The 72,089-nt window shown below is 44.6% G+C and overlaps 1 long non-coding RNA gene across 1 annotated transcript; it reads right to left on the bottom strand.

Moving 5' to 3' along the window:
- Window positions 1-41,939: 41,939 nt before the first annotated feature.
- On the bottom strand, window positions 41,940-69,789 carry LOC132249996 (uncharacterized). The gene is made up of 3 exons (XR_009461565.1): window positions 69,710-69,789; window positions 45,701-45,872; window positions 41,940-42,370 (listed from the first exon to the last, which is right to left on the bottom strand). It is a non-coding gene; the product is annotated as an uncharacterized LOC132249996 (long non-coding RNA).
- Between the last annotated feature and the right edge of the window lie 2,300 nt (window positions 69,790-72,089).

The raw sequence follows: 72,089 nt of genomic DNA, 5'->3' as shown, positions 1-72,089 counted from the left end.
CTTGTCTTCCAACATACAATTTAGAAACTTAGAGAAGTTGGGTAGAATATTCCTCCTTGGAAATTTTTATCAGTGCCATGTCTTAGAAAACTCTGAGACAGATAAATGCACCCCGACATCCAGTTGTACAGAATGAGAAATGACTGGCATGAGCTTGTAAAAGAGGCCTCAGTCCTGCAAGCATTTTTGCACATATGTAACTCATTGGTTTAAGACAACAGGACCAATAAGATACATAAAATTAATCATGTGCATATGTTTCCTAGATTAATGCTTCAAGCCAGTGAACTGGTACAGCTACCAAGTGTGGATGTTATCCTAATATATATTTAAAACATAAGGATTATATGTTTTCTGTGCAGGAGAAAGAAGAGAGAAAGGACTTCCTCCTCTTCAGTGACTGGCATTAGGCTAGAAATAGATGTTGCCAAATGAAGTGGATCAGATATACCAGGATGTGTCTTGGCACAGCTGATCTGCTTCACTGGGTGAAACACACTTTGCTGATTGTCTTGCTCGGTGATCTTGCCAGAAAATGGATGACATTCTCCTGGGACTTGAAGGGCCTGGTCCTGAGCATCCTTGGAATTCCCACAGGTTTGGTCCATCAAGCCCCAGTATCATTTGTACAGATTTTTCCTCTTATAGAGATGCACTGTCAGAGAATCTTAGGGCATCTCTGTAATCATGGAAAGCTAGGATTTCCCTGCTTGCAGAGACATGCCCCCAGGATCTCTGGGAGCATGTCTCTATAAATAGGGAAACCTCAACTTCCCTGCTTGCAAAGATGAATCCTAGGGAATCTTGGGGCGTGTTTCTGGAAGTGGGAAAACCCAGATTTCTCTGCTTATAGAGACACACCCCAATATTCCTCAGGGTGCTTCTCTCTGATAGGGGAAAGCCAGGTAGGCTTTTCTGGGCTTGAGGGACTGATCCTGTGTGCGATTCCCAGAGTGTGCAGGATTGGGCCTCTCAAGCCCCCAGAACACTGGCCTGGTGTGGCTAGAGAGTGCAGACAACTTTGGGCTCCCCAGGGTCTTCTGCACAAAGCAAACAGATATCTGCCATTAAATAATGGCACAGGTTGATACCACCTCTGTTAAGGCAACATAGTTTGAATGCGTGTTTTTGGTGTGGCAAAGGGGCATGAGCATCTTTTGCTTGGCCTTTGTCCTGCTATACAAATGTTTATGATATCATAAAGATGATGAAATGCAATGTCTCTTTCTTCCCTTAGAGAGACAGCAACTAGAAGTAAATGAAGTGGGAAACTGCACTGGCCCTGGGGCTTCAGTAGGATCAAAGCTGGTAAATGTTTGTTGAAAAATCAGAGTATAGCAGCTTGGAAATGGTGTCAAAGGAGATTAAGACACAATTTCTTGCTTGTTGGAAGCAACTGCCACATTCTCAGTTTGTTTGTGTCCTTCAAATTATGGATTAAATGCTGACCACAGGGGAAAAAAGGGGGAGGAGGGTTTGTCTTCTGAAGTATCTATCTATCCTTGAGTATAAAGAGAAGGTTTAAAATAAACATTTCCATTCTAGGAAGCATAAATCTATAGGCTTAGATTTTCAAAGTTGTTTGGCACCCAGCTTCCACTGAGAATCCAAATCCTTTTAACAGGCTTTGTAAATCTCAACCAGGTTTGTATGTGCATATGGTGTATACAATTAATAATTCTCCTGTCTTTGTGTATATAGATAGCTCCTTTATCTCTCTTCAGCCAAACTCTGTCCCCTACAGTTTCTTCCTGCAAAAGGCCTCAGGACTGAAATCCTTTTCAGAATGTATTTCCAGCCTATACAGAAAAAAGAGTGGTTTGTTTGTTTTTGTTCTTATTTACAAAATACTAAAAAGGTGTCAATGGAAGGGCCTCATTTGGAAAGCCATCTGCTTAGACAAGAATGAAGTTTCTTAGCATAGAAACAGACATCACCTTTCATTGCCTTTGTGCTGTCATAACAGGTTTATGGTGGCACAAAAGCCAATCAAACAGATGCCATACCCCTTGTCATGCCACAGATAGTGTCTGTGATAAAGGTACTATCAATTTGTACTGTACGTCATGGTGGACATCTGTTTACTTTATTATATGAAAATGTGGGCAGCCTGAAGCTGCCTGTACTCTCCAGCTGCCCCAGGTATGCTTGAAAGACCCAGTCCTGTGCAATGGGAATTCACATGCAAAATTGGGACCCTCAAGCCCTGAGAGCATCTACCCAGCTTTCCCTGCCTACAGAGACATGTTCCAGAGTTCCTGAGGATACACCTTGGTAAATAGAGAAGCCAGGCAGGTGCCCCCAGGACTTCAGGAGCCCATGCTTGCAATGAAATTCCTGGGGTGTGCAGGATCGGCTCCTCAAACCCCACAAGATGCTCGTTGTCCCACAGAATCAATGGGCAGGACAATTGGCAATGCGTTTCACACAATTAAGTGGATCAGTTGTGCTGGGACACATCCCTCCACAGTTGATCTGCTTCATTTAACAACATCTATTTCTCCCTTCAGTTACCAGTAAGGACAAAAGTGGAGCTGCTCAAAACTGTTTTCCATAAGAAAATACATATTTATTACAATTGAAAAGTTTCATGGGAACATGTCTACTTTGGCCTGTTCAGTTCAGAGTTGCAATGGTTGGGAGAGAGTTGAGCTGCAGGATCCCCAGGAAATGGCACTAGCAGTAACTTGGCTTTGCTTATTCTTCCACCTCATTCATGGTTGAAGCAGCTGGTATGGAGAGCATAGGTGACGTGTAGGAGGGGCACGGGGGGTGGGGGGTGGCATGTGCCCCCCCCCCCCAGATTGGCCACTGTTGAAGCCACCACTGGCTTCTGCAGGCAGTCACCAGTTGCCACCACCAGTGGCATCTGTGGGCAGTCCCCACTCACTGCCAATGCTGCCGCCTATCAATGGTGCCCCCTAATCCCAGGAGGCAACAGTCATTCATGATGGAGTGTGCAAAGATAACACATTGCCCCCCTTTTGTGGGGTCTTGTGAGAAATATTAACAGGAAAAAAAATTTGAAAGAAGTAGAATTGTTTAGTCTGGAGAAGGGAACCCTGCAGGGGGAATTGGATCAAAGTCTTCAAATATATGATGGGTAATTACCTTCATAAAGAGGAGGGTGAATAGCTATTCTTTGTGGTTGAAGAAGCAAGGTTTTCTATTGCCATTATAGGAGACAAAGTAAATATTTTATCGCAACAGGGAAATTGTAACCTGGATATTAGACAGAACTTTTTAATTTTAAGGGTGGTTAAGCTTAGAAAGAGATTACCCAGAGAAGCTGTAGAGCCTCTCTTCTTGGAACCTTTTAATGTTAGGTTTACACAAACACTTGTCCGGAATGGTTTGGACAAGAATGATCCTACTTTGAGCAGGCATTTAGACTAGATGCCCTCCTGAGGTCCTTATAGTCCTATTTCTAACCTCAGAATTGCTTTAACTAAGAAACAAGAGAGAGAGAAAAGTTCCTCTTACTTTGTGCAGCTTAAGGGTCCATATATGATATATATGATACCAGTTTCCTTTCTCTGGAAGGAATTTTTACTTGGAGATAACACAATCTCAATAATTTAGGATGTGAAGAAGAAGGCCTTTGTTGAAGTCGAAGAAGGCAGAAGCAGAGGTGAATACCTTAATTAGTATCTGTGCAAACACTAATTAAACAAAAATCACAGTAGATGTATCATGGAGTGGAGGAGTCTCAGGACAGGACCTGGCAACACTTCCTAAGGTATTGGAGAATCTTCCCAAGTGCGCTTTAGGGCTTTGGTACCACACTGCTCACTGAAACAGAACTGTGAATAGGGGCTAGTGAATGAAAGGTACCTAGGGGTAGTGATTGACCATCACATGAACATGAGCTGGCAGTGCAATGCTGTGGCCAGAAGGGGAAACAACACGCTGGCATTCATTAACCATTGCATCTCATGCAAAACTAAGGAAGTGATACTCCTACTATACTCCGCAATGATGAGACCACAGCTGGAGTACTGTGTCCAGTTCTGGGTGCCACACTTCAATAAGGATGTGGAAAAGCTTGACAGGGTCCAGAGAAGAGCCACAAGGAGAGGCTAAGGGACTTGGGCCTCTTCAACCTGCAGAAGAGAAGGCTGACAGGGGACTTGGTAGCAGGTTACCGCTATATCAGGGAAGTACATCAAGAACTTGGTGAACAGCTATCCACCAGGGCACCCCTGGGGAAGACCAGGAGCAATGGATACAAACTCCTGGAAAGCCGCTTCAGGCTCATTTCCAGGAAAAACTCCTTCATAGTCAGGGTGTCCAAACTGTGGAATAAACTACCTTCAGTGGTTGTGCAGTCACCTACCCTGGAAATCTTCAAAAGGAGACTGGACAGCCACCTCGCTGGGGGTCATTTGACCCCAGTTGTGTTTTCCTGCCTCGTGCGGGGGACTGGACCCAATGATCTATGAAGTCCCTTCCAGCCCCTAACAATCTATGAATCTATGAAGGCCAGATAAAGGGATGCGCACCTACTGAATATCCACCCTAATAGGCAAGGAACAGAGATATCACACTCCCCCAGGTTAACATGGGAAAAGTATTTTATTTTTTATTCATGGAAATATTTTACTGTTTTCCCAAGTTGTTGCCGTGTTCTCTTTCCCAGTAATGACTTTTTCTTTGTTTCATATGTACTCAGCAGTTGCACTGCCTATTAAGAGTACTCAAGGAAGTGATCCCAGACATTTTGGGCTTGAGTGGATGGCATAATTAGTTTTAAGGGGAACTGCTAGCTATTTGAAGCTAACCCTGTTGCTGCCAACAACTGCTTAGCTGAAGGCTTACAATAGCATATATTCCACAAAGGCATCCCAACCTGATATGAAAATTCAGTACTTTTCTTAGTGGTTTCTTTCAATAATTAATTGCCCTTTTGGGGTTGTTAAATGCACATGGAAAAACTAAATGGCAGATATTTTTTTAAAAGTGGAACAAAGTGTCTTCACTGGTGTTCCATTTTGTCCATAAATGCCAGAAAAAGCCATCATGTAAGTCAGCACAAGAAGCCTTTCCTTCTATTCTGCATTCATAACCAAGCTTATTTTCTAACAGGAAAGGTCAGAGATATAATATTTGACAAAAACCTTCATTAAATCACATCAGGTTACAACATAAAGGCTACAGTTTCAGGCCTCATCTTTCTGATAGAGGGGTAAACTTCAGTGAAAGAGGAAATTAAAATGTATATGAAAAAGATAAGAGAAAGCTTTTTTCCCCAAAGTATATCAATAATATGCTAATATGCTAAACTCATCAGCTGCTGGACAATGAATATACTGGGCAGATGATGTACTTAGCATAAGTATATATACAATACAATAATTTTTGATTCAACACTTCTAGTGACCATTTAATGAACAAAATTTTGTCACACTTGTTCTATTTCCTTCCTACAGGGATAGGAAATGCTCCTAACAATAAATACAGTAATTAAAATAAGAATACCCATGAGCAAACTCATCGCACCCTATTCCCTCTGCCTTCCCTCTACAGCTAGTTATCTCCAAAACTCAGATTGGTTATGTATAGGTTTGTATAAATACAATAATATTAAAGAGGTTAAGGACTTAAGATGTGCTTTTGCAAAGTAAAATAACTCAAAACAGATTGTGTTTCAAAGCAAATTTAGCACCTGCCTAACCCACAATATGGTCTGATTGATTTTAATTAATATTAATTAATTAAAAACCACCCAAGATACTGTGGCATAAAAACTGCCTACAAAGCAGGCATTTAGCTAAATTGCATTACGTTTTCATATTCTATTATGGGAATTCCAGAAGGAGCTGATTATTTCTCTGAAAAATTGAGTATTCTTATTATATTACTTATTTTGAAAGAGATGGATAAACACAACCAAATTAGGATAGACCTGTCTTATGGGAGATGAGGGCAAAAAACCCCCTTTTATTTTAAAAGACCCTCTTCTGTTTCAGTTTTTTCTTCTTCCTTGTTTTAAAATTACTCTCTGGGGCCCTAATAGAGGCAAGGTTCTTCGTAATATGTTTTACTGAACCGACTGTATAGTTGGGAGAGATACTGGATAAGTCTACAGACCTAAAGCACCCCTCTGCATCTGAAAAAAGCAGACATATGCTAAACTAAATGTATCAGGAAAAAAATGGCCCTGTGTTTAATAGGGCTGTGTGAAACAGCACTGTTTCACTTCGACTTCTGTTTCGACAGAACGGGGTTTTGTTTTGAGTCTAGTTTCATTTCAAAAGCACCGTTCCATTTCATTTAATCGAAACAGTTTTTCTGTTTCGATGCTGTTTCTTGTTTCACCCACAACCGCAGAGGAGCCTGGCAGAGCCCTCCTGGGGGTGCAGGTGGGAGGCTGCTGCCTGGGACTGGCGCTGGGAGCTGAGCCTGGTAGAGGGAAGTGGAGCACAGCCCCATTGCTGTGCTCCACTTCCTCGCATGGGCTCAGTTCCACGGGGCTGGGAGCCTCTGGATACTGAGCTGGGTGGAGGGAGGTGGAGTGCAGTGCCAGTGCTATGCACTGCCTCCCTCCACTGGGCAGGAAGCCACTGGGCACTGAGTCCAGTGGAGGGAGGTAGAGTGTAGCCCTGGCACTGCCCTCCACCTCCCTTCACTGGGCTTAGTTCCCAGAAGCTCCAGTCCTGTGGAAGTCAATCCAGTGGTGGAAGGCAGAGCACAGCACTGGCTTTGCCTGCCTCCTGCCACCGGGCTGGGCTCCATGGGGCTGGTGAAGCTGATCAGAGCACAGCCCAGCTTCAGGAGGTGGGCAGAGCCGACGCTGTGCTCCCATTGGCTTCGCCAGCCCCACAGGACGCAGCCCAGTGGCGGGAGGTGAGGAAAGCCAGGGCTGCATTCCCCGCTGGGCTGAGCTATGTGGGGCTGTGGAGCCACTCAGAGTGCAGCCCTGGCTCTCCCCTGCCTCCCACCACCTGGCTGCTGCTTTGAAATTCAACATTTCGAAAGTTTCTAAATGTTTTGGCTGGCTTCATTTCATTTTGAGGCTGTTTTGAAGCCCATTTCATTTTGATTTCACTGTTTTGAGCTCAAAACCAGTTGAAACAGAACAGCCAGTGAAATTTTGCACAGCCCTAGTGTTTGACTTGGTATAAATGAAAGCAGTCACTTAAGTAATGGAGGATGGCAGTGAAGTGCGAGTAAGAAGAGGTGATCAGAAGTAGTTTCAAAACAAGGGAAATGCAGTTGAATGGATAATCTAATTGTGTAGAATGACAAGACAATTCAAAATAGGGGGATTGACAGGAGGAAGGGGGAATGGCAGTGATAGTAAGTAGGTCTTAAAGATCCATAAAGGCCTTGTCTGTGTTTAGTCTGTTGTTTTTAGTGTCCAATAAGGTTATAATTTTTTGTTACAAGGTCTGTCTTTTGAAGGCATTTTATAGACTTCCCTTGGGTGTGAGGACTGTGAGGTCAGAATAGGATCCTAATATTAGGACATGAAACAGTAAAATATTTTTCCTCTTCAGTTTTATGTTACTGTCATTCTTTTTAAAAGGACATAGGGGAATACATTGGAAGATAATTTGAGGATTCTTCTTGGAAGTCTTGCTTTTAGAGATGGCCTTGAGGAACTATAAGGAAAAATTTGCTTGCTCTTTAAAAAAAAAGTCTCTGCAGAGATAACCTTTGAAGCATAAGGAAATATAAAGTCATTGTTAGCACTGAAAGACACAAGGAGGCACTCTGTTTTTGCAACAATGTCTAGAGATATTTGCATAAAATGAGTCAAGTGAGTTCAGGTCAGATCCCAAAAGGATCATCTACCTGACTCACCCACAATGTCCGATACAACCACACAATTACATAAATACAGGCAACCCCCACTTAGCGCTTTTAATTGGCTCCCGAAAAATCAGCTTTAAGCAGAAATTGTGTTAAGCAAAACTGAAAGTTTTTGATAAACCAAGGTGACAAACACGATCATTATAATGAAACTCTCTAAGCGCTAAGTGAAATCAGGTATCAATGTAAAACGAGCATTATGGTGAAATAACACTAAGCGAAACAACGTTAAGTGTGGGTTGCCTGTAATGCTAAGGTTAGCATGTTAATGTTTCCTCAATAGCCCACAAAGAGAACTTAGTAGGGAAGGGAGAGAAGCAATTTAGTCTTTGCGCAGACTGCATACTGGTTACTTTAACAATGAATAAAGGAGAGGTTACTGCTAGTACTACTGCACGGGAATCTTGCAGAGCCAGGGGTTGGATGAAGCCTGGTACTCACTCCCTGTGCAATGACCCAACTACAACAAGGAATTACCACCAGCAGGCAGAAATGAATATTACACAACATGAAAAAAAGAAGCCAAACTCGACAGTGACATATATTTTCTAAGCCTATGCAAGAAACACAACGTAATTCCCAGAGGACTAAACATTCATAATGCTCTGTCTACTACACACAATTCCAAATATGCTTCACAACTATGCAGGAGAACTTTAGAAATCATCTTCTTCACTTAACCTACTTCAAAAGAGGTCAACTCAGGAAGGAAGGAAATCACTACATGCTACAATAACGCTTGTATTAAAAGAGAAAAATCCAGACATCTTCCCAAACATTATATAACATGTACAAAGAGACTATCAAAGATTTTCTACCGCATCCATCCAACATGAAAAGAAGAAACGGAACCAATTACTCCAGGACCAACTTTCCCAGTGACAAAACAACCGTCAGAGAAACAACACTAACACTTTACAATATTCCAACCTCAAACTCAATGAAACTGAAAGAAGCAACCAACCCTCAAACATAGATCCCTGCAAGCACACACTTACCGAAGCTGAAAAGTTTCTCCTCTCTAAAGGCCTGGGCTTCTGTCTGCAAAAATATCCTAATAAGATACAACAATGTAGAGAACTAGAGGAATTTGTCCAACACCTCCGTCTCAAGGAATATTTCCACAATCAAAATGAATCCACTTCAACAACACTTATTCTTTGACAAGATTGAGGAAAAGACCAACCCCCCCAAAACCCCAAAAATTTCAGAGTGGACACCTCATAGTGAACAAAATTCTAACTTTGACTGCTATATTGAGTGCTTCAGGGAAAGAATGAACGATGTGTAAGGGAAAAGAAGGAATTCCTGGGGCAGAGAGGAAGAAAACAGGGTTTGAAGGGTGTTTGCCTGCAGTTGTGCCATCACCTAAGATACATACAGCTACAAAGGAATCTTTCTTCTCCAGGTGCTTCTGGAGGGGAGGAGGAAGGAAGGCAAGCTCCTGTATAAAAAAGGACCTGGAGCAGATTCAAGGGCAGAGGCAGGAACCAGACGTTCCTCACCTTGACAGCGAAGGAGCAGAAAGTGCTGAGGCAAGGAAGCACAAGCAACAGTGCTGCCTGCAGCTAGCTGCAGATTTGCCATGGAGAGAGACATATCTGTGACAAAGCAGCCAGAACGAAATCCGACATTCCAGACAGCTACCCTGTGAGAAGGGCCAAGACAGAGGTACTGTAAATACTGAGCTACATGGACAGTGTTAAGTTAACTTTAGACGAAGGCACCATAAATAGTGAGATAGTGAGATATACGGACAGTGATTTTCGTTTTGTTCATTATTTCCGTCGGATTGAAGGAAGTGGGAATCCTCCCAGAAAATAGAGCAAGGATAAAGCTCAGATATCTGCACATAGGCTAATAAACCATTTAGATTAAAGATGTTTCACTTTCAGAGTCCTGGTGAGGATTAACCAGGATTAAGTTTGCTTTGATTTACATTAAAGGTATGAGCCTAACAAAACCTGCGGACTTTTTTTTTAATGTGATATGGACAATGAGTTACCACCCAGTGGATCAGGAGAGGGTGTAGGGTTTGGTGAAGCCCTCACTATATTAAGGTATTGCCAAGGATCATTTGTGCAGTTAGCCTCATGCCCTGACATCCTTTATTTTCCTCCTTTATCATCAAGACATGGCAGACAAGAGTGGGGTGCGAGGTACCCTGCACTAAGAAGTATCCTGGGAATCTTCTGCTGACCAGCTGAAGACTAAAATTACCTTAATATAGAAGACACATGGAGACAGTTTTACTTGCTAGGACCAATTAATAACTAAATTAGTATGAGATATTTTGTCGCCAATACTCAAGCAGTGATCAAGTACTTTAAACAATGAAATAACAACATGCCACCACGACAACCTCTCCCTCTCAGAGAGAAGGGCCATACAATCTTTAAAATCTCACCATGAAACAGTAATGGAACCAGAAGATAAAGAAGCAGCTATAGTTATCCTTAACTGTGAGGACTACACAAAAGAAGTCAACAGCCAACTCTCTGACACCACCAACTACAAAAAACTAGAGGAAGATCCTACTCCCCTTTTTACCTTAAAACTCAAAACTACCATCAAATCATTTCCACCTGAACTACAAGAAAAAAACTACAGAACTTGATCCCACCTCTACCTAACCCAGGGACTTTTTACATGCTCCCTAAAATCCACAAACAAGAGAACCCTGGCAGAACTATCATGTCCAACCATGGAACCCTAACTGAGGAAATATCAGGTTTCATCGAATCAATCCTAAAACTTCTTGTCAGCCAGAGGGATAGTTTTGTCTAAGAAACAACAGACTTTCTTTGAAAACTGAAAACTATAGTCCACCTTCCCAGCAACACCCTTCTAGACACCATGGACGTTACCAGCTTATATACCAAGATCCCACACATCCCACACCAGGATGGCACCCAAGCCTGCCTTAGATATCTACAAGAACAAGATTACAACTCAGATTACATTATACACTTCATCCTCACATACAATAATTTCACTTTCAATAACCAATACTTTCTCCAGACCATGGGAACAGCTATGGGCACCAAAATGGCCCTACAGTATGCCAACCTTTTTATGAGCCACCTGAAAAAAGAATTTCTCAAGGACTGCACCATTAAACCCTTGCATACTTAAGATATATCAATGTTATCTTCATCATTTGGACTGAAAACCTGCTATCTCTGATTAATTTCTATCAGAAATTCAACAACCATCATCACCACCCCATCAGACTATCTTGAACACTTCAGAACCAACATTTATTTTTTAGATACTATGCTCACCATCCAGAATGGAAAAATACAGACCACTATATACAAGAAACCCACTGGCCAACATACATATCTGCACAGAACAAGCAACCTCCCTAAACACACCAAGAAAGCTGTAGTATACAGCCAAGCCCTCTGATGCCACCAAATTTGCACTGAAGAGAAAACCTGTGATAATCACCTACAAATCTCAAAAGGGCTTTCAGCCAACAGAGATACTTCTCTGGAGAGAGAAACTGAACTTTTCAAAGAGCCACCGATATATCAAGTGAAAAATTGCTGCAGCACAGAAAGAAAACCTCCATGAATCGCACACCATTAGTTATGACATATCATCCCTCCCCGAAACATATACAGAAAATCCTCTAACAATTCCAATCCATAATAGAAAAAGACCCAGTTCTTAAAGAGATCTTCTCACAACCACGCATCCTAACCTTCAAACAAGCACTGAACTTCGCCAACCTCAAACTTGACTTCATCAACCTACTGGATACAAAGTCATGGATTAAATATTGACACTGGATTTATGACACATTATAACTTGCCTAACATCTGATACTCTGAATAACTTCTCTACTATTTATCAGCAATATTCTTATTACTAGGTCTACATTCCCCTTCACATGCCCCTGACCCCAACCTGCCTCACCATTGACTGCCTTGGTTTGCATTTTCATGGACTGGCATTCTCACAAACTGGCCTCTGGCTTCTATCCTATTCTATCCAGGAAGAGCACAGACCAACTGCAGATGCTTCCTCAGCCTGACAAAGGGTGTTTGTACCCAAAAGATTGCAAAGAAGAATTTTTCCAACTATTTTAGTTGGTCTACTACAAGATATTAGATTTACCCAAATAACCTTATCCACCAACAGACAGAGGAGTCCTGCCCACCTCCTAAAGGGGACCCATTCCTAACAAGGAACCCAATTCTTGTAAGCAGGGATTGGATTTACATAATAGAAAATTACTGAATTTTTTGAAGGAAGGGTTCAGGAATAAGCACTATTTCCCCTGGGGAATATCTCCTTCATCACAGATTGAGGTAAACAATTTTCCTGCATTTTTCAAGGTAGCCTGTCTTAATATTTTATCAGCACACCATTGTTGCAGACAAATGCCAAAGACAAACGTCTGTTATAACCATCCTGTCATAGGTTGGGATTAAAATGCTGTGATAATGGCTATTATTAAAGCAAAACAAAATAACTACAACAAAAAATCCTTTCAGTAAAGGATTACCACCTGGGTTCCCTGGAGATATTCACTTCAATGGAGATTTCCATGCTTGAGGAAACTCTCAAATATTTTAGACAAATCTATTTCCAATTCATTCTTTGTAATTATTCTTGACACACCTTTGGATTAGCAACCATGTGCTTTCATTGGAAAACAACTGTTTTTTCCCTACCAGCTCATTATTTCTTCTTCTTTAATTTTGCCCTTAAACTACAATGATCCTAAATGTTTATATCACATCAGTTTCTATTGCAACAGACTGATGTCACAAATACATTATGACTAGACAGCCAGATCCAGCAGAAGGAGCTGGTGGGTGGTAATGGGATGTGCATTCCACTTCACAGTAGCTGAAATAACAACGAAAGAATAAAGAAAATGATGGTCAAGCATGTATTGTATAATATAAGTGTTTCTCCTTTCCTCTGCCAGCGTACCACCAGTTTGTAATATGGTAGTGTCATGTTGCCAGCAGTTGGATGCGTGCTGAGAAATTCCAGCTTATTTTAGTAAGATTGAATTGCAGGCATTTATACTGTAGGATTCTATATTCCAGGCCAGGCAGAACTGGCAGTTTCTACTTGATGGAACTGGGACTAATAAAATCAAGATGCTTAAGGTATCTATTTTATGACCTTGAGTAATTAATTTTTTTTTAAATCCAATCATGGCTATTACAGCATGTATTATCACAAAGGACCAAATGTGTGTCAGCAATCTGGTTTAAATATGCTCTATCTTGTATTAAACCAAAAAATCAGACAGCCTCCAATAAGATACACTCGAAGTCTAACATTTAGATATTGTATTGACTCATAAAAATGTGTGCAGCCAGCAAGCAAGTGACCTATCTATTAATTAAGCCTTCCTGTATCTCTTTCTGAAACAGCTGGGAATGTCAAGTGGACTGTTATTAACCACACACTTTCAGTCATTAGATGACTATAGTGTTATTGTCTTCCTTGGAAATTTAACTTCCCACTGCTACTGACTTACTCTTTACACTCCCATTTGCTGAGCTGTCCTGTCTATTTTTCCTTGCATCTGGTATAGAAGATTATTAGGTTCACTGAAGCCAGATTCGGCTTTAACTCTTGTAGTAATATAACACTGAGTAAAGAGATGAAGATGAAAGGGACCTTTATTAGGGCATGCCATCTTTTAATTAAAGACAGAGCTACTAAATATTGTTTCTATCAATTTAGTTACAAGGCACTAGCATGAATCAATTAATTAAGCATCTCTTTTTTTCCTCTATGTGCCGTATTCTCATTCTACATATGTGATAAAGACCTTTGTAGTTCAGGGCAAAAACAAAAGGACAGCATGCTGTGGTGAAGCCAGAAGATCTATTCTAAACTGATCACCTCTGGAAGCTGTGCTTCCCTTATCTATAATACTATTTGTCACAAAAAACAATGAGAAGAATCATGGATTTCCTAGGACAAAAATATATTTTTAGGCAATATTTTTTTTCATGTCTTAGCAGTGAAGTTACTCTTTCTTATGATAGTTCTCTAGAGCTTTAAAATGGAAAATTTGCAAACATTGAGTCTGGTTCAGGAGCTTGCTGGCAAATTTCTTAACAATAAAGCCTAAAAATCATAGGTCTGATCATGCAAGTCATTGCAAAGGAGTGAATGTGATATCATCATGAGAAACCTACAGCCTTACATATGATATAGAACAGAAAATTTCATGAGTGGTTAAGAGCGCATGGGAGCCTGACCGAATTTCTGATGAGCTGCCCAGCTGAACAATTTTCGAAAAGTTAATGCAAACACATAGATGCTTAATTCAAAGAACAGTTATCAGTTCAGATACCAGTCTGACCAGTAATACATAGCAACAAGGCAGTGGCATTGGAGTAAAACATGAAGAACCCATTGGCAGAATAATATTCCCAGCTTTAAAATTAATTATCCTGCTCCTCTGTAGATGTCCCTTTTCTTTCTTACCGCATCCCATGCAGGGTACAATTTTTATTATTATTTTCAGGCTTCCTCATTTCCTTCCCTTTAACTCCTCCATCCCTTACCTGATGGGAGAAAGTACAGTGACAAGTTAATTTCACTCCCATTGAAAGGTCATGCAGTAGCGAGACAGTAGTGCAATGCATTGCTTCTGTGATCCATTATTTCCACTGGAAGGAACAGATTGCAGAAGCATTGCATGAATAAAATTAATTCCTGCACATCAGACTCAGGGGAAAAGGGAAGGCAGATTTCTAACTCAGTGTTGGTCAAAAGGAGACTTGCCAAAATAAATCTATTTTTCCATGTAGTGGGAAGGTGAAAAGAAACAACTGGAAGCTTTTTCCGGCATCTGGTGTAAAGACCAAACAAAACCCTGTCAGGCACCCTGATGAGTTAGTCAGACCCAGTCTGGATGAGCAGGCTACCTATTTAGCTGCCCAGCCTGACTGCCTATAGCCTCAGACGTAAGGACAGCCTAGCAACTTCACTCCAGCTAAAAAATGCGCCTCTCCTGAAACAGTTATCAGTCTTGCCTTACTCCTAATCTCCAGTCTAGTCTTCTGTTCTTGCCCTGTATTCTGCCTTAGCCTTATTCCTCACTCCTGCCCAGACATTTCTGCTGGCTGCCCCCAAGGATTCTCCCACTCTTGATCTTTGGCACCAGCTCTTGATCTTGGCCACATTTTCTGGCCCTCAGCTTGATTTCTACCTTAAACTTTACAGTTCCTGGTCCCTGGCTCAACTCCTCTCTCTGGTCTTTGAATTTTCCCCTCTTGACTCCAGTGTTTGTTTTACCCTAGAATAACTGGTATGACAGCAAGGCTTGTGCCTAGACATGACAGGCAATAATAGTTTTCAGAACAGATGTCACTATCTACCTCATAGTTGACTAGTGACATATTTCATTCCAATTGTAAGTCTCACTAAGTACAAAAAGGATAATATACAGTTTTAATTTCATACAAGGAGGAACATAAGTTGGGCACGCTAGAAATGTGTACCACAAAAGCCACTTACTCTTTGCAGTGCCATACAGTGCATGTTTAAAGAGACAGAGTGCATCTACATGAGATGTTTATGGTGGAGTTGACTAATTAGCCCCACAGTAAATGTCTCAGCATCTACACATGCACCCCTATTAGGGTGCAGGAAACTAGCAAATTCTGCAGCCAGGTAGTACTTGTAGATGTTTTTTTCATGTGCACTAGCACACATCTAGATGCTGACTCAGCTGCCTGGGGCACAAGGGTGCTTCAGTGCAGGGGTGCCTACCAGCTAGCACTGCACTCAAGCACCCTTGTGACCCAGTCAGCCCCACTGCAGGACAGTGAGCCTGGTTGGAGCAGCCCTGGGCTGGCGCGATTATCCCTCAGGCTGAGGTCTGTCTAAGTAGACATTTGGTTTCTCCCCACTCTCATACCTCCATCACAGATCTGTCTAACTCCCATAGATGACAATGTTGCTGAAATACCAGGGGTACTCCAATTCTAATATGGTTCTAGTCTAATAAAGTATTTAATCATATGATTAAGTGCATGGATAGTCCCTTTCAAAGGTGTACTTAGACTACCTGCTGCTTGAGTCTAAGTATTTGATTAAAATCTGTGCTGAATTAGGACCTTGACACCTACATGCTGCTTCTGTGCCCATTCTGTCCCTCCTCCAGAGCAGAAACGAATATGAAACTCAAAGTATAGGATAACTGTATTGGCTGGAGAAGGCAATAGCTGGAAAAGATAGGAGGTAGATTTTTATTAAAGCTAAGAGATGAACTAAAGAGAGTAAAAAATATTACAGTTATCTGGGGCCAAAAGGGATTCCAACTGTGGGGATGGGAAACCAATACTCTATAAAAGGGTAAGTAGAGAGATAGAGGAAAGAAGTCTGGTTTGAGCATCATAAGATTTTCATTTCTTAAGAAAATAAGTGTAAACAGAACTTCTGGAAAAATAAGTATTTCTGTTTTGATAATTACCCTTGCTACTGGAACTTAAAAAAAATCACCTAAAACTATAACACTAGCTCATGTTTTCTCAGGAACAGTGTCTTCTGTGGCATTTTATTTTATTGCCTCCATACAAAAAGAGTAAGTATGAGTTGCAGAAAAGTTATTTGATATTTATATAAAATATTACTCTAAGTATCCTGCCTTAGGAAAAAAAAGTTGATTTTAGGTCAATTCTTATTCAGTCCTGTTTGCTTATTTTTGCTGTAGGCTCAGTTTATAAAAATTCAAAGGCCAAGATTTACAAACGGCTCATATTCATGAGCTCATTAATAATGACAGTGTCAGAGCTTACATTTGACTACCAGCTCCATCTATAAAGCTACATACAGACATTCGAAAAGCCCGAGCCTAAATTGATTCACTTGTTGCAAGTTAATTTAACCTGCATAGATTGAACCGATTTTAAGAATGAAAAGTGAATGTCTATTTCTTTGCAAATCAGGGACGAAGGAGGGGAATGAAATGGCCCCAAACCCAGGTGGCGACACACACACAGGGATTGCGGTGGCTCTATATATATCAAATATCTTTTGTGCAACTCATACTTACTCTTTTTGCATGGAGACAATAACATTGAAATGCCACAGAAGACACTGTTCCTGAGAAAATGTAAGCCGGTGTTGTAGTTTTATGAGATTTTTTAAGTTCTGGTAGCATGAGTTATGAGAACTGAAATACTTATTTTTTCCAGAGGTTCTTTGTACATTTATTTTCTTCAGAACTGAAAATTCTAGCCAGAGCAGACAGCACAGCTCAGCCTAGGGCTGCAAAACATGCTCATATACTGGGGGACTCTGATTTAATTTAAATCAGGAAGGGGTTTGGAACAGAAGTCCATAAACCAGTTTGACTTCAATCAGTTAAGTCTGATACTACCTTCAACCAGGTTTATCTTAAACCAGATTTGGCCATTTTGAAACTGGTGTATGTGTACTAAACTTCTGTTCTGTTACAGGTTTAAACCAGTTTGATCACTTAAACTAGTTTTATGTGTAACTTCTGTCCCTATCTTAAAAGACAGCATTCAATCTGTCTTCTTTTTCCACTTACACTCCTGGAATCAATTGATTTTAACTGATGTTTGCATCTGGTCTAAGTTTGATGAACTTTAGTAACTGTTGTAGAAACGGGTACAAAAATTCTGTTTTTTTCCCCTAAAGCCTGCACAATTTTGAGGTGTGTGGGAGAAATGTCTAAGCCCAATCTTCTATTCATTATGCACTCTAACTTGGTTGACTCAAAAAGTATCCAAATCCTATTAACAAAACTATTTTTGTAGTACTTCATTACAAGTGAAGCCCAAGAGAGTCTAGGAATCTCAAGGGAAAACTTGTTCTTGTGAGGTTTTCGTCAGACTTTTTGATCAAAGAGAATGAGATATGCTGAAAATCTCTCAAAACATTTGAGGCTTGCTTGTCAATGCCAGAAAAAGACAACAGAAAAAGAAACCCAGCTCACTGGAACACAGGGTTCAGCCTTATTAGATTGGCTCAATGGTTCAAAGTCTGTTACTTTCCCCTTAGTAGCATCTTAACCCGTAAGCTCGAAGTAGGTAATGTGCGCGTGCACATGCACCCCCCCCCCCCTTGTTCTCAGGTGTCTTGAATGCCTTTTAACAGCTCTTGCAGCAGTGGGACACTAACTGCCACTGTCCCCTTGCTTTACCTGTGGCAGCTTAGGGTGCTTTCAGTGTTTATGGGCAATATGCCTCGTGGCTGTGCGTAGTTTTAGGAATACGTTAGACAAGGACTTGTATGGGATACTTTGGACAGGAATGATTCAGCTGTACTTTCTGATGACTCTATTATTCTAAACCTGAAATGCCAATTGTGCCATTTGAACTATTTGTATGAGACCATATATAATGGAAAAATATCCTTTAGCTGATACCCTGAATGTTGCATGAATCCTACCTTATCATGTATATTTACCTTACCATTATAATAATGGTTACTATAGGTCATAAGAATTCTGTATATTATGGATTGACTGGCTTGTTCTGCTTCATAGCAAAGAAATGTCTGCACCCATTAAAAGATCTGCTTCATTCTTACTGTGGTACATCATACAATTGAAATACACTGGGTATTGTGCGCGCTTGGTTCAGTTTTTCTATAGAAATGTATATATATGTCAAACTAAAGTATACATGAAGATGGTAGGCAGACAGAAAATGACTTAGGCAGACAATTTTGCCATCTCTTACAGAGAAACAGGAAGTATTTCTTTAATTTTTTTGCTATAATAAACTACTGCCAAGTATCATTTTACCTACTATATCCTTTGAACTATGTGATGCTGTGTTATATAAAATATGACCTTTTCATTATTCTTTGAGTTGCCTGGCCATTCAGACACTTTCCCCACAGGCTAGACTTATTTTAAACAGGAAGGCAGGTTCTTGAGAAGCCATTTAAACAAACAGTGGTTTTCTCATTTATCTAATTTTATTTATAAAGATGTTCCTCTTTCTGGGAAAGATTTAGCACTCTGGTAGTTCTTCCTTGTACTATATGCAAAATGAAAATAGGAAAGAAAACCATGCTACCAAATACAGAGGTGTATTTCAGTTGGAATTAAATGAAATTTCAGTTCATACAGACAGATATTTTAAAACCAATTTCCCTGGAAGTTAGTCAGTGTTCTGTAGGGTAATTGGTTCTAATCTCTGAGTACTTTTCTTTATTACTTAGCCAAATAAACATTTTTCTTTTTTCATCAGAACAAAATGTCTTTCTCTGTGTTGACTTCTTCCTTTAATTTACACTTTATGGCCCTTTGCGATTTGATATTGCTTAGCTATATAGTGTTTTATACGTCAGTAAACTATTATTGCTTAGCTATATATACGTTTTATACGTCAGTAAACTACGCTCTACATTAATTTTTTTAATTATGCAACTTTATCTTTTATAGCCATTTTGCATCATCAGACATTTCAAGGCATCCATCAGCCACATTGATGTTGTCATTTTGGACTGTCTAGATTCCACAATCTTATTTAATTTGGGGATTCTGCTGATAGGTTTTTTTTTCAGTCAGGATAAGTAACTGCACCACAATATCTTTGATTTTGACAATGAAGTGCAACCAGTGTACAGTAATTTGGAACTGTCATAACCAAATGAGTTGAGTGCCCCTGTCACAATAGAACTGCCCTGAATAACTGCAGTTACTTTCAAATTTGGTCACGTTCCGCCTCATTAGTTATTCCTACCTAGCAGTCCGTTATTGGCCACTCTGGACATATAAAAGTTCATGCAACTTCCGCCCAAGTTGGAGACCTCTGAGCACGTGGCAGAGTAACTACGGAGAACTCTGTAGCGCGATTGAGGAAACTTGGTGGACCGATCACCCACCAATATTTCCCCATCACCGGGTCCTTGACGTACCCCCCCCATTTCCTGCAGGTTCCTTTTCGTTCGTAAACTCGTTAGCTCGTAACTCGTTAGCATCCGTGACAACGCAAGCAAGCTACCTTGAGGCCTGCGCTGCCATTCCACACGGCGTAAGTAAAAGCAATCTTTTAAAACCAGTAAGCTGTCTCGCCTCTCCATCGCCAGCCTGTCTGACGTCCAATTAAATTAGTGATCCTCTGGTCGGCTCTGACCGCCCGAGACATGGTGTCACGAACAGGATCCAAGGGCATGGCGGTGGAGAAGATTCTAATTGAGTGTTGCCCCTGGCGCACCGGGGGGCACCATGTAGCTGACTCGAATGAGCTATGGGCCCACATTGCATACCACCAAGCGGGCGGGTCGACCGAAAGGCTCATCAGCGGCTACCTTTCACTAAAAGAGGAAGAAGGAGTTTCGAACGAATGGGAGGCAAACCTTCACCCCAGAGCATTTGGGTGTGTGGTGAGCAATGAGCGGGTCCGATTCAGACCCCAAGACGAAGTAGGCACCGTGTCCCTTGCCGGAGTAAAACCGACGGGCGTAGCAGACCCAACTCTCGCCCAAGAGTATTCCCGCTGTATAAGATGTGTGAGAGAGGGCGGAGAACCGACACCGGTTGACTGGTTCAATCCCCCGACCCTATCGCCCAGGTCAAGGGGGCATGAGCTGCTTTCGGATCTCCGGGAAAAATTGGAGTCGGAGGACTGTGTCGTGGCGCGGTGGATGGGCCCGAAGTGGGACAAGGGGAAAATGTTGAACGTAACGTTCCACACTATTACAACCTTGCTGCGGGAAAATGCCAATTTAGAGGTTCAACTGCTCACAGCCGCCCAGATGGCTAAGGAGGCAGCAGTAAAGAAAAGCTCTGAATCATCAGAGAACCTCGAGCCACCGCCATTCCAAGATGGCGCCGGGGAAAAAGAAGAGCGCGCGAAAAGTCTTGGGGAAGAAGGGGCAGTCGCGCGGTCCTCGGCCCCGCCCCTCGGAGTGGTGCCAAAAGAAACTCCGCCCCCTGACGTAGCGCGAACAAGGGAACCGTCCCCTTATGAGGGAGAGAAGTTATACTCAGCACTCCTGCCTGACGCCCCTCCCAACTGTGGTCCACCCGATAGCTCTAGTCAAGCAAGTTACAGACGCGCAGGGTGCGATCCGCATCACCACTACATGCCGCACCCGCACGTGGGGGGAGGTGCAAGAATTGTACAAAGAATCAAAACTGAAGCCTGAAGAGACCCTGGCTATGTGGTTAGGATGCCTGGTAGTAGAATTTGGGTCAGACTTGCTGGACCTGGAGGAGGCTGACTTCCTAATCCGCCAAGCTTTGTGGAGTGGAGGGCATGCCACAGACCTAGAGGTGGTAGCGAGTAATGCTCGATGGCCCATCCTACTCCCAGTGCTTGTTGCAGGCCAAGTTAGCTACAAATTCCATGCGTGGCACGATGGCTGCCCACCAAAGGTCAGCGCGGAACAACTCCTGCTGGCCATAATTGGGGTATCATATGCCTCTTGGAACCCCAGCATACACCAGTTGGGACTGACATGGGCTCAGTGCAGAGGAGTGTGGCCTCACCATCATCTATGGAACCCTGAGACTGTTCCTGCAACCCTTGACAGCATAGAAGCCTGCATAGAGGTCTATGGGGGAGACGATGCCATAATGCTTCGACTTCTCCTCAACCTGATGAACGGGCAGCAGGCGGGAAACCTCCTGAGCCACCTCCCACGGTTGCAAGCCCTTATGAAGCCATCCGCGAGAGTCTCCAGTAACACAGAACACCGACCCTCGGCGTACCCCATCGAAGCCCAAAGACCGAGGCGTTATGAGCCCGACGCCCCACGAGAATCGCAACCATTGCCGCAACGAATGCCGGAGGAGAGGGCCATGTTGAGGTTCCTCCTACACTGCTCCAGGCTTACGACGCGACAATTGCGCATCCTGGGGGATGAGGGCCAACGGAACCCAGCAAATGAACTGGGCTTCAGGTTTGATGCATAGGAAGAAATGATGACCGATTACCAACCCTGGCTCATCGCAACCGGCTAGCTCGCCGCCTTGTTGTTCTCCCAGTTTCCTCTTTTCTTTTGGTTGTTTGTTTGTTTGTCTGTTTGTTCCCTTTCAGGCTCGACGGTGATGAAGTGGTAATCTGTGACTGCCCGATCACGAGAACCATGTCACTCTATTCCTGCTGTTACTGACAGGTTCCTCGGCGAACGGGAGCTGACTTCGAAACCTCCAACTCGGTTCTGAACCTTCTATCGTTCTGGGCCAAAGCCATAACTAACGGCTCATCACAAAATTGTCTTGTATATACTTGTTTTGTTTTGTTTTGTTTGTTCAAAACTTTACGCAGTGAAGCCAAGCCATAATGTTTGAGTGGGAAGGATAACTCACTTAACAGAGCAGTCCAAGTTGTTTGACATGCTGACTGTAACCAGATTATGCAAGCTCTGAATTACTGAAAGAGAATGTGGTGATCTGAAGGTTTTAGGGATGTCGCAGAAAGGTTGGGTGTAGACAGGAGAGAGAGAGAAGAGGGGAAAAGTGAAGGCTTTGGATGGAGGGCAGAAAGTGTTTAGTGTCAAGTCGTTGAGAAGAAAAGCAGGTAGTGATGCATGACAAGGTTGATGCATTTCGATAGTCTTAAGCAAAGAAATGAGGAAAGGCCGCTTAATAATAATTATGGTTAAATTGGTAATGATGGCACAGAAAATCAGTGTTCTAAGAGCTACAATTTAAAACAAATATAATAAAAGCATAATGAGGTTACCCCACTAAACAAATATGTCTTCGTGTGTATATATGTATATATATGTGTATATATGCATGTGTGTATGTGTGAGTGTGTGTTTATATATCAGACGATTATAGAAACCCTCCGTATAGGGGGCATTACCTTGGAAAATCGAATTAGAGGAAAATTACTTAAAATTAAGGGTAACAATTTGCTGCGTTTAGGTTAATTCAATTGTCAACGCTTTAGTTACCTGGTGTTTACCATTAATCGCGATAATCATTGTTGTGTATATAAATCGTTGTATTTTATAGTTTGTTAAAAAAGTAACTTGTTAAACTTCCCACTTTTGTATATATATGTATATCCACGTGTTATGCTAAACCTTGTAACAGTAATGAGTTCCTGGACGAAAATTGCCTGTAACCTAATTCTCTTGTCTATTGTGACATGGTCAAGGGGGCATGTCATAACCAAATGAGTTGAGTGCCCCTGTCACAATAGAACTGCCCTGAATAACCGCAGTTACTTTCAAATTTGGTCACATTCCGCCTCATTAGTTATTCTTACCTAGCAGTCCGTTATTGGCCACTCCGGACATATAAAAGTTCATGCAACTTCCGCCCAAGTCGGAGACCTCTGAGCACGTGGCAGAGTAACTACGGAGAACTCTGTAGCGCGATTGAGGAAACTTGGCGGACCGATCACCCACCAATATCTCCCCATCACCGGGTCCTTGATGTACCCCCCCCATTTCCTGCAGTTCCTTTTTGTTCGTCAACTCGTTAGCTCGTAACTCGTTAGCATCCGTGACAACGCAAGCAAGCTACCTCGAGACCTGCGCTGCCATTCCACGTGGCGTAAGTAAAAGCAATCTTTTAAAATCAGTAAGCTGTCTCGCCTCTCCATCGCCAGCCTGCCTGACGTCCAATTAAATTAGCGATCCTCTGGTCAGCTCCGGCCGCCCGAGACAGGAACATACTGGTACAAAATAATACCTAATTAATCCCAGTGAACTTGTGGTCAGTTTTGTAGCAGTTGGCATGCCTGAACACTTCTCCATTCACTTTTCACAGTTGTAGAAAGACATTTATACTGCTATAAATGCACTACAGATGTTATGTCTGTCCAAAGCCCCAAATTCACCTCTAGTAATAATATGTCAGCTGGATATTTACAAATAAATAGGGAACAGTCACAGAACATTATGTCAAGGGAATGGGAATCCTCAAGCTTAATTAATCCTCTTCTTCTCCTCCCCCACCAATTATAAACTGAATAAAGCCACACAATTTAGATCTAGGTGCAGATTTCAAATGCTCTGAAGGGTTCAGATCCAGGGTTCATATCCATGGTTCCAATATAAAGTAAAGGTAATCTTAAAATTCAGGTTTGTAATTAGATTCTTACCTACCCCCAGATTAAGCATTTGAAAGCTGGATGTTTTGGTTCAGATTTTGCTCACCTCACACTTAATCCAATTCACTTACAAACTCAGTCCTTCCAGGCTTCCCTCAGTTATCACCTCTTCCCAGTTCATTTAATCATTATACGACTTAAAGTATTGCTGTTTTTGTGGCACTAAAAAAAAAAAAAAATCCATCAGTTAGTTGAATTAAAGGTTGATGGGAGTGGATCCTATTGGTGCGGGAGCAAGAAGCCAAGCAAAAAAAAGCAAAAAGTGATGATGGATAACTGAACAATAATATTACCTGTCTTCTGAAGTGCCAAGTCTGAGCAGAAATTCAGAGGCCACCACCTTTTCCTGATAAAAGCAAACATTGCTCTTTTCCAGATCACACAGCAGAAAGCGACACTGTTTTAGGATGTTTTCAAAGGCATGTGCAGGAGTTAGTTCCCTGACCTCCTACTAAATTTCAATGGGATTTTATGTGAAACTTCCTTAGGCATGTTGAAAGTCCTTGCCTTACACCTTTAAAGAATTTAGGGCCAGATTCTCAGTTGGTCTAATAAAAGATATCACATCTACCCAAAGAACTGTGCCTGCCTATTATCCACAAAGCTAAACTGATTCAGTGGGATTAGTGTACCATAAAGTACTACCAATAGTCAAGAGTGGTAGAATCTAACCCTTCATCTATTTGCAGTGACCAAGTTCAAATTGCAGTTATGTTAGACTTGAAGTACATAGTTTCACCAATAGTCCTGTGAATATTTTTATTTCCCCTTCGCTTCAATATCTAGACATGACAAACCAATCAAGGATCCACTCAGGCATATTATACAGGTCCTCGTGTTCTTGTTTTATTCTATTAATTTTTTGTACTTCCATTGTCATTTCTGTGGCCAGCTTATATTATACACATCTTGCTTTACATTTGTCAACATTATTATTTTATTTGCCATGTGTCAGCTCCAGAGCAGCTCACTTTCTCTTGGATTTTACTTGCTGCTTACACCTTACTTCCTTTTTACTTACACCTAATGTCACTGCCAAACTTAATCAATCTACAATTTTTTAGATTTTTTTTTCTAGGCTATTTGTTTTCTTGGAATAACAAGAAGAGTATTCAAAATGGCATGACTCCATCAACTACTTAATCAATCTCTACCTTTTTCTCTTCACTGCTGCGGGCCCCAGACTCTGTGCTCCTGCCAGCTCCTGGCCTCATGGTCCACGTTCCCACGCACTGCCATTTCCCTACCTGTTTTCTTGAGCAAGCACTGGAGCAGGGACAGGAGGAGGAGCTGCTGGAAGCTGGGGAAGCCAAGGAGGTGCCCTGGTGGTTGCAGCAGTGGCAACAGCAGCCCCACCTGGAAGCTGTGCATGCTGGCCAGGCTGAGGTCCTCCTGCATAAGGGTGGGAGTGATGTGCACAGGTTAGGTCGGGTACAATTAATAAGTGGGAACCCATGGATTGGATGAAATCACTTGGCAGGCCAGATCTAGCCCAAGGACCATATTTTGCCCACCTCTGGTCTAGCTCCACCCTCTTTGGAACCACCTTTCAGGTAGCTGAAACCTCCTATTTAATCCTCCCTCAGGCTTCTCCTCTCCAGGCTAAATAAACCCAGTTCCCTCAGCCTCTCCTCAGAAGTCATGTGCCCTGGTCCCCCTAACAATTTTTGTTACCTGCTGCTTGACTGCCTCCAATTTGTCCACATCCTTTGTGTAGTGGGGGGCCCAAAACTGGATACAGGACTCCAGATGTGGCCTCACCAGTGCTGAATAGAGGGCAAGTATCACTTCCCTTGATTTGGTGGCAACACTACTAACTAATGCAGCCCTGGATACCATTAGCCTCTTGGCAACAAGGGCACACTGCTGGCTCATATTGAGTGTATTTTCCACTGTAATTGCAGGTCCTCTTCTGCAGAGCTGTTGCTTAGCCAGTCAGTCCCCAGGGATTATACCATAATAAGTGTAGGACTTTGCCCTTGTCCTTATTGAACCTCGTGGGCACGTTCAGATGTGCATGGATGTTTGTTTTGCCAGGTACAAGTACCAGCAGAGCATCTTGCACCACAGCTACTTATCCCCAGGGAACACCTGTGCCACACACGCTTTGGTGTGCAGCAAGTTGCCCTGGGTGGGCAGGGGAGCCTTACCTGGGATCCTGGGGGACCCCCAGGGCTGCAGCCATGGTGATTCTGCCATGCAGAGCCTGGCTGGTAGTGCAACACAGCTCCAGGCAGCCTGGCTTTACTTTTCAGCAGCATGCGCTGCCCAAGCAGAAAAAAACCTGGCACAGAGCATGCTCAGGCAGTATACCATTGCAGCACGGAGAACACCAGACTGTGTGGTATGTAGCACTGCAAATGTGTTTGTGGCGCCACATACCTCATGACCGTGCTCATCCAGAAGCGCCCCATAGGCACATCCACATGAGTGCACATGTGCCTGTTGCAGCATCTCAAAACCCTTTGAGACACTTCAAAAGGCACGTGCGGGAACGAAAAAATGTTCCTTGCACTACAAATTTGCTGCACGGGGGCAAAATTAGACCCCTGAATATTAGGGGGTAAAAAATAAAAACACTGGGGAAAAAAGCAGGGTAGGGCAGGGTCCATGCCAGTAAGTAGGGTGTGGGGGAGTGGGAGGAGGGGGAAGGGGACTATTGGGGGACTCCCAATGGCCCTATTTGCTCTCCCAGGCCCCTGGATCACTGCCCCACCTGGCCCCATCCCTTGCCCACTCCCCCAGCCCCTCTGATGGCTGCCCTGCATGGCCCCATCCCCCACCTACCCCCAGAGCCCCCACGATGGCTACCCTGCCTGGCCCTATCCCCCCCCCACTCTGCCAACCTCCCTCAATCACTGTCATGCCTGGCCCCATCCTCTGCTCACTCCTCCAGTCCCCAAGTCACTGATCTGCATGGCCCTATCTCCCACCTGCCCCACCAGACAGCCCGATTACTGCCCCACCTGGCCCCAGAATCCTGGCAATTAAAAAAAATAAAAGCCCCACACTCACCGGCAGTAGCAGCTGCTGTTGGGGGTCACTGCCCCCCCCCAACCATGTAGCACAGGGCCCAGGTGAGAGCCTCAGTGGCCCCAGATGCCCGACAGTGCACAGAACCATGCAGCGTCCTGCCGACCCTGACCACACCCACACAATGGGGCAGTGGCAGCTGCTACTGCCGGTGAGTGTGGGGCTTTATTTTGTTTGATTTTATTTTTTGAGTCCTGGATTGCTGGGGCTGGGCAGGGGGGCATCAGGGGTGAGGTCAGCTGGAGGGGGCAATATGGGAGCCCTGCTTCCCTCCACTGTCCTGTGATGTGCCAGGGGGCTCTGCCACATGGTCCCAGAGCCCCCACAGCCCCTACTACTGCTCATGAGTGCGAGGCTTTTTTATTTTTTTATTTTTTTATATGCTGGGAGGCTGGGGTCAGGTGGGCAGCCATCGGGGGGCTCGGGGTTGCAAGATGGGGATTGGGCCGGGCGGGGAAAGCATTGAGGGGATTTGGGGGAGTGGGTGCAGTATGTGGCCAGGTGGGGCAGCAATCTGCGGGGCTGAGGGAGTCATGTGGGCCCTGCAGCAGGGGATGGTATCCCCTGTGGGGGCCATGTGGCCCCTGTTGGGGGGCTGTAGCCCCTGTGTGGGGCAGTCCATGAGCTGTGCAGGGGGGGCTGCACCCTTTGGGGGGGGGCAGGGGACCCACCCTTCCTGAGCAGCCCCCCTGCACTGTCCCCCCACATCACCCCACCCCCCCTGCAAACCCCACATCCCCCCAGCATACACTCTGCATGCCCAGCTGCCAGACAGGATGAGACCTGCTGGCTGTGGCTGCAGGGGCAGCTGTTTCTACATCCTGGTTAGTGAAGGGGTCACAGGGAGCTCTAACTGCTCTATGGTAAGTAAGAAAACAAAAGGCAAACAGCAAAACATATAGGTATTTAGAAGTCATTTTATTATGATGATAGAGACACTGGTAGGCTTCCAAGTTGCTTTTACAGTGTGGGTATAGTAATAAAACATTGCCCAACCGATCACTATCTCTCTCTCTCTCTCTATATATATAGTGGTCTTTTGTTTTAATTGAGGAGAAACATGGATTTTGGGGTATTTTACAGAGTGACTTTGGGATTTTTTAGTTTTCAAGTAGGGAAAACCAGAATTCCTGCTACGGAGGGAAGTGGCAGGACTCAGGGAGAGGAGTCTTCTCAGAGCTGACACCTTAGACCCAGCTGGAGGTGGCTGATCTCCAACTGAGGCCAGGAAGACATGCTTTGACAGTTCAAAGCAGGGCACCACACTGAGAACATCTTCCAGGTGATAGCTGCCCAGATGGCTGGCCAGGGAGCACATATGGCAGTAGTGTGGCACAAAGGCCAACTCTGCAGCCACAGGCAACTGGCAGCTGGCCCAGAGGGGAAGATGTCTCTACTGGCTGTGCAGTTCTCATCCAGGTCTGGCAGGTGCACAGGAGGTCACAGCCAGGCAGCAGCCCCCCACTGCCAGACTGCTGCAGTGGGTAAAGGATATGGGAAACTCTCAGGGCTGCTTCAGCAGTCCAGTTGGCACAAGGGGTAATGTGGCACAAGGGGTACTTCTTGTACCCCCAGGTACCAATTGGCTGGGCCCCAGAAGCTTCTGTCTATTTGTATCCTTCAAGTATCATGGGCTTTAAGGCCCACCTGGCTAACTAATAGCCCCTACTTTGTGGGGCCAGTGGGTGAAAAATACAACAGAATTCTTGGGACAAGAAAGGCAAAAAACAGGATACAAGTGTTGTGTTGGTCAAAGGGTCAAAACATGTGTGCCTGAGGGGGACACCGAGCAAAGCACCCTGGGCAGCACCCGCCGGCCCTCAGGCATCCAAGGAGCCGGTGGACACCACCCACTGGTGCTCCGCCCAGAGACATGCATAGACAAGTGAGAGGAAAGTGGCCCCACAGTCTCTGGGCACCTTCATGGCCAGAGCCTCCTTCCTGCTCAAATACAAGGCCCACTTGGCCAGGGCCAGGAAGAGGTTGACTAGGAGGTCCCGGGACTTGGTGGCACCATGGATGGGGTGACCAAAAACAAAAAGGATGGGGGTGAAATTTAACCATGACCTCAAGAGGAGGCTCTGGAGGTGGAGAAGCTGTGACCTGGCACACTAGAGGGTCGTGTGTGCCAGGGTCTCCCTGTGCTCACAAAAGGGGCAGGAGACTGGGATGTCCATGAAGTTTGTCACATATGCACCTGTGGTGACGGCTCCATGGAGGAGCCACCAGCTGAGGTCCCCAGTGGCTCGTGGGATGAGGGTGGAGTACAGACTCAGCCACTGAGGTGCCCCAGTCATGCCCTCACTGAGCAGGTCCTGCCACTTGGAGTCTGGGCAGGACATGAGGGTAGCATGATGGACAATGTGGTGCATAAGCATGTAGATGTGATGGCAATGGACAGTGGAAAAGCAGACTGGTCTGGTGTCCTCCAGCCAGCTCAGGTGGTGGAGCAGGGAGCACCATGGAGCCGTGCGAGGCACTGGCCCCACGACAAATTCCAGTGGGCTGGACGACACAGAGGGGTGGGGACCGCCACCTCACAGGACCTGATCAATAAAGGCAAGGGCGTTGGGAGGTAGGCAGATTTCACCTCTTGGACCAGATGACAGGTTGCATGTGTCGTGGGTAGATCCATGCACCAGGGCACCACAGAGGGGTCCACCCACTCCTGCTTATTGTAGTCCAGGAGGTCTCCAAGATGGGCGACACCAGCCAGGATCAACCTCTGTTGCAACCAGGGCGCCTCTGCCATCAGCACCTTCCAGAGGAGGGGCTTGACGAGCAGTTTGGCACCCTATTGTGGGGGACCTGGAGGTGGAGACCAGCCTCCAGACCCAGAGGAGGTCCTGGAAGAAATCTGGCAGTCCTTGCAGGTCCTGCAGGGAGAAGCCCCACAGGCTGAGGAGCTGCCAGTCATATTGGAGCCCCTGGAAGTGGTGGAGGAAAGCATGCATCGGGTGGCCCCATGCCGTGTGGCTGCCAACACCATATAGCAGTCACTGCAGGGCCTGAAGGGGGAATGCCAAGACCTGGCTGCGCAGCCAATCCAGGCCTTGGCTGCCTTCCTGCAAGGGGAGGCTCAGGACCTCTGAAGTGACCCAGTGCCATCCCAGCCAAAAAAACTCCAGCACCAATCACTGGAGTCCTGCCAGGACCTCAGGGGGCACAGGCAGGGTGTGTAAGCGGTGCCAGAGCATGGACAGGACCAGCTGGTTCAGCACCAGCACTCTCCCATGCTGGGAGAGACATTGCAGGAGCTCTGCCCATGCCTAGAGCCGCTCTACCACCCTTGCCTCCAGCTGATGCCAGTTCTCAGGTGGGGAGGGGTCTGTGGGGGACAGGTACAAGATGAGCAGTGAGCCCATGCCCCAGCAGATCCCGTGAAGCATGGGTGGGAGTGAGCCCACCTGTCACCCATCACCCACCAGCAGGCCAAAGCTCTTGACCCAGTTGACCCAGGCAGAGAAGGCCACTGAGTACAATGCCTGGCAGGCCTCCAACCGCAGCAGGTTGCCTGAGTCCTGGACCATGAGGAGTACATCATCAGCATATGATGACAGGAGCAGCTGCACTGCTGGCTCCTGGAGTATCAACCCCGCCACCCACTTCCACAGGAGAATGAGGAAGGGCTCCAGGGCCAAAGCATACAGCTGGTCTGACAGTAGGCAGCTTTGATGCACCCCTCTCATGAATGGGATGGGCTCCATCAAAGTCCAGTTGAGCTTGACTAAACATTGCAGAGGTGTACAGCAGTTGGAGAGCCCGCACGAAGTGGGGGCCCAAAGCCAAAGGCCGGCAGTGTGCCTGTGATGTACCCATGATCTACTTTGTCAAATGCCTTCTCCTGGTCCAGGGATAGGAGGGTAAAAGACAGGACCTCCCAGCGCGGTAGCTCCAGGAGGTCCTGAACCAGGTACAGATTGTCGAAGATGGAACATCTGGGCACCATGTACATCTGGTTGGGATGGATCATGTCCATCAGCACGGACCACAGGAGCAGCAAGATGGCCTTCACTACTACCTTGTAATCTGTGCAGAAGAGGGATATGGGACACCCATTCCTTAGGTCATGAGGCTCTCCCTTGTGCGGCAGGAGGGTCAGCATGGCCCCCCAGCATGACAGGGGGAGCTCCCCACTTCCCTCAGATTCAGCCCAAACTGCAGCAAGGTCTGGGACGAGGACATCCCAGAAAGCCTGGTAGAACTCCAAGGTCAGCCTGTCAATGCCCGGAGCCTTGTTGCCAGGCAGAGCACAGCCAAAAACTCAGCCAGAGTGAGAGGAGCTTCCAGCCAGTCCCGGTCACCCATGCTGACCTGCAGGAGTCCCTTCCACAGTGTCTGACAGGCCTTGGCATCGATCAGATCCAGGGAGAAGAGGTCTTTGTAGAAGGCCTGCATGCACTGATGCATCTCACCTGGATCCGTGAGGGGGGTGCCATCACTCACCAGAAGGCAGGTGATGTACTTCTTGGCCCCCCACCTCCTCTCCAGGGCATAGAAGGAGCAGGAGCTGCAGTCCATCTCCCAAAGGAGCTGGATGCACGAGCAGACAAATGCACCATGGGCTCGGTGGTCGTCCACAGCATGACGCTCTTCCCACCTCCTCCTGACACTCTCCACAGAGGGACAGGTTGGTTGGATCAGTGGCCAGGCACCCCTCCAGCTCTAGGACTTTCAGCTCAAGCTGCTCCCACACCGCCTCCCCCTGCTGGTTGTGTCCCTGAGTGTAGCTGCAGCAAAAAAGCCAGATGAGCACCTTCCCAATGTCCCACCATCTCTGAGCCAAGGGGGAAGCTGCCCGTTGCTCCCGCCAGGCCAGCCAGAACTCCTGGAAAGCCTCCCTGAAGTCCACATCCTCTAGCAGGCTGGAATTGAAATGCCAGTAGGCTGATCCCAGATGCCCAGGCCCCAGTGTGGCCTTGGCCCAGACAAGGTGATGATCACTGAAAGGGGTTGGCCGGATGCCAGAGAAGTGGGCCCAGACAAAGTACGGCAAAGAGATATAAACCTGGTCTAACTGGGAGTGGCATGCCTGCTCCTCCCCCACCCTCACATAAGTGAAGGCAGGGGGTTCAGCAGGGTGACAGGCACACCAGACGTCCACCAGGACCAGACGTCCACCAGGAAGTAGTCCATCAGGATCTCCCCAAGGACACCCAAGGCGGCCTGGTTCTGCTCCTTGCCTGACCAGTATCACACATCTAGGGTGACATTAAAGTCCCTGCCAAGGACCAAGCACTCACAAGGGTTGAGGGTGCTGATGTATGCGGTCACCTGGCAGAATAAATCTGCTAACTCCACGTCCTTCACAGGGGTGTACACATTCAGAAGGTTCAGGACCAGCCCCCGCACCTTGACCTGGAGGTGCAGCAGGTGGCGCAGCACCACCAAAATATCCTGGAGAACCTCCAGCTGCAGGCCCGGGGAGAACAGGGTGGCCACCCCAGATGAGGTGGCTGAGAGGTGACTAAAAAAGACCCTGACTCCCCACTCCAGCTGCCAATTTGGTTCATCAACTGGAGTCATCAGGGTCTCTTGCAAGAATACCAGGGGGTACCCCCCCTCCTGAAGGAGAGAGCACCCAGTACCTCCAGAGATCCTTTCTGCAGCCATGGATGTTGAGGGTCACAATCTTAAATGACCCCATGGCTGGGGGGGGAGGCGGGGGTGGAGTAGATGGTTCAGCAGGGGCCTCACGCATCTCATCGCTCAGTGTGGGGCCCGTCAGTTAGCGTAGCACTCTCTGATATGCATAGAGGGAATCTATAAAACTGCAGGCCCACCTATAGATTTGGGCATTGCAGCTTTTGGGCCCCTTGCCTTCCCCTGGCAGCACCCTCACAGTGGTGAGGACACTGTCAAACTCTCCTCAGCAGTCCAAGGCTAGCTGTACTTTGCTGGTGGACTGGCAGGTGTAGTCATGGTCAAGAAATGCAAGTAGTTCATCCCTGGAGACCGCTGGGACTGAAAGGTCTGCAGGCTTCATGGAGCCTACTGGTTCTCGGGCATCCTCCTCATGGTCCTGGAGTTCAGAAGGCTCTTCTAGCACTATTTGGTCCCCCCGGTCTGCTAAGACCCCGGACTCTGGTTGGGATTGGGAGAGCTCTGCAGCCCCCTGGGAGAGGGGTAGGGCTCCTTCACAAAATAGTGGGGAAGAGATGGAGCCCTGGGGGGTCAATGAAGGGTCCCTATTGAGATCAGCCCGTTGATTAGGGGACCCCACTGTGACCAACTCTGGTGCAGGACTATGGGGCAGGCTGTAGGTTAGGTTTTCCTAGAAGGAGGAGGGAAGAGACCAACCAGACACTGGGGTGGCTTTGGCATCTGCCTCAGGGTCCTGGGAAAGGGGACCTCTTCCCTCAGAACTCACCAGGGTGAGCCCCAGGGGCTCTGTACCCCCTAGATCAGAGAGAGGAGGCTCTGCCGCCAGGCCTTCCTTTGGGCAGGCCTCAGCCTTGGCAGCCATAGTTTCAGGGGGTAGGCCTTGGTCAGCAGAATGAAGGGCTTCCCCCACGGGCTCCTGTTTGGGACTATCTAGCAGCCCTGAAACCTTCTCCATGGGGATCACCTATTTGATCTTCCCCAGGGCAGGGGTGTCAGGCACAGATAGGGAGGCCCCTGGAGGCTAGGCCACTCCTTCACCCTGTGTGGTGGTCTTGGGAGGGGGAGAGGAGTCCTCCACGTCAGAGGACTCCAACTGTTTCTGGGTCTTCTTGCCTTTACACCCAGAGGTGACCTGCACCAACTCAGCCATGGGCTGGTCCTCAGGTGGACAGGCTCCAACAAGAGAAGATGAGGGTTGCAGGGGTGGGGCAGCCATGACAGAGATATGACTAGGGAGCAGGACCCCCCAGCCGCTCTCTCCCCCTAGTTGCTGGTGCCCTCCCTGGGACTCCACTAGACTTGGTTGGGGGGTGGAACACCAGTGGTAAGGACACCCCTTTTTCCAGTGGGACCTGCAGATGCCCTCCCCACCTGGCCCATGGGAGACTCATAACATGAGTGACCCGGGGCATGGCACCAGAAGCACCACAGGTTCCCCAGTGTATAGAAAATCCTTAACAGGCCCCCCTAATAAGGAATGACCAGGCACCCCTCAGTCTCCAGCCGCACTCCCACTGACAGCTGCAGCATGACCTGGCAATGGAAAGAGCACACATGGTGGAGACCAGGGTCTTGGTGCCCCAGTGAGAGGCCACCACCAAGGAGTTAACTCTCCCCAGGGTTTGGAGCTCGGGGAGCAGGGCCCAATTGGGGATATAGGGAAGGATGGAGCTGGGGACCACCCTGGGGGACATACTCACCCTTCACCACGAGCCCCCTCTCCACTGCCTTTTGTGCAGCAGCCTCCAAGACAAGGAAAAAGACCCCCTTGCCATGAAAGCAGGAGGCTGCCATGATCTTGGAGGCCTCCCACTACCTGAGCCAGGGCCTGCACCTAGGTCTCAAAGTGCAGGTTCTCCCACTTGGGCAGTTGACACTTCACCCTGTACCTGCAGGTGAGTGCTGGAAAGAGGGCTCTGCTGTCTGAGCTGGAAGAGCTGGCAGTAGAGGGTTCAGACCCCCCAGATTTGGGTCTCCCCGCAGCTGCCTGTGCATAGGTGTGGTTCCCACCCTGAGGGGCCATGTTGGTGGGGCTTGAGCTAAGGCCAGGGACAGGCTGAGTGGGTGTGCTGGCTGGTGTAGTGCACCTGGTCCCCTCAGGCACCAGTGGTCTAGGCTTCAGGGCAGGGCCCTTGCTCTTCCCACCCCCAGCTGTGGAGGAGGCTGAAGAGGAGCCCTTCCCACTGCCCTTGTCCTTGGTCCCTGATGATGGGAGAGGGGGCTTGGGAACCCCTCCGGGGGGGGGGGGGGCTGGCCAGGGATGAACCCCTGGCCCTGTTGGCTCCCTACCAGAGTCTCACCTGTCCCTGCAGCAGAGATTGCAGACTTTTCCACCCCTGGAGGAGGTTGGTTGGACTCTACCTTCAAGAGGCTGCGGGGGCAAGCATTCCCTTAGGGGCTTGGCTGGGATCCACTCCTATAGTGGGGGCTGCAGAAAGCTCTGTAGGGGCATCTGCTCCCCAAGAAGGTTCCTGCCCTGCCATCATTTCACATGAGGGCAGGGAAGACAATGAAGAAAAACAAAATATCCCACAGGGCTGGTGAATCCAGTAGGGGTAGGCTGCAGTTGTGGGACAGAAGTGGGGTAGGGAGGAAGGGGGCTGAAGCTCACTGAGCCACAGCCCCCCAGGGAAAAAAGAAAAACAAAACAAAACCAAAAAACCCTGGGAGGCCTATGCTTTGAGAATGTTTGGGGACACACACACACACACACACACACACACACACACACACACACACACGGGCTGGGGAAACTCAAACTGGCTTACTCAGCCACACAACAAACACCAGGTCAGGGGGAGTGGACCACAGGACTTACCACACAAGGGCAAAAACACAGGGAAGGCTGCTGAGGCACGTGTAAAGGATGGCTGGAGCAGTGGTAGGGCTTTGTTCATGGAAGATCTGTCCAGAAGTCCCTCAGGCCTCCAGCAGCAGAGCAGTAGGTAGGAAGACAAATCAGGATCAGATGCAGCGAGGAAGCTGTGGGGGAGGGTAGGAGCAGTCAGTCAATTAGGAAGTGATCCAGTGCAGGTGTGGTGTCAGGTGGTGCAGCAGGAAATCGCCCTCTCTCCTGAGAGGAGGCAACAGCAGAAACAATGGTGGCAGTGGCAACAACAATGGTGATTTCATAGATTTCATAGACATTAGGGCTGGAAGGGACCTCGGAAGATCATCAAGTCCAGCCCCCTGCCCAAAGGGCAGGAAGTCAGCTGGGGTCATAGGATCCAAGCAAGATAAGCATCCAGTTTGCTCTTGAAGATGTTCAATGTAGGCGCCTGAACCACCTCCGGCGGCAGGCTGTTCCAGACCTTGGGGGCTCGGACAGTAAAGAAATTCTTCCTTATGTCCAGCCTGAAATGGTCTTGCCATGGTTTATAACCATTCAACCTAGTCGTCATCCCTTGGGGTGCTCTGGTGAACAAACGTTCCCCCAGATACTGGTGGTCACCCCTGATAAACTTATAGGTGGCCATCAGATCACCCCTGAGCCTGCGCTTTTCCAGGCTAAAGAGCCCCAGGGCTCTCAGCCTGTCATTGTAGGGTCTGCTTCCCTGACCTCTTATCATGCACGTGGCTCTCCTCTGGACTCACTCAAGCTTCTCCACATCCTTTTTGAATTGTGGAGCCCAAAACTGGACGCAGTACTCCAGCTGCGGCCTCACTAAGGCCGAGTACAAGGGGAGAATAACGTCCCGGGATTTGCTTGAGAAGCATCTACGGATGCAAGCCAGCATTTTGGTCGCTTTACTAGCCACCGCATCGCATTGCAGGCTCATGTTCATCTTGCAGTCAATGATGACCCCCAAGTCTCTTTCTTCCATAGTGCTAGCCAACATAGCACTGCCGAGCCTGTAAGGATGCTGCTGGTTTTTTTTCCCCAAGGTGGAGAACCTTGCATTTGTCGGCGTTGAACACCATCAGATTCTTGTCCGCCCACTTGCTGAGCCTGTCCAGGTCAGCCTGGATCACCCGCCTGTCTTCTGCTGTGGATGCTTTGCCCCAAAGTTTGGTGTCATTGGCGAACTTGGCCAGTCCGCTTCTGACTCGAGTGTCCACATCATTAATGAAGATGTTGAACAGCACGGGTCCAAGGACAGAGCCTTGGGGGACCCCACTGGTCACAGGACACCATGATGAGTGACTTCCATCAATTACTACCCTCTGGGTCTGACCACGGAGCCAATTTTCCAGCCAGTGGATCGTGGAGGACCCAAGGCGACAATTGGCCAGTTTCTCCAAGAGGTGATCATGGGAAACCAGATAGAAGGCTTTTTTGAAGTCAAGATATATGACATCATTCTCTTCTCCCTTGTCCAGGTGATAGGTCACCTGGTCGTAGAAGGAAATGAGATTGGTCAAGCAAGACCTACCTGCAACAAACCCATGCTGGCTATCCCTTAAGATGTTGGCGTCGGCCAGTCCATTAAGGATGGCCTCTTTAATAAACTTTTCTAAGATCTTTCCCGGGATAGAAGTCAGGCTAATGGGCCTATAGTTAGCCAGATCCATTTTCCTCCCTTTCTTGAAGATAGGCACTACATTGGCCTTCTTCCAGTCTTCAGGCACTACACCAGAGTGCCAAGAGTTTTCAAAGATCCGCGCTAGAGGCTGGGCTATGATGCTCGCCAGCTCCTTGAGTACCCTGGGGTGAAGATTGTCAGGGCCGGCTGACTTGAAGGTATCCAGCTTCTCAAGATGTTCCTTCATGAAGTCAGCATTAATGGAGGGCAGGGGATCACCCTCACCCGGACTTCCCAGTCCGTAGCAGGCATGGGCATCCCATGGGACTGATGAAAGACCGACGCAAAGTACCTATTTAATAGGTTGGCTTTTTTCCTGGGCGTCAGTTGTCAGTTGCCCCATCTGGTTCAGCGGGGGGTCCAATGTTGCCCCTGCTTTTCCTCCGGCTCCCCACATATCTGAAAAAGGACTTTTTATTGTCCTTGATGCTCAAAGCTAGTTGGAGTTCAGTTGCAGCCTTGGTTTTCCTGGTCTGCTCCCTACAGGACCGGACCAGTGCAGAATAATCCTCCTTGGAGGTGACTCCCATTCTCCATCCTTTGTAGGCCTTTCTTTTTAGCCTCAGGAGGTCTGCTAGGTCCCTAGAGAGCCGGGGGGGCTGCTGTGCCCTCTTGCTGCCTTTCCTCCGAGACGGAATAGACTTAGTTTGTACATTGAGGATCCCTCCCTTGAGGAGCAACCACTCTTCTTGAACTCAGCTCAGTGATGGTAGGAGCTGTCCAGTTCAGCCACTCAGGGTGTGCTTCTGGTGAGAGTGGAGCTGAAGGTGGGGGTGGCCTGCCAAGGCAGCTGGGGCATACAAGGTTCCTTTAGGCTCCGGCAGTGATGGTGGGGGAGGGGACCACAGGTAGTGCAGGCTGCCTCCCCAGGCTGTCCCCTGACTGCAGCTTGGTGGCAGGCTGGGCAGCAGGCCACAACAGGGGTGCAGAAGCTGGGATGTAGTGAAGTGGACCCCTCCCTGAGGGTGGCAGCAGCATGCAGCAGAAGAGCACCCCCTGGGAGCGGGGGGGGGGGGGGGAGCAAACAGCAGCTGCCCAAGGCAGGAAGGGGTGCAGCCAACTTACTCCAAAAGCTCTGAGACCAAGCCAGCATCTATTAGTAGCCAGAGACAGGAAAGGGCCTGGCCATCTTCTCCCCAGAAGCTTCTCAGACCAAGCTTGCAGCAACCAGCCACAGCAGCAGCAGCAGCCTGGGACAGGAAGGGGCATGGCCAACCTAGGGACTCTGGTTTAACTTAATTGGGGGTCTGGGACAGATATTGCATTAACCAGTTTGACCTAAATCAGTTAAATCTGATACTACATGCAACCAGGTTTATCTTAAACCAGTTTCAGCCATTTTGAAACTGGTTTATGTGCACTGAACTTATGTTCTGTTACTGGTTTAAACCAGTTTCTGATCACTTAAACTGGCTTGTTTGTAATTTCTGTCCCTAGCCCAGGTGATCAGTCTGGCCTCCTAAAGAAGACGGCTGCAGGGGATAGACTGGCACTCAGTGCCCAAGCTGTCCCAGAAAGCTAAAAGGAAAGAGTTAAGGGGGACTTTTAGCTTGCAGGGAGAAATGATCCAGTGTTGGAGGATTTTTGATGTACAGCCATTGTGTCTGTGTTTACATTCTGATTAGGATAACTTGAGGGCCAGATGTGGCTAGTAGATTTGGTAAGGAGGCCACAGAGGTGTCTGAGGGGGACCCAGCATACAGTCAAGACAGGGTCAAGGACCATAGAGAGGTTGGCACAGAGGATACAATCAGCCTTACCTGTGTCAGGACTGCAGACAGCTGGAACAGGGGGTGCAAGAAACCTCATTTGGGTCATGAACACCAGGGGCCTAGGCTAGATGCTGAGAAAGACAGGGCCAGGAGGCCTGCCAAGTGAGACCACAGGGAAGGCCGGGCTGAAGAGTCAGGCCAGGACATGTGGGCCTAGGCTTAGAAGTCCCCAGCAAGAGCAACCAGTTGGCTAAAGTCAAGAAGGGGAAGCCTGTACAGGCTGGTACTCAACTGATGCAGTAACATGTGCAAGCCATGGGCATGGCTACAGGGGAGGATGTATAGCTAAGGCAACAGGTGTCATGAGATATGAATGGCGCTGGGGGGGGGGGGGGGGGCCTTAGGGCTTGAGGGAACAGAACTGTGGTCAGCTCGGTGTGGGAGGTACCTATTAACCAAAACAGGTTAGGCCTTGTTGTGGGACTCTGAGGCAGGCTCTCTTTAACACTAAAATAATTCCATCAACACATGGCAGGCGAGGGGAAAAAAAGGGGGAAGGCACCTGGAGGAGCCAGAGTGGGGCTGGATTCACATGGCCACAAGGGGGTATCACAGCTACCCCTGTGGCCTGGTCCACCTACAGATCAATACACTGAAAGCATAAGGCAAACATTTTGGCCCTGTTCCTACTGATTAGTAGGTAACATTTCAGAAAGGTGATGATGGTAAAAGGACTTGTATACTAGCTCCAATCTCCTTCAAAAAAGGTATGTGGACCATTTAACTAAGGCAGGAAGCATTATTTGAGTGCATTATCTTAAAATAAAATCTGCTATTAAGAGTTTAGTAAAGGAGTTCCCAAAATGCTATCAGAAGCTTCTCCAACTGACAATAACCTTGACAGTTCAAAAATAATTTCTGCCCAAATGGTCAGCCATGCTCTTAGCTGAGAGGGGAATACATTCAAAATGTTCCAATGAACATAATCACACAGAAAGTTTAAATAAGGCCATGGACACATGAACAGAGAGACAAAGCTTAAGGCATAACTCTGAAGCAAATCCCACCGTGCCAGCTGCACAGTGATTAGTGGGTTATGCATGAGCAATGACCAGGCTGTGTACTGAAAGGCAGGCATTTGAAAGAGTGAGAGAGAACTGCCTCAGATTGACACACGATACATCTGCTTTTGGGATAAGGGTACATGATTTTTAGGGCTTGCACCATGTGTTTGTAGCTTTTACATGGCTTGACTTGAACCAAGTTAGCTCATTCATGTGTCCATGACCTAAGTTGAAACTGTTGCCTCTGCACATACAGAGAAAAGAATGCAATGCAACACAACCCTGGGAACTGAACACACTCCATCCATATGACCTACAAGATATTTCTAGAGGATCAAAGAGTAACTGTGAATACAGAGCTGTTTGTATTTTGAAGTTTCTTTAAGACTTAAATCATAGGTAGTTGTAAAGCTGAAATGTCACAGAGATCATCTCCAGTCTGGTTCCTTGCCTTTGCTTGTAGCCTGTCTGAAAGATGAGAACCAGCCATTTTTCACAAGGACCAAATGGCATGAAACTTATTGCAGCCAAGGGGCTCAGTGATTCCAACTAATAGATGCAATCAAAGTTGAACATCTGTTTATCATCAGAATAATATGGGACATTCCAAGGATCAGTGACACATTAAAAATGGAGAGAGGAAATAAGAGAATGAGGGAAAGCAGACTATGTAAAATAGATTCTCTCACTCTTGTACATGTCACAGGGAATGATGACACTGAAAAATGAACAATGTATGAAAATTAGTTCAAGTCAAAGTGGTAGCTAACTCTTTCCTGAAATTAAGAGAATTGTCTTTTGCACACTATGATTCAACCTAAATCTGTAGGTTATGCAGTTGGGAATTGAAATGAAATTAAATAATTATATTTCAATTATGACCCATTCTGCAACCACAGGATGGATTGATAGAATTCCATGCAGACATATTTAATAAATCATTGCACTAGTTGGGATTATGAAATGCTTTCAGTGCAGCTATAAAGTACAGCCTACAGGCTTATCAACTACTATTTTAAATTAAAGCACTTTAAAATAAAATGGATTAATTGAGCCCAGTGGAGGAGTAGATTTCAATATAGCGGCTCTATGTAAGTAAAGTTAGGAACATAATTGAGTTTCAAAGAAGGGAAACTCATAGCAAACGTAGGTTCACAGAGAGAGAACTGTGTTTTTGTTTTCATGGAGAGAAAACATCCAGAAAAAAGTGTATAGAATATAGGGCTTGATACTACTTCCATTCAAGTCAATGGCAAAGCAATCAGTGACTAAAGATCAAGCACCTAGCATTGTATTCTTAGTCCTAATGTTCCTGTTGGGGCTGAAGTTTTTTAATTGGTATGGGGTCATAGGGTACTGGGCATGGGCGACTGGTGCCTCTTGAGTTGGTGGGGGGCACCTGCCCCTTCAGTGGCCAGTCATCGACCGAGGGGAGGGGGGGATGTCCCCCTGCGGCCGATCCCCCTGACCCACAAGTGGCAGCAGTGTGCTGCTGGCACTTCTGGGTGAGCCCCCACTCCCTGGTCCGTGCTCTCAGGAGGAGCACCAGTGCTCTCGCCTGCCCTCCTGCCCAGGAATGCTGACTGACAGGGCATGCACCAGCACTCTCAGGGGGGTGCACATGTTCCCCTGTGCACCCCTTATGCATTGCCACTGGTAGTGGGTTAGGGGTAGAGGGAGATACTACAGGAACCAGATCATATTTCCAACTAAAGTATGACAACACCAGCAGAAGTGATGATTAACAGTAAATGCAGAATTATTTTTATTTTGAAGCTTCTTATAAGACTAAAAATCATAGGTAGCTGTGAAGCTGAAATGTCATACAGAGACCATTTCCACTTGCTTGCCATCTAATGGAGAAGAACACATAACAGAGAGAAGGAGTTTACTTAGGAATTCTCTAATACGGTGGTTTTCAAACTGGGTTATGTGTGTCCCCAGGGGTATGCAGCGCTTTTCCAAATAGTACAAATCTACATTTTAATAATGGGTATGGAGCTTCTAATTGGTCTATGGGCATGAGTAATGACCACAAAATGTGTTGACATTAAGGAAATGCTGAAATGTGTCAGGTGTAGGGGGTCTGAGAAGCAATATTTTGCAGACAGCAAAAAAGTTTGAAAAGCACTGTTTTAATATACAGGAAATATGTGCTACTATATAAGCTAAAAAGAGAGCTTCACCACACAAGCTCTTTAAAAGATGGTAACATCTTACACAAGCCCCGTATTTTTCCAAAAGATATTTGTAATGCCAGTATGCAATCATTATACTTAATAAAGTAGACATTTTATTTGCCATATAAGCAATCTACTGCATATTACAGAAAGCATATGCGGCTAAATTTTCTGTGTCCATTGGGGAAAGGCCCTTAAATGCAGTGAAACTGTATTATGAACTTTTAATTTTCCATTATTTGTTTTAAATATAATGAGTCTTACAAGGAATCGACGCACAGAAATATTTATTCAGAAATAACAACTTCCTCTGTTACTCTAAAGCTAGTCATTTCCCCTCGATTTTTTTAAAAGTTGATTTCACATTGAAGATCTCAGGATGCCAAGTTTCAACTAGAAGCAAAACAAAACAAACAAAAGGTTTAGAATAAGAACAGCTGACAGACCATAAGTTACCTGCACACAGCAGAGGAGGGAAAGATGCTGCTGGGATGATAATGGGCATAGCACTATAGGGATACATGTCAACTTTGCAGGTGTGCTGCATTGTGGAAAAGGTTTTGTGCTCAACTGAGTGGCTATGCGTGATAGGTAGTTAGTATATGAATCCTGCTAAACTCTTAAGATGCCATTCTGTTTGCAGCAGGCGTGAATAAGAACGTGTTATATTCCAACCCCACTCCCTGTTAAATAAACACCTGAAACATGCAAATTCACTGTTTTCAAATAATTTTGAACCTTGCTACTGGAATCAATTGCAACCATCTACCATGATCCAGCCTGAAACAAAATATCAGCTTCAGGGGCAGTTGGTGACATTTAGAATCACTGCACTAACTTCAGAGGGGCATACCGAGTCACATCAGCTGCATCTTTTCTTAGACAAGAACGTTACAAAGAATGTTTCCTCCCATCCCAGTTATGTCATGGGGCCTGCAACAGTCTTATGCCGATTGCAAAGCTTTTCCAAGTTCTAATTTGAATTAAACTTACTGTCTTGGACTGTATCTCTTGTTGATATGTTTGCTGTCTCATAGGATTTGGAATCTAAATAATACCTAACTACAGGATGGCAATTCAGGTGAAGGAGGAGGCAGAGTTTGTTGAAGAGGCGGACAAAAGGTAGGAAGTTGTGGGGTGAATTTGGAAGTGGGGAGAGAAGGTGCTAGGCAATAGAAGACAAGGGGAAGGTCCAAGGCACTATGGGATGAGGAAACATGATAAAATGCATAGACCAGAAAGATGAGAAGAAGAAGGGAGAGCAAGAGAGCAGCAGCTTGAGAGTGTTGGCGTAAGAATAAGGAATAAGAGAGAAAAAAAGGAAAATGAACTGCCAACGTGTCGCCTGGCTTGCAGAGCCACACTGGGAAATATCAGGGCATCAAATGTTGTCTTACTCCTTAGCAAGTGCATCTACATGAGATGCTTACTGTGGAGTAGACTAATTAGCTCTATAGTAAACATCTTGCAATTCGACAGATAGCCATATTAAGCCACAGGAAATTAATTAACTCTGCAGCAAGGCAGTATTTGTAAATACATCCCCAGCAGCTGTACTACCCTGCTGCAGAATTTTTTCGTGAGCAGCAGCATATGTGTAGATGCTGACAGGGCTGGCTGGGGCATGAGGGTGCTTCAGTGTGGGAGGATGCCCACCAGCTAGCCTTGCACTGGAGCACCGTCATGACCCAGCCAGCCCCTCTGCAGCAGGATGAGCTGGGTCAGAGTGGCCCTGGGCTGGCAGGCTGACCACCCTGGCCCCCTGCCAGCTGGGGCTGCTCTGACCTGGCTCAGTGAGTGTGGTCTTGGGCACACATTCAAGTGGTGTGCCTGAGAGCAATAAACTGGCATGATATGCACCAGAGTTTATTGCTGCATGCTAATAGCATGAGTAGGTGTGCCTAGTGCATTGCACCATACTGCAGGTAACTGTCCATGGTAAGAGCTGACCCTGTACATATGGACAGAAAGGGGCAGAAAGTAGGTACAGCTTTGAGACCACACTTCAGTGAGCCAGCAGTTATGGCCTTGCCAGTGCACCCAGAGAATGTATACCACTCCATGAAGAGACCTAGCATAGTGCACTGCCACTTTAGACCAAGGTAGAAACCAGGAGGCAAATTACAATCATCTGTCACTGGTAACCTTACTGCTGATGTACACCTATGATGAGCTACTGTTATAGCTTTGCTCTCTACTGGTGCAGAAAAATCAAATGCTTGTGCATGCAGGGAACATGGGTGAATCTAGCAGCAAATAATAAATGAGGCAATATGTGCTCAAGCAGAATGTCCTAAAATGCAAGTGGGTGTATTAATAGTGTTAATATGGTTCACACAGGCTTTAGTTTGCAACTGAAATAGTAACTTTTAATACACAGAACCTAAACCTATTTGGAGCTATGCAAGTTTTGTTATTTAAAAAATGAGGAATCTCTGGTAAATGAGAACATTTGCCAGTACTTTAGGAATCTTTTTGAACACCTACTCATGTTATATTAACACATTTTTTCTCTCAAGGGAAAGTTTTTTTCTGTCAAGGGAGAGCCTCATCAACTACTAAAATCCAAATGGGCAAAGATGAATCAGACTTCTTGTACTTTACTTTTTACAGACACAAACCAGGGAACTGATCAGACAGCACATTGATTCCAGCAGTCTTCCCTGCCAAATCTCCATTGTACCACTCCTGTAATAACAACACCAACACATTAAAGGCAGTGTAAGAACTGTAGTCCTACAGGTAACCTCCGTAGCATCATCTGTAACAGTTCTTTGAAAAGGTATAAACTACTTTAGGCCATTAAAAATCTAGTTGTAATTGGATCAAAAGAAGAGTGTTAGCTTAGTGAACATCCTGGCTAAAATCCAGCTTTGGTCATTAAGTTCCAACTAAATCCTGACTGCAGGTTTAATGGGATATGATGTACTTCATCTATCTAGGTATTTTATTGAGTGATTTTTAAGGCGCTGGTATAGTATAGAGTGTTATACACATCAGTTACACATTTGTAATACTAGTATAGCCTAAAGGACTCATTGTGGCCCATCATATAGATCATTGAACTGGACTTAAGATATCTAGTTAAAATCCCAGTTCTGTAACTGATCAGCTGGGTGAAATGATTTGAACACTAATGGGAGAAGGCCCAGATTCCCTGAAGCCAAATCTGAAGTCCAGGTCTCCTCTTCTGTTAGGTGAATCCCCTAACATTAATCTATAAAGTCATTTTAGACCTGGCCACCTGGAGTGGCAGTTTGATACTTGTGTCCTTTGTGAACCTAGTCTTTTTATAAACCACTTTGAGAACTATTGATGACAAGTGCTATAGTAATACCAAATTATTACATTTTAGGCATGTCAGGACCCCAGAAGCTCAAATCCAGGTTTTCCTCGGCTAGGGAGAGACCGAGGTTAAAGCACATTGAATAGCTAGTAGTGCACAAGATGGAGCCCAGCCTGGGCCCTCTCATGAAGTTCCCAATGGGGGATCACGTGACCAAGGGGAAGCAATGGGAGGGCTATAAAACCCTTTCACTTCTTGAAGGGCTTGATCCCTGTAACAAATTTTTCAGTGTTCTTCTATGGACCTCTGGGATTGACTCAGGTACTCCTGACTCACATGTGCCTTGCTCCTGTCCTGCCTCTGACTTTGCTTTGGACCCTCCAGCCCTGCTCCAGTCCTGCCTTCACCTTGGACCCACACACTTCACTCCTGCTTACCTCATGCTGTGTGTTAGATTTCTTGGCTCCTGACCTCTGGTCTGGCCTTGAGCATGAACTAGTTTTACTGTTGACATAAACCATTAGATTCAGACTGACACCTGGTACTTTGACCCTTGACTTGGCTTCTGGACTTGCAGTATTGTAGACACTTGTTTTCTGAGTCCTTGTTCTTAAATGGAAAGGAGTCATATCAGTTCAGTACAATAAACAACATTTAATTAGGATCAGTTACATTCAGATAGCAAGAATGTAAATTGGCCGATAAAAATAAAATATTCAGGGTTTTGTAAATACTCATGCCTCTCTGCAAAACACACAGATTCCTGCCAGGGGATTTCTTAGCCAGTTGGATACTACAGAAGGAGGCAGTGAAGTGATGGCTCATCAGTGGATTTCTGATCACAGATGGTAGGAATTACCCTTCTAGAACCAGATGGTTTAGAGGAAGGTGCAAGAAACCCAGCAAACTATCAGGTCAAGATATAAGTAGTCTGGAGAGAGAGTTATTACACCCTATTGGTCAGTGTTTGACTTAGGCCCTAGAGCAAGAAGATATATATCCCTTTTAAATTACTAGGCTTTCTTATGTGCCTAGTGATGTCCTCATCACTATAAAATGACACATTTTTTGAATGCTACTGAGCCATAACAGCTTGTGGAAATGAGTTTCATTGCTTAATTACGCACTGATAAAAAAACATTTGCTTTTAAATACAATGTCTTAGATTTTCACTGAATATCTCCTTGGTTTTCTATGACAAGAAGTAAACAGAATCAATTTGATCTGCCTTACACCACTTTCTGTGGACACCACCCCAAAGCAGGAGCCTTCCCTCTGATTTTCATAGGAATCTGTCCATCGACTTTAATAAGTATTGTGTCAGGGTCAAAAATTCAATGTCCATCTTCCATTTTAAGCTAAAACCATTTCAATCTTTTCCCATGTCTCATCATACAGACATTTTTTCATATCCTTATTTCCATTGCCTATTTGGACTCCTATTTCTGTTGTAGAGATTTTGAGATATAGAAAAAAATTCTCATATTATCCAAGATAAGGATTATCACTGATTTTGATGTCACCTCATTTTTCAATATCGCTTCCTTTGATAAACAAATATCATCATTTGGTGTATTAAGAGTGCTCCTGCATAAAAAAAAATATTTTTCTTGAACTACTAAAGAGTGCTGGTTGGAAACAAGGTACCCATTTTGTGAATTTTACCTTTTTTTTTTCAAAATTTGAAAAAAAATTATGTAAAGTTCAAACAATGAAGATTTTTTTTTTTATAACTATAACTATGCAGAGTTATAATATAGCAGGGTTCTTCTCCAATTGTCCTACTGTCTCTCTCTCCCTCTCTCTCTATACATACATACACACATGATATACATACATACATATATATTTATTTTTGCAAGACATAGTTTTAAGTTTAATAAAAAAATACAGTGTGTGTGTGTGTGTGTGCGCACACATGCGCATGTATATCAGGACTATATATGTATAAAATCAGGACTAACAGAAGCCCTTTGTGAAAATATTGCACTGCTTAAACCCTGCTTCTCTGTTTGCAAGTTACAATGCCTTTGTGCACAAAATCCAAAATAAGAGTTCCTTTTTTGTGACAAGAAAATTATTTCTTATTCGAGAGGGGCATATCTTTCCTAAGAATGGCTACAAGTAATGTATATCATGTAGTTTCAGTTATTCTTTCTGATGTGCATTATCTTGTTATGTTACTAATGAGTGACTTTCACTTCCTTTTCCCTCTGCCCATTCATTTCTCTTTACTGCATGTAAAGTCCTTTATTCTTCTCTAGATTTGGCTGACTCAAAAAATCTTGAATAATTTGGCACTCATCATTCACTGTTTCTCTAGATCATTAGTGTATTAATTTCTGCTTTAGTACTGAATCTTGTGGTACTCTTTCATTAATACTTTTGTATACTGACCACTATTTATTTCCTCTCATTTTTGTCTCTTTGCTAGTTTCTGATTAGCAATAGTATTTTTCCTTTCCCTCTATGTCTACTGTAATGTTACCAATTGTGAGGTAAGGAAATGCTACCGGAATGGATATTACATTGTTTCTACCTTTCCAAAAATGCACCAGGAAAAGGACAATAAAAGAAGAAGTTCCATATCAAACTGGATTGGACTGTACAAAGTGGCTCTACAGCTGGGAAAGGAGTGGCAGACTAAGAGCCCTTGAACCTGTAACCTGTATGTTTGTAGAAGACAGGCTAGGCACAAGAAAGAATCTGAAAGTACTATTATCCATGGGCAGAGACTCCAACAAGGGCTCTGAATTCTACTTTTAGATTCAAAATCTCCTAAAGACTCCTGAATGGAACCCTTCTATGTTGCCAAGCAATCTTGCTATAACATGAACTCCAAATCTCCTGTTCAGTGGACCATTCTAAACTCTTTTCTCCAGCTGCCAAAACATTTCTCCAATGTGACAACTGGCAGCATGATTTTGTGTGTCACAACCAAGTCTCCTGCAGATTGGCATTGCTACAGAAGTCTAAAATAAATGTAATAGGGCTGCAGATCACAAACAAGAGGTTTTTAACTGAATCTAAATGACCATTTATCTCCATTTTCCACCTTGCTGTTGAAATGTTTAGCTTGCTGTAGTACTGTATTCTATCATCATGCCCTGTAGGAAATGGAATGGTTTTGCTGCAGAATATGCACTGAGTATGGAATTTTACTTCCCCTAGTTTGTAAGTGGAGTTTTTGCACATAGTTTACTATTCTATGTCCCCTAAAGCATGGATATATATGGGCATTGGTGTAGAATGAATATGCACAGTAAGTAACACACTGGCCATGTATATGTGTATCTATGTATGTATATGCTTGAGTATAAGTCCTGGGAACAGCACAGGAAGAGATGGGGAGGGAATGGAAAAGGGCCCTGCAATTCAGTAAATGAGCATTAGAGCACTCACCCAGGAAACTGGAGACTTGGGTTTCATGCCCGCTTTGCCCAGAGAAGGTCTGAATGTATGTCTTCCCGACTGCCCTGTACTAGGCTTTTAATACCATGCTACAGATGTGGAATTAGCCATAGCCCTCTACAATGCTCCTTTTGAAGCTGAGCCACTGCCTCTTGCATTTCATAGTCACTGGATAAAATGGATAGAGAGCAAATGTAGTGGAGAAGTTTCTGCCTACCTGGGAACAAGAATCTAGGCTGGAACCCAGGAGAACTTCTCTTCCAGGCCAGCATCCTTCTTACTTAGTTCCACGTTCCCTCACTTATTCTCTCTTCAGGCCCCTTCTTTTGGCTGCCCAGTCAACCAAGAACAATGTTCTGCAAGTACCATCTGTGCTCCTGGTTCACTTAGCCAAAACTTGTGGGAGGTCAGTCTCAGATGTTGCTCCTCAGCTCTGGAAATCTTTGCCCCTGAGGCCCACCAGAGCCTAAGCCTAACCATCTTCAGGAGAAGTGTAAGAACTCCTTTCTTGGTGCATGCTTTTAGCAGGGGAGTTAAGCTCTGGATATTCTTTGGGGAGCTTCATTATTATTAGTAGTAGTAGTAGTAGTTGTAACGAAGTCCTAAAGTCAGATGAGCTTCTCTGAGCTATTTTGGAGAGGGTGTGACATAGCAATCAATTAAATAAATTAAAATAAACCAATATTAGACAATGAGCTAGAAAATACCCAGCCTATGATATGGCAATACTGGGAAGTCAATTTCAAGACCCTCCTGTGACAGCCAGCCTTAGGAAAAATGGCTCCTTGAATGAACTTGCATTTTGGCACACGGCCCCCCTTCTCCCCCCACTCCCCAGTGTTCCCCCAGATCCGCAATGCTACTGCAGGCAGAAACATGCAGACAGGAGCATGGGGCACAGTCCAGTGGAGGAGCAGAGCATCGTGGTGTACCAGGCAAGCAGGTGAGCAGCCACCACTTCTGCCACCTGCACTGCCCAGCCCAGCTCCTTCTGAGCAGTGGCTAGGGACAGGCTGGGTTGGGTACCACTCCTCCTGCCTGGGGCAGGGATCAACCAGGGCTGAGCAGGGTGGGTTGCAACAGGGGAAAAATGTTACTGTGAGCAGTCCACACTCACATGTGTATGCACACGTGTGGAGTTCCCCCCCCCCCCGACCAGTGCCCTCAGTGGTTGCCCACATCACCCACCCTAAGGCTGGCTCTACCCTCTGTACATAAACAGATTTAAATCTAGGGGCATTTTTACACATGCTCCAGGGCTTGTGAGGGGGGAGGGGTGCTTTAATTAAGAGCAGCTCTGAAAGCCACTCAAATTAAAGTGCACGTGGCATCTTGTGTACCAGCATCCCCAAGCTTCAAAGTGGCACTGGGGGTGCTTTAACTAAAGCTCATTCAATGAGCTTTAGTTAAACCGCCCCCAACACCATTTTTTTTAAAGCATGGGGATGCTGATGCACAAGACATGGAGGCTGGTGGAGCATGCTAATTAGCACGCTCCAGCAGACTTGATTAATCCAGTCTGCTCTGATGCGTTGTAATTACAGCACATCAGCGCAGCCTCCTTGCATGGCTACAGGCACCCTAGGTCTTCCATTTCCTAGATAAATACCATGGCCTTTCAGTTGGTGGGGCTAAATATGGGAGGGCCCACCTCCTATATCTAACATCAGCTACTTCTAGCTTTCTAGCCAACTGTATTTTGGAGACTTAGACATAGGTATGTGTCCAGGACGAGCACACCTCCCCAGTGACATACTTGCCTAGCCAGTGCCACTTACATGGCTAGAAAACTGCAGTTAAGACATACAAAGGGAAATGGAAGTCCACCCTACACCGGTACAGCCTGTAGACTAATCTGAGGTATCCATATCCAGTAACTCATTTTTGTTTGGGTCCCCCTACCCCCAATTAGTATAGACATAATTATGCTGGAACTGGCTGAATGATTCACTCTGGTTTAATTATTTTTATCTCTGGTATTATAATTATGAGAAAACAGTAGTAAATAGCCTACAGAGCTGATTAGTGTATCTGTTTTTCCACTGTATATATGAAAGGAAAAAATTGTCTGACTTTTCATTGTTTCTAAGCCTAAATCAAAGCTAGCGACATTTTTTTTAATTTTGTCATGTTTTACATGTGTTGTAAACCATCTGGCAGGCATTCAGAGCTTTGAACTGCCACCATTCTCATTTTCAGAAAGAGCATAACATGATTTCCTTCCTTTAAAGTGAACTGATGCACAGAGCTGACTATACTACAAATAAAAGCAAAAGCTTTTAGTTGGAAAGGATCCTGGGAAGGTCCCATTACCAGCTTTCATGGCATTTCATCTCAGTCTGCGAGCAGGAACAATAGCAACAACTTTGCCATATCAGAGCTTAGAAAACTCCTTGCAGTTTGTCAGGCAAGAACATGGCATTTTGGGACAGATAACCTCCTGCAGTTAGGGGTTTTCACTTATAATAGGTTCTAACATGGACCGTTAAACTACACTATCTGTTCTGACCAGTTAAGAGACTAACACTTTGCTAGGTATCATCATCAGCTATAAGAGCCACATTCAAAATAAAGTCAGCCTAAGACAACAGCCAAAAACTTAGAAAAAACCTCTCCTGGGTGACCTTAATAGGCAATAGTCATCCACTCATAATCCCCAGGTTTGCATAAAACATGCAGAAAGCCCTTATTAAGGAAGGAGGGAGTATAGTGTTAATTTGGGGCTACAGCATCAATCAAAAGCATGGAAATAGAACACGATACATTCACCTCCATCCTTGGGCCTATCCTTTTCAACATCTTCATAAATGATGTGGACACTGGTGTCAGAAACAGACTGGCCAAATTCACTGGTGACACCAAACTTTGGGGAAAAGCGTCCACACCCAAGGACAAGATGGTGATCCAGGCCGACCTGGACAGGCTTGGAAAATGGGCGAATGAAAACCTGATGGCCTTCAACGCCAAAAAATGTAACGTACTCCACCTTGGGAAGAAAAACCTGTAGCATGCTTATAGGCTCAGCAGCTATGCTTGCTAGCACCATGCCCGAAAGGGACTTGGGGGTCATGATTGACCACAAGATGAATGAACCACCAATGTGATGTTGCAGCCGGCAAAGTGAACAAAACTCTGGCTTGCATTCATAGATGCTTCTCTAGCAAATGCCAGGATGTCATCCTCCTGCTGTACTCTGTCTTGGTGAGGCCGCAGCTGGAGTACTGTATCTAATTCTGGGCTCCACAATTTAAAAAGGATGTGGAGAAGCTTGAGAAAGTCCAGAGGAGAGCAATGCACATGATCAGAGGGCACAAAAACAGGCCTTATGATGAGAGGGTGAGAGCCATGGGACTCTTCAGCCTGGAAAAGTGCAGGCTCGGGGGGGACCTGGTGGCTGCCTACAAGTATGTAAGGGGTGTGCATCAGGATCTGTTGGACCAAAGCCTGTTCATCAAAGCGCCCCATGGGATGACAAGGTCAAATGGTCACAAGCTTCTCCAAGACCATTTCAGACTGGACATCAGGAAGGACTTCTTTACAGTCCGAGCCCCCAAGGCCTGGAACAGACTGCCACCAGAGGTGGTGCAAGCACTTACTCTGGATTCCTTTAAGAGTCAATTGGGCATTTATCTTGCTAGGATACTGTGACCTCAGCTGACTTCCTACCCCTGAGGCAGGGGGCTAGACTTGATGATCTTCCGAGATCCCTTCATAGTTTCATAGTTGGTAGGGTTGGAAGGGACCTGAGCAGATCATCAAGTCCAACCCCCTGCCATGGCAGGAAAGAGTACTGGGGTCAAACCACCCCAGTAAGGTGTTCATCCAGCCTCCTCTTAAAGACCCCCAGGTTAGGAGCCAGCACCACTTCTCTTGGAAGTTGGTTCCAGATCCTAGCCACCCTGACAGTGAAGTAGCGCCTCCTGATGTCTAGTCTGAACATCTAAATGTCTATGAAATTTAGGGAAAAAATCCTTAGTGTCTTGGGTTGTATCTTTGCTTAAGTGATGTCAACCTGCTGTGGTAAGCAAATATTCCATTTACTCGATGAACAGCCCTCTTGGCCAATCAGCAGTGAGGAATTGGGCCACCACTGTAATAAGTCCATGAAAATGGTGCCTGGCCCTGTGATCTGCCCTTTAAAATTGACCACCTGCCTCCTCAATTTGGGTAGGTCCTTAAATACACACTATGTAATAGCATCCTTCACAGGATTGAGAATAGCATGTGCCTTACTAAAGATGTAGTATTGGAAATGCCATTCCCTTTCAACCCAAACACACTGTGGGGAAATATGGTACTTTTTAGTGCACTCAATTAAAATCTCTCCCATTTTGAACTTACAGGTAATGCGTTTGTCTTAACACAGGGTTCCAAATTCTTATTTTAAAGGTAGCAAAGGAATAAATCGTTACCCTTTGCAAAAGCAAACTGGTAAACATTTTAATGGTCACCGCCCCCCAATAGTTCTAGGAACAGATGCATTCAATAACCACATTTCAGCTGAAAGTTTCAAGACAATCAAAAAGTCAAAAAAGTTGTATTATTTTATTAAAGTTAAAACTAAGTCTTGCAAAAAATAAATCTTCTTCCAAATTGCCATTTTAATGTACACAAGTTTAATAGAAAATGAGCATAAAAGCACCTCTTCTACTGTTACTATCATTGTGTAACACCCACAGATTGTATTTTCAATGATGTGCAAATAGAAATTGCTTTTTGAATACTTGGAATGCAGATTTACCAGAGAGGGACAGGAAATTTAGTAAATCAGAAGCACAGCAAACAAGGAATATATCCTTTGGTTTTACATATGGAGAAAAAAAGATCACAAAAAACTCAAGCCACCTTCCAAGGGCATGCGAGTTGAATGCCATGATCAATAGAGCACAGAGACTGAGCTGGCATCCAAGTTCAAGAGCAATAAACTGCAGGTTATGTTTGGCTGTTCCTAGAACCTTCCATCTCTCTGACAGCTTCCTCTGACATAAAGAGACAGGCTGTCCCTTGGAGACACTCTATCCTGATTAAAGCTAATTGGGCCCACCTGCCAGTAAGACTCAAAATTAATCACCCTGAATTCCATTCTCAATGCAAAGTTTTGCCATCTGAACATGGGGTAATTCAAGAAAACATCTATGCATTCCAATTTCTTTGCCTGCCATGCTGTTACAGGTGCCCTTCAATGAAAACTGAGACTAGGAGAATAAATAATTTCTATCTCCTGAATAATTACAAATATGGTTGCGTATGCACAACTTGTTCATTCTAAAATGTGCTGGCCGTGTTTTTAATAACTATTTCTCAGTCAACCAGATAAAATATCCAGCTAGCTTTCCCCAGGTATAATACAACAAAAAGCTAAGGAAAGGTCAGATTTTGGAGTCAAGCCAATTCATTTGTGTTTACAGTGCTTGTTGTTTCAGCCCATGAATGCCTGGCATTCTTTGATGAATTTATTTCCACAGTATCCTTGTGATACAAGCACAATATGTTTATACCTGCATATCTACTGAGCACCACCTTCTAGACATTTGCTTGCTCACTTTATAGACCTTCAACCCTCTTCTGCATTAATGCAGGATTAATTCTTTCATTTTCAGAGACCAAAGAAGTCAGCAAAAAAGGTAGTATTAAGATATCTGGGAATGTCTTTAAAATTTGCATGAGCTACTATCAAAAAAGGACAAAGAAACCTGTTCTAATCCCTTGTGAATAAAGTTAATTTTGCTAAATTTGAGAACCATGTTAAATAAGCACATTTATGGAGGCAATCATTACAGGCAAAGAGTATATGTAAAAGGGCATTTAAAAGCACTTGATTGGATTCTTTGCAATAGTGCTCACAAAGGGAAAACTCCAAGCCATTGGAATACTGTTCATGGAAGAATTTCTGGAGCATCACAATGATAAAAAGGACAGAAAAAGACAGGAAAATGTATGCCCTTAAAAATATTCCTATAAAGTGAGAAAGAAGGGAAAATGTGGAAGGAGAGAAAAGTACATGTCTGGATTTGGGAACTGCATTCCATAAAAAAGTAGGCTTCATTCACATTTGGATGAACGTGGAACCATCAAATCCAGTAATTCCCTTGGCAGGTTACTTCTGAGACACAGACATTATGACAGGGTGGGAAATTATTTGGATCTGGGGCCACAGAGAGTTTGCTGATTTGCCGTGGGCTGGGTCACCCCTCCCTCCCTGCCCCAGTGCTATAAAACTCACCAAAACTCCCTTTGTGGGACAGGAGGCAGGACAAGGCAAGGGTTGCATGCAGCAGAGCACACCCATGTGGTGTGGTCTATAGTTGCCCTTGTGATACTCTGCGTGGGACCAAGCCCCACCCAGTGCAGCCCACCTGCACGCCAGCCTGCATCTGTCGGCCGGGCCCCAGCCAGCGTGCACAGCTTCCCAGCTGGGCTGCAGTCACCCAGGTGCTGCTCAGGCCCCCTCACCACCAGTGGTGGTTCCTCCTGCTGTGCTGCTCCAGGTAAGAGGAGAAACTTTAGCTGGGTGGCTCCTGCTGCAGCCTGCAGGGCTTCAGCTTCACCTTCCAGCTGTTTTCTACCTACTCAACTGCTGACACCAGGCAAGTGGAGTGCATGGAAAGCAGCCAGAGCCTCACATGCTGGGGCAGGAGCTGCCTGGCTGAAGCTTCCCCCTCACCTACAGCAGGACAGCAGGAGCAGGAGGGGGAGGGGGAGCTGCCACTGGAGGTGAGGGGAGCTGAGCAGTACCCAATAGCTGCAGCTGTACTGGGAGCAGCCAGCCCAGACTGGGGCCGCAGTATAAGCTACACTGACAACTCTTCCAACAGCAAAAGCTCTGGCCATGGTAAAGGAGTTTTTCAGCATGGCAGCCAGAGCCCCAGGAAGAACCAAACCTTTGGCAGCCTGTAAAAGGATTTCTTAGCCTGCTTGCTCCAGCAAACAAACCAAAAAATCAATAATCAACCCCCCTGGGCCATAGGAGAGAGCTCTTTTGGGCCTAGGCCCAGCACAGCCTGGCCCTTCCTTAGTAGCAAGCCTATTTGGCTCACAGCTTGCCCCCTGCTTAAAAACTGCTTCTTCACCTGATTTGCTCCCTTATGCCATCCTGTGGGATTTTAAGCTCCCAATGGAGCATTATCTAAATGCCCCACAGCTGGGCATTCTTAACAAGGCTGACTGCTCCTTTTTAAAAGGGCCAGATCACAGTTACATAGCCCTAACATCATGGCCATAGAGTATGCTGCCCATAGACACCTGCAAAGCAAGGAATGTAGCCCATAGACCAGTTTGAGTTTGACACCACTACTTGCTAGTATTATCAATTAGAAGTCTGATCATAATGCTCCACACTGGTACATTAGAACATTTTGAGAGCTTACAGTCACCGTTTTGGTTCAATCTGGAACCTCAAGGGTCAAAATGGAAGCACCTCCAAATGAAATGGTCTCCAGAAAGAAAGATAGAGCTTGTGATTTGATATAGATCCATACCAAGTTCATAATAACAAGCAGAAGTCAGAATATATACAGGTCACTCAAATTGTCAGTTTGATTGGCTTGAAAGTATATTTTCAGGGAAGAAAAGTATAGAAAGTAGGTTTTGTGATATTCCTCCAGTAAAACTAGTAAATAAAATATTATGATTTAGAAAGCTATTTAAAATACAACTATGAGTGCATTTACTTGTATACTATGTGCCTGCAAAAATAAAACGTTTCTTGTTTTCAGAAGGTGAAATGAAGAATGAATGCCACAGCCCGGGCTCACCATGGCTGGATAAGGCAGAGGCAGAGCCCACTCCTCAGCATAACTCAACCTCTAACTTCAGCTTCAGAACTACACTCTTAACCCTGTCCTAGCTGCTGCCAAATTGGTCAATTCAGTAGTGCCTGCGACTGGGGTAAAACTATGATCCTGAAAGGCAGGAGAGACACACAAGCCCATGACAAAGATTAGTCAGCCATTGCACAGCAACCATTACATGCTTCAACTCAGGTACAGAAATCACCTTCCCTGCAGAAGACATGCACCCCAATTTTGGAGGGATGATTTTGGGGGAAAAGTATATGATATGTGAGTAAATGTACTCATTATTAAGCAATTAAGGGTGAAGCATTTTCTTGGATTCTCAAAGACATGTGTCAGATGTGTATGTGTGTAGACATCCCCTGCAAAAAAACCAAAGCCCAACCCCCCAAAAAACAAAAAAAACCTTTTTTTTCTTACTAATTTCTCGTAAACCTAAGATGAAGCCAAGCTCTAGAAGATCTAAAACAAACTGAAGAAGACACAACTAAGAAGATTCACTTGACATGGCTGTGGGAATGTACAAACTGCCTCCAGAGTGTGCTGTAAAGCCTATGCCACCCCCAAGTAGCATAACTAGGAGGGAGGCAACTGAGGCAGCAGCCATGGGTGCTGCCTTTGGAGGGTATTGGGGACACACAGAAATAGCTGAGACCATAGCAGTGGCTATCACACCATTGCAATTATACCATAGCAATTGGCATTGCCCTGGGTATCATACAGCTTCCCAGGGCATGGAGCTCCCTGACTATGCCTCTGCCACCTGTACATTAGGGGCAGCAATATAACCACCATAGAGGTCTGAGTATGCATTGTTAGATAGACAGAAAGGCCTAAAAACCAGCACTATTCTAAGGCAGCTATAATGCTTCTTTTCTGGGAGCTGACACAGCTGGAGCTGGAGAAGAGGATGGGGCATTCTTCAGGGTGCCACTCCCAGGTACAGCAGAGTCTGTGTAGACATGCCTTCCACTGGACACTACCAGTCAATCAGCTATGAAATCCTGTCAATTGAGTGCAAGGTTTTTTAACGTAATTTAAGTGTTTTAGGTAGGCAGGTGACATCAAAGGCAGGCTAGAATAAAATGTACCCTGCCATTCCCATTTATTTATGCTTCAACTTTTCAAAGTACCATACCATAGCAACTGACTACCTGTCAGAGTGGCTTCCTGACAGATAATTATAGCATTTTTTTCCTAGTGAATGAGTGGCCATTGCTTAAAAAAATTGAGTGTAGATATTTACTTATTTCCAGTCAAATATTTCTGCTGCTGTACATGCATATTTTGCTTGTGTTACCTTTGAAACGACTGAACTATCCATTGAAGTTCTTTGTCACTTAAAGCTGTCATTTTATTATACTCAAGTGCCTTCTTCACCATCCTGCGGGCCTGCAGTCAGTGACAGATTTTAACTGACTCTTAATGTCTACACTAGACACTAGGTCACTGTAGCAGTGAGCTATGGCAACATAGCATTAGCAGGTACTGTTATGCTGACACCCCTGCGCAGTCCTGGTCATTTTTGATCCTCTACACATAGTAGCAACAAACTACTATGCAGTAACTTGTTGCTTAGCTCGTTGCTACTGCACAGTAATGGTATGTCATAGTTAGTGCCCACCATTGCTGCAGCATCTTGTGTAGACGTGCCCTATATGTAGACCTAGTATGAGATAGTAAACATTATTAAGAGTCTGTTAAAATGACTGCTAAAGTAAGTACTAAATGACTGAACTGTACCAACTGCACTATCAGGGGCATGTGTAGATATGTCCATATACAATTGACATTTATCAATATCTATAAAGAAACTGGATATCTGTCTCTGAAATGCTGATATTCTCCAACACCAGTGATGCAATACATCCCTGTACTGCACATACAAAAAACCTGATTTTTTTGTAGTGGACTGTCCTATTGATTATCAATTGTTTTATTTACTTGTTTAATAAAACTGCATTACATACTACAATCAAGAGCTTTAGAAACTTCAAATTTCCCATAAAGACAACACATACTTTGATTTTGCATACAATAAAGCTAACTTTCTGACATTTCATTCACCCTTATACAATCAGATATGCGGGAATATGCACACACACACAGATTAATCTATATGAAAAGAATATATTAAAGTTGCAAATTTAAGCATTCAAAACTTAAGAAAGAAAAGCAATAAATACATAAGAAGTGTCATACTGGGTCAGACCAATAGCCTATCTAGGTCAGTATCCTATACAGGGAGAGCACTGAACCAGGTATCTCTAGAGTGATCTAGCCCCTATTCAATACACACCTTGGCATCCACCATTATTGGTTTAGGGCCAACATTAGAGTTGCCTGAACAAGGTTAATTTGACCCCTTGTGCCTATCCATTATGACACAACCAATAATTAGCATGATCACATAGTATTTTCCCAGCGCACAGGACGGTTGTTGCTCACTTAAGGAGCAGCTATTCAAGCCTTTTGGATAGAGCCAGAGGTGAACCCAGGGTTGCCACAGTTTGGAGCAACAGAAAGAAAATCCAAATGACAAGTCAGGGGGTTAGAAGCCAGAAGTCAGAAGCTGAGCATTGAACCAGGGGACTAACCAAAATCAGGGTTTAGGAAGCAAGCCAGCATCAAATCAAAGTTTAGACAGAGGGTTTACCATATCAGAGGTCAGGAGGACAGCTAAGATCAAACGGAGTCCAAAGGGCTAAATGAATGGTCGGAGTACTGGGGCAGGAACCAGGGAAGATACAGAGGCAGGAGCTATTCAAAAACTGAAGTCAGTACACTGCTAAAGGGCCCAGGTAGAATCATAGAAAATTAGTGTTGGAAGGGACCTTAGGAGGTCATCCAGTCCAACCCCCTGCTTAAAGCAGGACCAGCCCCATGTAGATCATCCCAGCCAAGGTTTTGTCTTGCCAGGTCTTAAAAGCCTCCAAGGATGGAGATTCCACCACCTCTCTGGGTAACCTGGTCCAGCATTTTGCTACCCTCCTAGTGAGAAAATTCTTCCCAACATTGAACCTAAACTTCCCTTGCGGCAATTTGAGACCATTGCTCCTTGTTCTGTAATCTGTCACCACTGAGAACAGTCTAGCTCCATCCATCCTCTTCTGAACCCCTTTGCAAGTAGTTGAAGGTTGCTATTAAAACCCCTCAGTCTTCTCTAGACGAAATAATCCCAGTTCCCTCAGCCTCTTCTTAGAAGTCATGTGCCCCAGCCCCCTCACTATTTTCACTGCTCTCCGCTGGACTCTCTCCACATTTGTCTACATCCTTTCTGTAGTGTAGGGGGTGCAGAAATGACACAGTACTCTAGATGTGGCCTCACTTGTTCTGAATAGAGGGGAGTAATCACTTCCTTTGCCCTGTTGGCAACGCTCCTACCAATGCAGCCCAGTATGCTGTTAGCCTTCTTGCCAACAAGTGTACACTATTGGCTCATTCAGCTTATTGTCCACTGTAACCCCCAGGTCCTTTTTTCTACTGCCCAGCCAGTCATCCCCCAGCCTGTACCACTGCATGGGATTGTTCTGTCTTAAGTGCAGGATTTTGCATTTGTCCTTGTTGAACCTCTTGAGATTCCTTTTGGCCTAATCCTCCAATGTTTCTAGGTGTTACAGTCCTTAAAAGCAGCCCCAGGACCAATCAACAGGAAGGGGCTGGGGCTCAGCTGACTCTGTTCAGTGAGTTACATGCAACTAATCTAGTTACACTGGCTTCCCTGCAGAAGCTTTACCTAATATTTGATCCCATGGAAAGAGAATACCTGACAGATTTGGTGTGACTGCAAAAACAAGCTATAGAGCTCTTAACAAAAGGGCTGTGAAGTCCAGAAATAGACTGCCTACATGTCAAAAACATGTCCAATCCCAAATGAAACATCAAATTTATTGTTATACCTACTTAATATAAGACCCTTCGTAAGGTATTTAAGGCTATTAGCAAATGGTGACCCAGGCAGTACATTCCCAGGAAGAGTTTTGAGTACAAGAAAGGATTTTTTTTAAAAGGTAGTAGGAAGATGATTCATAAGGTTACAGAAAAATATATGCTGCAAAGAAAACAGAAAACTCATTTAGGAACTGGAAATTTAGGAGGAAGGTTGGCATGTTTTATACAGTTTTCAAATGCCTAGTGACATTGATGTACTGTTGTTACCAGAAGCTTATTCAATGATTTCTGAAAAATTTACTCATAATTCTTCATTTTTATTATACCTACAAACTAGAGAAGGTTTTCACATGACCACAATTTGGATAAAGTAAATGTATTTTCACCAGACATTGGTATGGTTTATTGATGATATAACAAAGTGTTTTTAAATCTCCCTATTGGTGTTAAAATCTGCAACATGTGCCAAGCTCAAACTAGTACAGTAAAAGTTCTGTTATCTGGCATCCCCCAGGAATGGAGGATGCTGGATAACAAAATATGCCGGTTAATTGAGCAGCCCAAACAGACGCTTGAAGGGCCCTTGCCTGTTTGGGCTGCCGCTTATTCCGCCATGTCTGGGACATTGCCTGCCCTCCTGTGGCATCGCTGACCCTCCTGCGGGCCCTGCGGGACAGGGAGGTGGGCTGTGCGCAGCCTGTTATGCCCCCAGGCCATGGGGGCTCAGAGAAACCGGAAGTGGCACAGTGGGCACTTCTGGTTTCACTTTTCCTTACAAGTCAGCAAGCCAGTTAACATGTCTGCTTGTAAGGTGCCAGTTACTGGAGATTTTACTGCAGTTATATTTGTAGTTGTTTTGTTTTATATTAAGATTTGAGAAAGTAGTATGTAAAAAAAAATATGAATTTTATAAGATGCAGTAGGAATATTATTATTTCCAAATGTCCCAAGTGTATGCATACATGAAATCCAATAGTGGCTTTTAAAACCCTTCTTAAAATAGCTGTAATTCATTCCATAAAAACTGTATACAATTTATGGTCATGGAGCGAGGATGAGCACATCATTTAGGAATATTCTGAAAAAAACCAAAAACATTCAGGTTTTGATTCTAGGAAGAGTCAATTACAGTAACTTCCAACAGGGATTTTGGTGGTTCTTCTTGAAAGATTTTTAGAACTAAGGAACTTTTTTTTCTTTATGAGCTGGTAATGGCCTCTGACTGATAAGTCTGAGTAGTTGCAAATAAGTTATATCTTAAACAATAACATTGGGAGGAACTGCACAGGACCATAGTGTATAGAACAAAGGTATTACTACCTCTAGGGGGAATTACACCATGCATCATAGATCCACAAAGAGGTGGAGCTTTGGGAAGAGAAAAGCCCATAATTATTAAATCTAACAGAATACAAACATGGATAAAATTTGTTCTAAAGATCCTTAGGCAGAACATGCTTTGTCTGCTTTTATCATTAATAAACCTTGAAAATATAATTATAATCTCAGAATGGAAAAACATTCAAATATCATTATATCAGAGCACAGATAAGATAAAAGGCTACATGACACTAATTTGATCAAGTAACTGGATGTGAGGATTATATTGAATTTTAGATCACAGTGAACTACTGGACTAGAAATATATTATCTTGTATTCACATTCTCCCATCAAGTGATACATACTATTGGCTATGACAAACTGTCCAGTTGGCTCAAGCTGAAGTTACGTATTCCAAAATCATCCTGCCCTTCACTAGGTAATTATTTTTTACATCAAAAATTCAACACACTAGCTGTTGGCTGCAAAGAGCATGATGTTACCATAAGTCTGAAATAAAAGATGCTCAGCATATTGCAGTTTTGATGTTACTCCATATTTACTTAAATAAGATCTAAATACTTAAATGCAATATTAGAGGACTATTTCCTTGTTTTCTGGGTGCATCTACATGAAATGTTTACTGTGCATTAGCCTAATAACACCGAGCAATAGCGCGTCACAGCAAAAAAAAGTGTGTTAATAGCCTATTATGCAATGTTATTTAGGCTGATGTGCAGTAAGCATCAATTGAAAACCACACGCTGACACTACTGTGCAGTAACTTTAGTTACTATGCATTCAGTTAACATTTTATTAAGGAAATACTAAACTAAATGCACAGTATCTCAGATGCATTAATGAATGTGTAGACACACCCATTTGTTTCTTTATAGGCTTGTTTGCTATAGTGTTAGATATACACCAGTCCTAAATTATATTTTCTTCTGCTTGCTCTTTTTCTTCCCTCTCCCTCCCATCCACATGCCACCAATTGACCCAGTGGCTCTTAGTGCTCTAAATAAAAAATACATCTTAAAAATCATGTGAAGATTTTAACATTTTTCTTACACGTGTTCATGTAAGAGCAATACATTCTCTTACATGCATGGATGATGCCTGCATGATAGCCAGAGATTTGCTGACTGACAAAATTATCCAAAAACCTCATAGGTCTCTCAGAACCATAGTTTAGCCAGAAATGTTCCTTTTGTGTTGTTTTGTTTGTTTATATATACTTTACTACCTATCTATATTTGTCTTCAAGTCAAGTGTATATAGAAGAAGGTGAATATGCAGTTGGAGGTATACATTTTCCATGTTTTCATTCTTTTTAGAAGCTAAGGCAACTGCACTAGTTTTCATGAAGCTAATTGTTGGCCAAGTTACCTTGACCAATAAACAATTATGTGCTGATATGTAATGCTGTCTGCATGAGTATTAGTTGGGAAATATTTTCTAGAAAAATAGCTTTATACAAATTGGAAATTTCATCCCTGTAATAAAATAAAATATTTTTATTCCAGTCAAAAAGTAGAACACAAGATGATTCCTACTGCTATCAAAATGCATTTTTTTCCAACAGTGCATTTTTTCTTTTTTATTATACAAGTATACGTCTCTAGGATTTTGTCTCTGTTTCAAACTGCATATATAAAGAGGTAAATTCATGAAAACAGAAAACAATGTTTATTAATATGTAAGCAACAGGCACTTCTTGTTTATCAAGTATATGCAAAATAGAAGACTTGATTGATCATACTACCAGGTTGAATCTCTCAACAACTAGAGACCTAGATGGCATTTCTCAGTGAAATTTTTGCTATCAACTAACCAGGGCCAAGGCTTACCAAAAAAAGTGGCCAAAGGATTGAAAAGCAACAAATTTTTTTCACTTTCATTTGCACCAATTCCATTTGGAAATACAAGAATGTAATCAACTTTCCTCTGTTCCAGCAACGCACTTAAGCATGTTCATAAACTTTAAGCACACGGTTAGTCCCACTGATTTTCTTGGGACTAGTCATATACCACACTTCAAGTTAAGCAGGGATTTACATATGCTAAAATACAGCCTTGTGGGGTCTTGCATTACTTCTTGCATAGGGCTTGATTGTCCTCTCAATTACATAAAATATATGTCAGACTGTCTTAAACCTAAAATCATGTGATAGAGATATTGGGCTTGGATTCTAATACAATTAGTTACAAAGAGATTTTTATTATCCTATATGCCTTTGTTTCTTCATAAACTTCTTATCAAGTTGTATTTGTTAGGAAATATGTCTTTCATAACATAATTGCCCTCCTTAGCATAAAGAAGTCACAAATCTCATTTTCCTCTTTTATGATACTTCATTATAAAGTCTAAAAGATGGACCACCATGACAATTTACATTTAAAAATACTCTATGTTAACAGAAGTAAATTGAGATATGTCTTTACTGGCTTTGATATGACTAGAAACTTTCCATCTTCCATTCATGTAAGAGATGAGAATTTTGAACATATGTGAAGCATTTTCTTCCTCATTTATAAATAACAGGCACACTTATTTAAAGTTACATGGTTCAAAACGTATAAAAATTGAAAATATCACTAAAAAGTAACTTGGGCTGCTGCATTACTCCTTGAATTCCATTAGGAGTGTTGTGGCTTTTTTATACCATCTAGGCTAGAAACAGACATCACCTAATGAAGGGGATCATTTGTGCTGTGGTGTGTCACAGTACCACTGCCAATGCTCTTCACCGGGCAAAATACACATTGCCTTGTGTCCCATACCATCAAGGGTAAAACAAAAGGCAATGGGATCTCCCTGATTTTCGCCTCTCAGTCAGACCCAGCTACTGATATCATGGGGAAGAGGTCTAGCTAAGCAGATAAGGGGTTTTCCCTGCTCAGCCAGACTCCTGTAATTGTGGTTGAGCACAGGACCCCAACTTTTCTTCTTATGGAGAGGCACTGCAGATTTCCTGGGGTGCCTGCTTCTTAATATGCAGTGAAAGTGCTCTGCAGGCTAGAGGGGCCCTCAAACCCCCAGGGTTTCTGCCCAGGGTGGCTGGAAAGGGGGAGTAGTGCAGGGTGCTCTACTCTCCTGCCAAGAGCTAGTAGATGTCCCCCTAAATAAAGCAGCGGAGTCTATTACAACCTTTTGTCTCACCACTGATTTTCCTTTGATGTGGCACAACAAGGGGTAGTGACATCTATTACCTCACCATTTGTGCCTCCATAAAAATTTTATGGCGGCACAAATGAGATATCAGGTGACATCTGCTTCCACCCCAGACTTGACACTGCTCCACATACACCAAGCTTCTGTGACTGGCAAAACATTACCTCTTGGTTCCTCTTAGCTCACTTTAACATTTGCAGTACCTTGTTCTGTCAGACTGGAGAGAAAAAAGGGACATAAAAAACCCCAGAAGATTAAATTTTGCTCTTGAACAAATTCACAGAAGCTCAATTTTCTACACAGAAAAACAAAACAACAACAAAAAAACCCAGTAGCTCTGCAGTAATAAAAAGACAAATGCACCAAACAGCAGCTGAATAACTTAGCAGCTGTTAAAAACAAAACAAAACAAAAACAAAAAAACTCAGTGATTTTTTTGAAGGCAAAGTTATTATCACTTCAATAAACATGCCCTTTAAATATTAAAGATTTTTGTGGTACATTGTTTTTGACACTAAAAATCTTCTCCCTGTGCAACAACAGTGAACAAAGATGGCAGACCAGCTCCATGCCTTCGTATCTTAAAAACAAATCTATCCCAGATGTTCACATATTAAAATAAGCAACACTGTGAATGTAAAAAAGACAGTGAAGGCTGAAGTGGCAGGTGTTTGCAACAACGTCCTTGGGGTCAAAAATGAAAGAGAAAACGATCTCAGCTGTAGCAGACAGCAGTTTAAAAAACAAAATCTTACCCACTGCAATTCCAGTTACTATAGTAAAAAAATAAATGTACTAAGTAAAATATGCCTTTTGTTAATGAGACTGTTAACTAGCCGAGATATGCTGTCCCAAGTGAACTCTCAGTCTGCAAGCAACAGGCCATTTGATGTTAAAAGAAACCTTTGGTTAGGTTTCTCCTCTTCCTGGCTCTAGCATAAAAATGATGCAACTCCACTGACTTCAGCAACATTATTCTTGATTCACACCGCCACCAAAAGTGAGCGGGGAAATTAGACCGTACTCTTATCACTTTACTGAAAACACTTAAATCCTGAGTGAGATAAATTGTTCAATCTTGAAAGGTACAGCTTAGAAACAAAATTAGAAAAAAGTATTAGAAGTTGGAATCCCCTGTTCTCAGCTCTTTAGAGGAAAAGACCTTCAGAGATTGCAAGTATGGTATTGTTCTCTTTTCTCATTGTTCTCTTTCCCCATCCATAATGAAAGAGTACAAGGACTTTCTAGGACTGATCCGAGGCAGGGGAGGGGTAGATTCTTAGCACCAGATGTTAACGTCTATTGCTTATGGAATATTTTCAGAGTTTTAAGTATTTGGGGGGGGGGGGGGAGGCTGGGGGTGGTGGAAGAAACTGACTGACTATTCAGTTAATAGAAACCAAAATAGTTCTTCTTGCCTGTCAGTCCAGCAATATATCACGATGATTATAGTCAGCCACATCTAGATCCATTTCAAAGTAGAGTAAGAATATAAACACTGCATTTATTTCAATGGCAGAGAAAGAGCCCATTAATCTAAAGGACACTTCTGAAATATTATATGACAATACTCAATATTTAGTAACATATATAGGACAGAATTCTATTTCCTTTTGTATGCTTATGTGGAAGTTTTCTAGCTGTGTAAGTGACATTTTTGGTACTCATGCACAGCTTGTGATTATATTATCCCTGCACTATGATGTGCAAGTATGTGCATAATACCATGTACAGGCCAGGTACATATATGCATATCTGAGTGTAGGTCTATGAAAGAGTGAGGAGGTAGATACTTTCATACTGCAGCTGAATTGTCAGGGTACTTGCCCAGAGAGCAGGCGAGCTGAGCCGTAGGCTCTCCTCACCCAGATATTTTGAACATATATCTTGATGATTTGCCAACAACTCTGCAAGCACTATGCCTCAAATCAGGTGGTCTCCAGTACTCCTTTTGAAGCTGAGCCACTGTCCCTTGCATTTACTGATCATTGGATAAGAAGGATAGAGAACAGTGCCATGGAGAAGCCTAGCCACATCTACACGAGATGCTGACTGTGCAGTAACCCGATACTACTGCAGAGTAGTGTTGCATGGCAAAAACCATAATGTGATACTACTGAACAGTAATATTAGGCTACTGCACAGCAGCATCAAAAAAGGGTGTTCATTGGCACTACTGTGCAGTAACTTGGGTTACTGGGCATTCATTTAGTACTTGTTTATACAAGTTATAAATGAATGTGCAGTAATGACTGCACAGTAGCACTTCCTGTAGATGTGGCCCTTGGGTAGCCAGGGCTCAGGGACTGAGCTCTTTCAAGCCAAAACCCATCACTGAGCCACATGGTCTTCAACCTATTTGCTTCCTTCCTACATCACATTTCTCTCTCTCTCAGCTGCCAGCTTCACAGGAGTCTGTGGCTTGGTGGGTAGAGCACTGGTCTTAAAAATTAGAAAGATGCAGGTTCAAACTGTCTTAGGGAAAGGGTGGAGAGTAGAGCCCCATCTCCTAGTTCCCTAGCTTTTGGAGACCCAAACAGGGGAGGGTTGTCCTTGTTCTCCTCTTCCCTTCCTTGCCTGTTAGTCCTCGGTTTCTAGCCAGATGCATTTTTGTGACCAACACGCATTTCTGCATCCACAAAGGCCCTGCATACATAGCTGTATACCCGTCTGGCCAATGTGTAGCTACTGTGCATACTCAGCATGTGCATCTACAGTGCAGCAATACTGGAATCAAAGTCTGTGTGCATGTGCCAAAAATGCCACTTATGCAGCTAGAAAGTTGCCATTCAGGCACACAAAGGAAGAGAGTTCTGCCCATGATGTCCCAAGCTACTTTGTGCATATGTCACTTGCTGATGCTACGACATTGTCGTATGCATATAAACTAAAGGGGCACATTCAGACAAGCACGTATGTATGATATGCAGCACCTCGGACCCATCTGTGGTGCCACACACATTACATGTGTGCGCAAGGGAAGGGGGGGGAGGGCAGGGGAGGAGGTTTGACACTGGGATATCCCAGTGTCAAAAAAAATCATCAGAAAAAAAAGAAGCATGCACCACTTGAAACTAGAGCCTGGCTGGCCAAGCCATGCTCTGGCTGCTGGCTAGGCTCCCTGCTGCCAGATCACTGCAGAAAGCCCCCAGCCCAGGCCACCTGGGGCAGCATGCCATATATCAGAGCATGCATACACAGGTGTTCCCCGAGGACAAGTAGCAGTGGTGCATGTTGTGCTGCTGCTGTTTGTCCCTGGAGAAATGCACATGCATATTGTTATTTTATTTTATTTTTTTTAGGTTTTGTTCATACAAGACCATTTTAGCAAAGATGTCCACAATACTGCTGCCACTGATTTAGCTTTAGCATCATAGTGACTTCAGAAGTACAAGTGTAGACAAGCTGAGAATGACTTCCCCCACTTAGTGACTATCATACAGGGCTCCTCTAAACTGTCGGGATATTTTACAGTATAAATATAATTAGCATTCCCACTGTTGCTATCCCAGGGAGTGCTGACTTCCTTTGTCATAACTGTTAGACCCCAGCTCCATGCTACATCCAATGACTAAGGAGATGAAGATCCAATTGCTCATGGATCCTGTTACTAATTGCCCAGAGCAAGCAGGGAGTCAATGCTATTTGCACACATTGCTTGCAACAGCTTCATTTAGAATGGAGACAGCTTCGGGCCAGCTCCCTCACAGGCTGTGTCTGTGAACATGGGGAGCAGCAGTGAACATTAGTTCTTTTCACATTTTATACACCTTAGTTCATGCTCATTAACATGCATTCCACTTTCTCCTCCCATCTCAAGCTCTGCCTCTGTTTATTTCATTAACATGGGGTTGCCTATGCATTTCACTCATTTATATGCTATAGCAAAGTGGGGTCCCTGACTAGCCACAGTGCTAGTTTCCTCACTTGCCTTTGGGCATGCCACCCACCTGTCTCACCTGCCGCACCTTGTTGTTAATTAATTAAGTTGTTAATTAAGGCAGGAGGCTCCCCGTTCTTGCTCCGATGCCAGGGAGCACTATCTGCGGCTCCATTCCTCCCCTACACTGCAGCCCAAGCCTCGCAGATGGCATCCAGATAACAATGCTCCCGGCTTACAGCCAGACAAAGCTCAGGCCTTATTGTCAGGCCTCAGTCACACACACATTCATACCGCCCTCCTCTCACTAGAGCCTCACACACTCCATCTCCTCTCACTGGGTCTTTTACACATCAACAAATTATACTGCTTTGCTCCCTCTTGGAGCGGGCCCTGAAAGCCATAGGCTTTAGCTAGTTTGTACCTTGGGTGGCAGATGTACCATTATTTGGGCCTCTCCCATGACCCTCACTGGGGTACTGGCCAGCCAATTGCCTGGTGATAGGGTTGCTCCTTCCAGGGCAACCCTATACATTCCAACATACTGGGGCCCCACATCTCCACCCCCACACTGGGGCCATGGGGCTTCTCTCCCCAGTGGGCTCAGGTGGTTGTAGCCATACCTGGCCCCAACTACCTCTCCTCGGGGCCTTGCACCCCACAGGGCTCAGGCAGCCATAGCCATGCCTAGCCCCAGCTAACTCTCTTCAGGGTCTTGCACCCCACAGGGCTCAGGTGGCCACGGCTATGCCTTGCCTCACTACCTCCAATGTTATATGACCCACCCAAAGGTGAGGGCTCAGGGTTAAGGCGCCCCTACCCACCTTTCGCCAGGGTGGTAACTGGCCTGGCATTTTCTGGAGGCTCCCATGCCACTGAGAGGCCCATCAGGCTACCCACTCCCAGCAGGGTGCAGTTTTAGGTCATGCCCAGGACCAGGAGCCTCCAGGCCATCCCCTACAGCTCCTCCCTTACCTCCAGGATGTTGCATGGAACCTTGCTGCCAGACAATGTTACTGCCTGTCCTGCCGGGACAGGGAACTGCTCTGTTTATATAGGCAGCCAGAGATCTAAAATGGCCACTGCAATCAAGTACCTGCTGACTGCTCAGCTCAGCTCTTAAAGTGGCACGCAGTGATAGTGCCCTGCCACACACGCCTCTCTGCCAAAAGCACATGCTCAGGACTTTGACCTCCACTTTCTCCGGTCACTTTCTGGTTCTTCCTGCTTTCTTGCTGACTCTTTCTTCATTGCCAAGGTCTTGCTTCCACTTTATCTCCTGAGGATAGCTGATGGGCTGTATCTTGTTCTTCTTATACAGGAATCATGTATCCTACACACTATCCTATTGTTAGGAAACTGCTTACTTAATCATTTGCAAAATTATTTTAATACATCATTCTGCCTTGTGGTCAGCAGCTCAGCTGAGACACAGAAAAAAGCATTTATTCAGCTGTAAATCCAGTGCTCCCCAAGATCCAAATACTGTCACTCTAACAATAACCATAAGGTTTCTCTTGCAAAAAATTTCCTGAGACAGAAACTTCTCCATATAGACTTGGAAAAGTAAAGCAGTCACTTTATATAACTCCTTGTATAACTTTCCATGGATGATAGATAACACCAATATCCATATACAACAGAACATACTCTGAAGCATATTTGACTTTGCGTAATCTTAATCAAAGTTTAACTAGTGTTTTAACCCATTTGATATTTAATTATATCTCTGCCCCACAGCAAATCTACACTCGCAGAAATCCTGTTGCCTAGAAGGTTAGGTGTGAAATAAGCAGGAGTAACTCTGACAAATAAACAGTTGAGGACCAAGAAGCAGCAGCACCACCTGGATATGGTGAGAACAGAAAATGGCAATGCTGTCCCTTCTGAAAAGCCACATATGTCCATTGATGGGCTGTGACATGGTGAGTACAGGTCGCCACTATAATATACAACCATGTATATTATACAAGGTTAATATACCCCCCAACCATGGGTATACAAGTCCTCAACAGTGGAGCAGGAGGAAGAAGATGTTAGACTCTCAACAGCTGCAAAGATGGATGAAACTGCAGTGGAATGAGATCCTCAGTCATCTCAATCTCCTTGCCATTAAATCAAGGTTCTGTTCTGTCTAGAGTCATGTGGAAGCTGATGTGCAGCAGCTTCTCTCTGACAAAAGAAGTCACGCGCAAGCATATTCCATGAAAACAGCTTTGCCAGCACATTCCCTAAGCCCTTTGGCAATCAGATAATGGTGATGGGAGCAGGACTGTGAGGTATGGAAGCTTCTCATCATGAACTGGCACAAAGGCAGCAGTTACAAGAAATTTGTCTAGCACTTGGATGAGACAGGAGCTTGATTTGGCAGCTGTAACTGTGACTGAGTATCCCTCTTCAGGATCTGCTCTGCTCACCCACATGGAGAGTGGACTAGAAAAAGTGCCTTAAACATAGCCTGTTTTCCTTCCTTCTTGACTACACAACTGCAGCCAGTAGGATCACCTTTACTGTGGTTGAAAATACTAGCAAAGATGCACCATCATTTTTAGGATCTGGAACATCAGGACCCTCACAAAGAACCCTAATAGTGAATGCCCAGAGAACTACACTGCAATTATCACCTGAGAACTCAAGTGACACAACATCAGTGTAGTTGCACTGAGTGAGACCTGGTGAGTGTGAAATGGGCAGCTCAAAGAACATGGAGGTATATATACCTTCTGGAAGAATAAACAAGAAAGAAAACACTGACTTCATGAAGTTGGTTTTGCCATTAAGAATGAACTCATAAACCAAGTGAGTGAGTTCCCTATCAGACGTAATGAGTGCCTCATGACTCGGTCTTAAACTGGCAGGGAGCCAATATGGCACTGTCATCAGAGCGTATGCCCCAACTCTTGACTCTGCCGATAAAACTAAGGAGGAATTCTACACCAGCCTTGACCAAGCCCTTTCTCATATTCCAAAGGGAGACAGACTTATTCTTCTTGGTGATTTCAATGCTACAGTCTGAAGGGACTCTTAACTTCTGGAATGGAACCATCAGCAAAGAAGAAGTAGGAAAACTCAACTTTCCTCCTCTTGACCAAATGCACTGCACAAGGATTCACGATCACCAACACCCTGTTCTGACAGGAAAAAAGGCACAAGACATCATGAAAACACCCACAATCTAAGTATTGGTGCTTGATTGCCTGTCATTGTCTGTGCCCGGGATCACAAAAATGTCTGCATTGTCCAAGCTAAGCTAGGAGCTGATGATTGCTGGACTGGTCACAACTCATTCACTCAGTTATGTCATTCAAACTGGCTTCTAAACGATGCTTACACAAGAAGCAATGCTGATGGAAGA

The sequence above is a fragment of the Alligator mississippiensis genome, chromosome 1 (assembly GCF_030867095.1).
Source record: "Alligator mississippiensis isolate rAllMis1 chromosome 1, rAllMis1, whole genome shotgun sequence".
Classification (NCBI taxonomy): domain Eukaryota; kingdom Metazoa; phylum Chordata; order Crocodylia; family Alligatoridae; genus Alligator; species Alligator mississippiensis.
Note: the sequence above shows the minus strand (reverse complement) of the source record. Positions and strands in the feature narration are given on the sequence as shown.